General features: G+C 48.4%; 1 protein-coding gene across 2 annotated transcripts; it reads left to right on the top strand.

Annotated features, from left to right (window-relative positions):
* The first annotated feature begins 25094 nt into the window (after window positions 1-25094).
* On the top strand, window positions 25095-28485 carry LOC142925617 (U3 small nucleolar ribonucleoprotein IMP4-like). 2 transcript variants are annotated; one of them, XM_076068665.1, is made up of 3 exons: window positions 25095-25171; window positions 26085-26194; window positions 27455-28485. In XM_076068665.1, exons 2-3 carry the CDS (start codon window positions 26144-26146, stop codon window positions 27626-27628), a joined length of 225 nt encoding a protein of 74 aa, XP_075924780.1. In that variant the 5' UTR covers window positions 25095-25171; window positions 26085-26143; the 3' UTR covers window positions 27629-28485. The 2 variants fall into 2 exon arrangements, with proteins under 2 accessions (XP_075924780.1, XP_075924779.1); XM_076068664.1 differs by lacking the exon at window positions 25095-25171 and adding an exon at window positions 25185-25356.
* The last annotated feature ends 33820 nt before the right edge of the window (window positions 28486-62305 follow it).

Here is a 62305-nt window from a genome sequence, read left to right as displayed (position 1 = left end):
ATCGCAGTTTTCAGGTCACTTGATGTTTACAGCCTCCGGTAAGGAGGCAGTGAGGTTCAGCCGCTCCATTTTTCTTCCTTTAGTGCACAGTACCGTACACGGATACGGGCACAGTACAACACCGTAGCTTTATTGATTGTTCAACAAAAAAGACCATCCCTCGCCCAATCTAGTTACCTATACGGTGTAATATATGGCGAGACATTTGTTAACGTAAAAAAAATGGAACTGTAATGCTGAAAATTATACTCCATGAAACTCGGGGTTTTATGGAGTATCTGAGGGCTTCTCAACGCTTCATGCCTCGCCCCCACTGATGCCCTCTTCTCCCCACTACTACTGACGATTGTATGTAGGGTGTGTAGGCATTTACTTCCGACTGTTGTATGTAGGGTGGTGGTGGTGGTGATGGTGGGAGTAAATGAGATTTAAAACTGGGTGCTTAACTTGAACTCACCACCACTCACATCATGTATGCACTCATCCGCCATCTTGCTCACTGACCCTGTTTCCGTGTTGATGGTGTGAGTCCGTATTGATGCTGTGAGTCTGTTGATCGTGTGAGTCTGTTGATGCTGTGAGTCTGTGTTGATCATGTGAGTCTGTGTTGATGCTGTGAGTCCGTGTTGATGGCTCGGGGGCACGGTACAGAGGGGCAGTACAACTGTAGAGTAATAGTTGTTGTCCAGCAGCGGCAACTGCGGTGGACGGGGAGTACACACGCCAGTGAGCCTCATGCGGGTTTGTCAGCAGGGCGGAGGCACTGGGGCAAGGATCACAGAGACCCTCCCTGGAAGACACTGGAACCCGCTCGTGGGTTGGAGAAGGGAGGCGCGGCCGAGTAGGATAAAAGCAGCGGAGAGCGAGAGCTCGTGGTTGCACGTTCTGGGAAGTGGAGTCGTCTCGTCGGCACTGTCGTCTTTGCCGACTTGGTCGCTGCCGTCTTCACTAGATAATTGGGCGGCCGGATAGTTGTTGGCTGTCTCGGTCGATGCCGTCAGTGTAACATGGTGGGGGTTGTGTCTAAGCTAGGCTATTTGACTGGGAGAAGCGAGGGCGAGTCTGTGAACCTGATGGTGTTAAATAAGGAAGGTGCGGAAGGTACGGGAGAGGATGAGGAAGATCGTGGGATGGATGGGGGAGGATGAGAAGATAGTGGGAGGGACGGGGGAGGAAGGAGGTGGGAGGGATGTGAGAGAAAGAAGGAGATAGCGGGGGGGACGGGAGAGGAAGAGGGAGATGGTGGGAGGGAAGGGGGCGGAAGAGGGAGATAGTGGCAGGAAAGGGGAATGAAGAGGGAGATAGTTGGAGCGACTGGGGAAGTAGAGGGAGATAGTGGGAGTTATTTGGGAGGATTAGGCAGATCGGTTAGAGTAAGAAGGTGATAGTGGGAAGGAAGAGGAAGGAAGAGGGAGAGAGTGCGAGGGATTGGAGATGCAGAGGGAGATAGTGGGAAGGATGGGGGAAGAAAAGGGAGATAGTGCGAGGGACGGGAGAAGAGGGAGATTACTAGTAGAGCCAAGTGGGAGGAAGAGGGAGATAGTGGAAGGTACTGGGGAGGAAGTGGGAGATGGTGGGAGGGACGAGGGAGGAAGAGGGAGATGGTGGGACGGATTGGAGAGGTAGATAGTGGGAGGGACGCGGGAAGAAGAGGGAGATAATAGCAGGGACGAGAGAGGAAGAGGGAGATAGCCACTGATGTTCGCCGTGGCCAGAAATTTAAACTCGGTTCACAAAGTTCATGGTGTAGTGGGTGTTGAGGTGGCATATCCTGGCTGGCCAGGAGAAGGCAGTACAGCAAGTGGGATAAGCACCATCTCTGTCTGCATGGGATAGAGGGTTGCCCCCTTGCACGAGTGGGTTTTCTCTGGGTACTCCTGTATCCCCTCACGTTTATGAACGCTCAGTAATTGCCCAATTGAATTATTGCTATGCACCGCGACGTTCGTTTTGCTATGTCATGTGATCAGAATTGGGCGCCACGGTGGCGAGATGTTAACTATTTTGTAGGGTATACAGGAGGTCGTGTATTAAATCCTTACCCTGACACCTTTGTATTTGGAGTTTGTATGCTATCTCCCCGTGGTCGCGTGTATTTTTCTCCGGATCCTCCGGGTTTTCCCTCCACATTTATTAGCACATGTTTAGAGTATTTGGCTACTAATGTCCACGTAATAAGCCAATTTGTTGAGCTGTAATTGTGTGGCCGCTTCTGAAAGAGAGCTGTATAGCTCAGTGGGCCTTGCCTGGTTAAAGTAAAAAAAAATAGTCAAATAGTTTGCAATTGTTTATATCTGGGATAAATGCACCCGTGGCTTTAATGATGTGGGGATCTGCGCCTGCCATTTTCAGGTGGGATCCGGAGCAATGAATGAGCCCTGACAAGGCAATGGCCCACCCGTTGATTTGCTCCATGAGGAACTTTTAGGGGGCTCGGGACCGTGTCGCCAAGAAGACCAGCTATTGGACCATGGAGGCACCGAAGGGGGCGGTTTCCCCCCCACACGTAACGCTCCCTATCTGGTCGATAAAAACGTATCAATAGGGTCACAGAGCTTGGGCAATCGTTGGTGCCAGCTTACCAAGTGGCTTCCTTCCTGATTGTCTGTGGTTCCTCGCACCTCTGAGGCCTGCTTGATCACGTTATAAGTATAAATATTGTTGTTATCAAGTTCTAAGTGTAAATAATAATTGTTGTTGTTATTACTCGCCTGTTCTAAACATACGCCTGTTGTTATCATTCGCCTGTTATCATTCGCCTGTTTTCATTTGCCTGTTATCATTCGCCTGTTTTAATTGGCCTGTTATAATTTGCCTGTTGTTTTCTTTCGCCTGTTGCTACCAAGTAATAAGTATAGTTATTGTTGTTGTTGTTATCATTCGCCTGATGTTAGTGGTGCACGTCTCAAATCCAGCACTGGGGAAGGCAGCGAGGGTTCGTAAATCACCGCACAATGATGTTGTGAAATCCTCTTCCCGTGGGCGTCGAGGTGCATAACCTGCCTCGCCAGGAGAAGGCAGTACAGCAAGTGGACTCATCGCCATCGTCACCTGTACGGTTTAAAATGCTGCCCCTTCACACACGTGGCTTTTCTCTGGGTGCTCCGATTTCCCCCACTTGTACAAACACTCGTTATTAATTAGCCAATAATGCCTCCATACATAGAGTACCGTAGAGCCTGGACAATCGTTGGTGCTGGCTCACCACGTGGCTTCCTTCCTGCATGTCTGTGGCTCCTCGCGCCTCTTGAGTCGTTCTTGTGAGTGCTATATAGCTTTAAATAATAACTACAAATACTCGCCAGAAGGTGGTGACGCAAGCCTGCGATCCAGCACTGTAGAATGCAGCAAGGGTTGGTGGATCACACAGTAAATATTGTGAAACCCCCTTCCCGTGGACGTTGAGGTGCCTTCTCCTGGCTGGCCAGGAGAAAGCATCTGACTGGCCAGGAGAAGGCATTATAGCAAGTGGGATCATCGCCATCGTCACCTGTACGGTTTAAAATGCTGCCTGCTGCCCCTTCACATACGTTTGTTTTCTCCGGGTGCTCCGGTTTCCCCCCACTTGTGTAAGCATTCGTTATTCATTGATTGAAAAGATCTTACAATAAAAACCAAATTCAGGACCTTACTATGACTCAGCGTGGCTTTCCTGGAGTAAGTCTAATTATTATTATAAAGAATTACAGGGGCTGTATGATGACACGACTAGAGAGCTGGCTTGCACTGCGGGGAGCTTAATAGTCAACTTGGATTCCGCACCCCTCAATGCCCTTTTTAAGTTCAGTTTGTGCACTTAAGACTCGCACAAACAACCATACTCAGAGAACCATAGATTCCCACTCAGACCCAGAACCAGAAACCCATAGACTCCAACAGAGACCCATACATTCCTTCAGACACTCAGACTCATACGGCGACCCTATATACTGACACAGGGATCCATAGACTCAGACAGAGACCCATACACTCACAGAGGCCCACAAACTCAGAAATCCATAGACTCGCACAGAGGTCAATAAAATTTAAATCTGAATATTTATTTACACTGGATGAAATCGATGAGCTACAAAGATCTGTTTTCACAGCTGTCCAATCGGGCAGGTCAGAACATAACTAAAAAAATACAAAACATGACAGGAAAGACAAACTGTTCAAAAATAAACAAATTAAACTAAACTATTTTAATCTTTATTTGAAGCTTTCGTGACTGCAGGAATCCATACTCTTTGGTTCTTTCGGTAAAGTCACGTAGGTATAAATTAAATAAAATTAAACAAATCACGACGTTTCGATCGCAACATAAGTGATATTTTCAGGTGGGACAACCACAGCAAGAAAATGCTGAAGTCGGCGGGAGAGCTGCCATGGCAAGAGGTTATACAGGTATGAGATGGGGGCGGAGGCAAGGGGGGAGAGAGAGAAGGGAGGGTGTGGGGTAGGGAGAGGAAGGGGAGCCGCGTGAGCGCTAGGAGAAGAGGACGTGAGGCTGGGGTGGGGGGACGTGGGCGGGGCTAGCAGTAATCGGCAGGTAATGATGGAAACAACAACACAAGTTAAGGCATTACCTGGTTGATAACATCCTTCCAGTGATTGTTTAATTTGTATCCATCTTCTCGATTGAAGTTTTGTCCTTGGCCTCCGAAAATAACAATATCATTCGAGCCCACAGCGTTCTAACAATGGCCACTACGGCAGAGGTATTGGTTCTGCCATGTTTCAGATCAGCCTTGTGTTCGCGAACACGGTCCGAGACGTGTCGTTTTATTTCTCCAACGTAACTGCGGCCGAAGTTACAACTCAGTTTGTAGACTGCAGGGTATAGACAAAACTTCAACCCAGAAGATGGATACAAATTAAACAATCACTGGAAGGATGTTATCAACCAGGTAATGCCTTAAATGGTGTTGTTGTTGTTTCCATCATTACCTGCCGCTTTTACTGCTGCCCCGCCCATGTCCCCCCACCAGCCTAACGTCCTCTTCCCCTAGCGCTTACGTGCCCCCCCCCCACTCTTCCTACCCCACACCCCCCCCCCTTTTCTCTCTGTCCCCTTGCCTCTTCCCCCCTCTCTTAACTATATAACCTCTTGCCATGGCAGCTCTCCCGCCGACTTCATCATTTCTTGCTGTGGTTGTCCCACCTGATGAAGATCGCTTGTGTTTTGTCCCACCTGATGAAGATCGCTTGTGTTGCGATCAAAACGTCGCGATTTGTTTTATTTTATTTCTACCTATGTGACTTTACCGAAAGAACCAAAGAGTATGGATCCCTGCAGTCACGAAAACTTCAAATCTACATTTAACACCCATACCCTCTAAAGAACTAACCCTCAAGACACCTAACCCTTAAAACACCTATACCCCTAAAACGCTAACCCTCTAAACACATAACACTCTAAGCCCCTAACCCTCTAAACCCATAATAAATATATTTTCGGGTTAGATCGTGTAAATATAAATGTGTCGTTAAACCAGACACCACCCGACACAGCCAATTAGTAAAGTTTGTCATGACAATAAAAAAGTGCCATTAAGTGTTGGAGAGAAATCCAAAACACCTTTAGTATGGATAATATTAGTTGTCAAAGTCTTGGTGTTAAACCCTCTAAACTCCCAAATCCCAAAACCCATAACCCTCTAAACCGCTAAACCCCATTACCCTATAAACCCCTAACCCTCAAAACCCCCATACCTCTAAACCCCTAAACACATACAATTATAACCTCCTAAACTCCTAACCATCTAAACCATTCAACCTCTAACAATCGAAACCCATACATCTCTAAACACCTAACACTCTAAACCCCCAACCCTCTTTACCCCAAAATCTTCTAAACTCTAACATTCTAAACACCTAATCCTCTAAACGACCTTACCCTTAAAACCCTAACTGTCTAAAAACCTCTCCCTCGAAAACCCCACCCATAAACCCCCAAAACTCTAACTGTCTAAACACCAAACCCTCTAAACTCCGCAACCCCTAAAACCGTAACCCTCTCGGCACCTAACCTGCTAAACCCCTCACCCTCTAAACTCCTACACCACTAATAGCCCAATCCTCTAAACACCTAACACTATAAAGCCCTTTAACCTTAAAACCCTAACCCTCTAAACCCCTAACCCTTGAATCCCCTCAAGCGCTAACACTCTCAACCCCTAAACCCTCGAAGTCTATAAACCACGAAACCCCTTATCCCCGAAACACCCTGAAACTTCTAAGCTCCTAACCCTCTAAACCACTTAACCTATAACAATCGAAACCCATAAACCCATTAAACAGCTACTTCTCGAAACCCATAACACTCTAAACCCCTTTATCCTTAAAACCTTCACCCTCTAACCCCCTAAACCTCTAAACCCCTAAACCCATAACCCTGTAAACCTCTAAACGGCTCAACTTATAATCCTCTAAATCCCAAACCCTCTAAACGCCTTTACCCATTAAATCAAATCCTTTCTAAACTCCTCACCCTTTGAAACCAGAACCCAAATACCCTGAAACCCCAAACCCCCTAACGCTCTAAACCCCTTTACCGTTAAAATCCGAATTCTCAAATGCCCTAGATCTCTGCACCCCTAACCCTCTAAACACCAACCCTCTCAACCCCTAACCCTTAAAATCCTCAACCCTTAAAACGCTCAACCCCTAAACACCATAACCCTAGAAACCCCCAAAACATCGAAGACGCTTATCCCCTAAAAAAACCCAAAACCTCTAAACCCTTAACACGTAACCTTATAAACTCCAAGCCCTCTAAACCACTAACCCTTTAACAATCGAAACCCATAAACCGTCTAAACCTCAGGACACCAAACTCCTTACAATTATAACCCTATAAACCCATAACCTTCTAAACTGTACCCCTCTAAAACCCTAACCCTCTAAGCTAATCACCTTCTAAACCGCTAAACCTTTAAAACATTTTACCCTTAAAACCCTCAGCCTCTAAACCCCTAAACCTCTAAACCACACACCCTCTAAATACCTAACCCTCTAAACCCATAAACCCATCACCCTGTAAACCTCTAAACCCTTAACTTATAATCCTCTAAATCCCTAACCCTTTAAACCGATTTACCCATAAAACCCTATCCATCTAAACTCCTCACCTTTTGAAACCATAACCCAAATACAACAAAAAATCCCAAACCCCCTAACACTCTATACCCCTTTACTGTTAAAACCATAATTCTATAAACCCCTAGATCTCTCCACCCCTAATACTTTAAACACGTAACCCTCAAAACCCTTAACCCTTTGTGTGGAGTGTGGTGTGTGGTGGTTGTCACGGGGTAGGTGGGTGCAGGGTGTGTGTGGAGTGTGGTGGGTGGTGGGTGTCACGGAGTGGGTGGGTGCAGGGGGTGTGTGGAGTGTGGTGGCTGGTGGGTGTCACGGGGAGGGTGCAGGGTGTGTGTGGAGTGTGGTTGGTGTCACAGGGTGAGTGGGTGCAGGGTGTGTGGAGTGTGGTGGGTGGTGCGTGTCACGGGGTGGGTGGGTGCAGGGTATGTGGTGGGTGATGGGTGTCACGGGGTGGGTGGGTGCAGGGTGTGTGTGGAGTGTGGTGGGTGGTGGGTGTCATGGGGTGGGTGGGTACAGGGTGTGTGGTGGGTGATGGGTGCCACGGGGTGGGTGAGTGCAGGGTGTGTGGAGTGTGGTGGGTGTCACAGGGTGGGTGGGTGCAGGGTGTGAGTGGATTGTGGTGGGTGGTGGGTGTCAAGGGGGTGGGTGGGTGCAGGGTGTGTGGTGTGTGGTGGGTGTCACGGGGTAGGTGGTTGCAGGGTGTGTGGTGGGTGGTGGGTGTCACGGGGTGGGTGGGTGCAGGGTGTGTGGAGTGTGGTGGGTGTCACGGGGTGGGTGGTTGCAGGGTGTGTGGAGTGTGGTGGGTATCACGGGGTGGGTGGGTGCAGGGTGTTTGGAGTGTGGTGTGTGGTGGGTGTCACGGCGTGGGTGGGTACAGGGTGTGTGGAGTGTGGTGGGTGTCACGGGGTGGGTGGGTGCAGGGTGTGTGGTGGGTGATGGGTGTCACGGGGTGGGTGGGTGCAGGGTGTGTGTGGAATGTGGTGGATGGTGGGTGTCACGGGGTGGGTGGGTGCAGGGTGTGTGTGTGGAGTGTGGTGGGTGGCGGGTGTCACGGGGTGGGTGGGTGCAGGGTGTGTGGTGGGTGATGGGTGTCACGGGGTGGGTGGGTGCAGGGTGTGTGTGGAATGTGGTGGATGATGGGTGTCACGGGGTGGATGGGTGCAGGGTGTGTGTGGTGTGTGATGGGTGGTTGGTGCCACGGGGTGGGTGGGTGCAGGGTGTGTGTGTGGAGTGTGGTGGGTGGCGGGTGTCACGGGGTGGGTGGGTGCAGGGTGTGTGTGTGGAGTGTGGTGGATGGTGGGTGTCACGGGGTGGGTGGGTGCAGGGTGTGTGCGGAGTGTGGTGGGTGGTGGGTGTCACAGTGTGGGTAGGTGCAGGGTGTGTGTGGAGTGTGGCGGGTGTCATGGGGTGGGTGGGTGCAGGGTGTGTGTGTGGAGTGTGGTGGATGGTGGGTGTCACGGGGTGGGTGGGTGCAGGGTGTGTGTGGAGTGTGGTGGGTGTCACGGGGTGGGTGGGTACAGGGTGTGTGTGGTAGGTGTGGTGATAGTGGTCATGGATCAGACCGATCAACGACCACCACCATCTCTACTGTGCGGTGGACCGGCCACCACACAGCAGCACGCGTCGGAGGAGTGAGCGGATGACTCTCCCCATGCGGGCCAGGCCCCCTGGCTTCCTCTTCTCCTGCATCACCATCACTTGATCCTCTTTCCTTGTTTTCTCCTTCTCCTCCACCACCATCTCTTCCACAACGATCTCCTCCACCAGGGTGTCCTCCTCCTGCACCACCAGCTCCTCCACCAGAGTCTCCTCCTCTGGCAAAACCAGCTCCTCCACTAAGGTCTCCTCCTGCAAAACCAGCTCCTCCACCAAGGTCTCCTCCTCCTGCAAAACCAGCTCCTCCACCAAGGTCTCCTCCTCCTGCACCACCAGCTCCTCCACCAGAGTCTCCTCCTCCTGCACCACCAGCTCCTCCACCAAGGCCTCCTCCTCCTGCAAAACCAGCTACTCAACCAAGGTCTCCTCCTCCTGCACCACCAGCTCTTCCACCAGAGTCTCCTCCTCTTGCACCACCAGCTCCTCCACCAGGGTCTCTTCCTCCTGCAACACCAGCTCCTCCACCTGGGTTTCCTCTTCCTCCACAACCTTCAGCCTCCAATCAGAGGCCCAGGCGAGCAAAGAGAATGGGGGCAGCGCCGGCTCCGCTCTGTGAAGATATGCGCACGACATTGTTCCAACTTACTGCTACAGCAGAGATCGCAGCCATCCCCTCCCCCCACCATCGGGGGGGAGGGGGGGAGCTGGCGATGTCGCAGTGGATGAAGGGTTACCTACATGGCAAAGATATGGCCACTTCATTATTTGTCCTCACCCAGAAAGCAATTATAAAAATACATCCGTATATAACCGAATGTACAGGTGAGATTTGAACTCTCCGTGTGTTAGTTTGTGGGCGGCAGGGCTGGAACTCACAGCCAAAGAGGGACCTGGGTTTGATGCCCATACTTGGGCCACTTTCTCCATGTGGGAGTTGTGACTTGCCCTGGGCCCCACACCTCTCTATGGACTGCCTTGAAAATTGGTCAGCAGAATGTGGGTTACCGTCGTTCAGCAGCTCCAAAGCACTGGACACGGCCAGGAGTAGCAGTGGTGGTGGCATTGCTGGTGGTGCTGGTGGCCGCGGTCCGGAGCCAGCTGTGATCCAGCGCCTGCGCTGGCGTCATACGAGAATCCGGAACCCATCTGTTGAGAGACGCGTGGGAGACACACGCGCCACACGTAGTGAGAGAAGCGTGGTGAGAGCATTGAAGTTGCTTCCCTTCTCCTACAAGGTCAGGAATGCACGGCAGCAGCGGAAGCAGCAGGAACAGTGGCAATCCTCTGATGCCCAGTAGACTAAAAATGCCCCGAGCATCGCATTGGCCAGCAGCATCTTGCACGGACCTCCCCATCCTCCACAGAGGGCGATCTTGACACCGGTGGTACTGCACATCGGCAGTCCTACTCAGCTCCACATTTTCCTGGCGATCGGTGGAGAGTGATCACCGATCAATTGGAGGGGGGGGGATCCTCATTGGGAGGGGGTGGTGGGTGTGTCTTACCGCAGACAGAAGCTGACGAATTCCACAAACGCCGGGTCGTGGCTTTTGAGCACACTTTCAAGTGGGAAGCTCCCCGGTACCCTTTTCTTGCCTGGGCACAACATCTTCCCTTGACGGTCTGCGGGAGCCATGCACAGCGGGACAGATGCAGTCACCAACCACCACGTCACCTACTTACCCACTTACCGACCCATCCATCAACCTACTCACCCACCCACCCACCAACTCTTCCACCTACACAATCACTCACTCACTTACCCACCTACCCAATCACCGAACCACCCCCCCCACTCACCTGCCCACCCGCTTACCCACTGACCAATTCGCCCACTTACCCTACAACCTACTTGCCCACACACCGACTTACCCACCCACTCACCAAAGGAATTTAAAATAAAAAGAGGCCATTCCCCCCCCCTCCCACCAAAAAAATAACAACAGCCGCAGGCCTCTTCTTAAAACTGAATCCGGTCCGTCACTCGCACCACCCTTTAACTCACCAAAAAACTGCCTTCTGTCGGGAGCTGAATTCACCATGTATCGTGGAGGCATTCCCAGAATCTGCACATGGTTGAGACAAAGACAAAGGTCACCCGTGTATCCTCGGCTGACTGTAGGGGCAAGTGATGTTAGTAAGAGCGTAACAACAGCAGCAGCGCTTGTTGAGGGCAAGCATTATGGCACACAGAGACAGGGGGTGGTGGGCCACATTGACCCAGGTATTTTACACACTGCACTAGGTACTCATTTAAGGCTGAGTCTAACTAAGGGAGGCCCAGGACCGGTTCAGATAATCATCACTAGTGTGGGCCATGAGCGCAGCATGCTAACCGCTACACTACTGCTCCCCTCACACGTACAAGATGGACACGTGTACACTCATACACAACATACGACGGCCGCTATTCGCCAGATCACTAAGTGGCCACCTCCCCTCCTGCCACCCCCAAAACCCACGACTCCAAGGAAAGAGAGGGGCATCACGAGCGGATGGACGCCCAGTGGGAAATACCTCAATGCAGCGCGGGAGGTAATCTTTGTCACTGTCGGACTGAAATAATTGCCTGCCCGTCGCCAACTCCGCCACCGTGCAACCCAGCGCCCACATGTCTACGCCACAGGTCAAGCTGTAGCCCAAGTGCAGCTCCGGAGCCGAGTATTCCAGAGTCCCACCAACATTCATAGCTGCACACCAATCACAAGAACAACACATATATGTGTTTGTGTACTCACTGTTTCTTAAACAGCATCTTCATCACACACATGAACAGTCACATGTACAGACACGCAGATACTCACACATATACACAATCAGACAAACACCCACACGCAGACGCTCACACCCAGGAGAGGTCACTCACGTTGACTTTCCACAAAAAAGCTCGTGCCAAAGTCAGTGACCCTCACAGTGCCGGTCACGGTGTCCTTGATGAGAACATTTTCCTGCAGGAGAAGGGGCAGAATGAATTCAAATGCAGAGGTTATGCCGATAACATTCAGACAGCAGTGGAACGATCACGTACCACCACCTACGCTAAACAGGGGAACTAGACGAGGCGTAGTGCCGTCAACGAGCGTCAGTCAAGTGCAACATTTGATGTTTGTTGACAGCTATTACTGGGGGTTGCCCCTTTCAATTGCATCTAGAAAAGAGATTTGATTTGAGGCTCATGTTCAAAGCACTCTAAGGGACCATCGAAGTAAAGGAGGGCAGCTCTATTGACAACTGATCATGGTTCCTCTGACAGGAGAGTGCATTGAGCTCACAGCTGCAAGAGTGCCCTTTAACGGGTTACGGACCAAAAGCTACACATGAGAGCTCGCGTATTCCATGACGCTATCCACCGCGCGTTTGTCTTCGGAAGTTTTCCATTCGCAGTGTGGAAGCCGACAACGGGCAGCTGTCAGGTCAAAATACACGTTTGGCACACTTAGGAAATAGTCTTTATTTGCTCCAGTTTCTGTCTCCGAAGGACTGGGGCAACGCTGTGATCAACGTTGCCGGTTTTGTCTATGGTGAGTCCCCAATACCGACACGACTCTACACTACAGTTTAATTCATACCGCATTATCTTCACCAGGGGTACAATGACCCTGCCTCCTTCCAGTTAGATGGAAACAGCGAACGCATAGACCTTGTGACTAATGTGGCCGGTTTTCTCCGTGGAACGATTCCCTACTAACAATACGCCTCTGCAACAAAATCATACTGAATGCTGTGTCCACTCACTGGCTTGATGTCCGCGTGAACTATGTTCCTGGAAGAGATGTGGGACAGGAACATGAGGATTCCCCTGGTATAACTTTTCACCATTTCCATGTCCAACCGGAACCCCGATTCTCTCATCACATCATAAAGGCTCTCCCTGTGAGAGAGACAAAAGCAGAAACAACACCAACACAGTGTCAGTGTCATCTCCTTAAATGCTGTGCTGATTCTGCTAACAACAATCTTAATATTGTTCGTGCATGTTCACGACCAATATTCAGAGTCATAGTTCAGTGTAGGTTCAGGTCGTTGGTTTGTCGATGAACCAAATTAGTTGGCTCATTTGCCCACTTGACAACTTGATTTCATTGGCATTTTTGCCAGGTGGTAGAGGGTTATCCATGGGGAGAAGATAACAACTCCGCCTGGTAAGGTCGTGGGGTTTGATTCCGAACCTGACGCATGTACATTTGGAGTTTGCATGTTCTCCCTGTGATCATGTGGATTATTCTGTAGGTCCTCTGGTTTTCCCCTCCACATTTCGAATCGACATGCATTCATAGTATTTGGCTGCTATACATTTCCACGTGATAAGTTACTTTGTTAAGCTATCATTTGTGGGCAGGTCGCTTACAAAAAAATAACTAATAGGTCAGTGGACTTTCCCACGAAAACAAAAAAGTTTGTTTAGTTAATCAGTTAACCACGCTATTAGCGGAGGGAGGGGGAGATGGAACACGCGGTACATACTTCAACAGCTCCAGGACAAGGCAGTGGTGTCCCCTGAAATCAAAGCTGTTTAGGACTTTGATGACGTTGTAATCTTCATTGCTGTCCTCACTCTGAAGTTCCAGAGCTATCTGGAGCTCCATCCTCTGCAATGTTTCTTCCTTGGAGCTGCGCAGAGGAAGTCCACAAATTAATAACTTACACTTGCTTAAGGGACACCCAGAGGCAAATGCTATTCAGAATTAATAATTAAATATACTTTCACCAGGTCTAACGGCATTGTGAGCTAGAGTAGCGTTCTCGACTCTCATTGGTACCATACGGGGCACAGGAGCTGGCGTAGGGTACCCAATAGGATTTGAAGGTGAAGAGCCATTCAAATTGGATTGGTCATTCGGGAAAACTAAATGCAAACGCCCGTTAAAACAACGCGTTTTCGTTATAACGTGGTTCTTCAACACTTTTTACACAATGCAGAATGTGTCCGTTGTAACAAGAAACGCGACCATTACAACATGGAACACGCACATTCTAACAAGATACGCACCCATTATAACACGGAATACGCCCATCATAACGTGGTTTGTGAGTAGTCGACAACAAAATACTTTTTTGAGCTGCACTGTTGAGCGGTATGATACAGTACTCGGAATGATAAAAGTAACGTGACAGCATAGCCTCATTATGAGACCTCCTTTGCCAGTAACAAGATATAGTAATAGGTTTTACCCTTTTAACTGGCACAAAAACTGACACCTTTATTCAAGGCATCATGTTTGCAATAACCACAACACAAGCAGTCAAAATGCAAACAAAAGAGACAACTCTGATAATAATATGCACTGTCCTTGAATTTGATTGGTCCACACCCGAGACGGCTTTTCTTAGAGCCTAGTCTCCACTCTTCTGGTCCAACACCAGTGGAGACTAAGCTCTAAGAAAAGCCGTCTCGGGTGTGTTGAGCTCTGTCGTCCCGACAGGTCTGTAACTTTCACCTGAAGACGGCCGCTTGCGTTGTGGCCGAAACGTCGTGATAATTTTATTGTATTATTTTATTATTTTATTCTCATTCTACGTGACATTACCGAAAGAACCAAAGAAGGTGTCAGTTTTTGTGCCAGTTAAAAGGGTAAAACCTATTACTATAGCATAGCCTCAGTTATTGGTCTCATCATCTCACAGTGTATGCATACATTGCATCTCGCCAAACTTTATTGTTACATTATTTATGGAGAGATTCTTTTCGCTCAATGCTTTTTCGCTTAACGCGGAACTTTTCATGAATGTATCTACAGCATTAAATGATGACTTACTGTAATGTGGAGGTAATCTTGTAGCAATGGGATGTTTTGGCCGATACCAGTTCACACTGTGTGTGTATGTATTTTAAGCTTTAGAGACGAAAAACCAGAGTACCTAGAAGGAACCGATGCAGAACAGGGGTAGAAGGTACACACTCCACACACGATGGTGCCCGAGTCAGGAGCCGAACCAAGTCCCCCCTTCTCGCTGTGAAGCATGAGTGTCACCACCGCATTGCACGGCAATGGACTTAACGTCGGCCTCGTGATGGCACGTCTCTGAAGTCTTACCTCGACGGTGACACCAGGATCTTTACAGCTACCAGGGTGTTCCTCTTGTGGTCAAGGCACTGGATCACCTGGCCTTGACCTCCTTCCCCAATCATCTTGAGCACCTCATAGCGGTAGTGGAGGTGATCATGTCGGAACTGAACAAAAGGTACAATCATTTAAACTGACTATTGTTAAAATCACAACGTTTAAGAAGTGCGAATGTAATTTTAACAAAAAAATTTGCTTGGAATTATGAAGTTATTTTTAACCATAATTTGTAATGCTCAGATGTCTGCTGGCTGAGTCACCCTTAAAAAGAGCTTCTGAGCTCAATGGGCTTTACTCGGGAAATAAACTTCTGATTCAGATGTGTGCGGGTGAGTGCATTGGTGAGTGGGCGAGTGGGTCGGTGAGTGATTGAGTGGGTGAATGAGTGAGTGAGTCAGCAAGTGAGTGCGTCTGGGGGTGGGTGAGTAAGTGTGTGAGTGGGTGTAATTGTCGAATGCTTTGATACTGTCTGCTGGCGAAGATTCCCTTGAAAAATTGCTTCTTATCTAAAAGGGCTTTACTCGGGATTAAACATTCTGATTTTGAAGCGCGTTGGTGTGTGCCCTGGTTGGTAATTCAGGTGCAATAATAAGAAGCCACAAACCCCGCTATCTCTGGGCCCTGTGACCGCCCCCAAGGCTGTAGTTTTGTGGTGAGCCTCACCAGAATGTAATTACGTTCGTCGTCATCATATCCATGCCTGTTGCATCCCTTGGGTTTGTTGTCGAGCGCAAAGTACCACACTTCTTGCATGGCTGTGAGCTCCAGCTTTTCGCGGTCGGTCAAGTGAGGGCCAAAGTGAGCCAGGATTTCTGTAGGCACGAGGAGAATAACAACAACAGGTGTGTGAACCAAACTTTTGTGCAATTTATAGGGTAAATATTTCAGGATTGGGATGTTTTTGCCAATCCCAGCTATGTATGTTGAAATTCTTTTGCACCGCATGTAGCCAATGGTGCTAATCAACAGTGTGGGGGAAGGTTAATAAACTAACCACGCAAATAGGTTCCACACATCTGTTAGAACCATTAACAGACTGCGAGACAAGAAGGCTCACATGTTCGAGTCACTCACCTTTCTGAAGAGATGCCGCGACAACAAGATAATACCGACCACATTTAAACTCACATCTGCTTCTGTCACTTAACCCAACTCTAAACGGATCTTATTCAGAGCTAGCCTTTCTCTAATCTCAGAGAGGATAAGACTACTCCGGCTTGAACTTGATAATTTAGACAAATGTCTCCTACAATCACACTTAACATTAACAGATAAAATGTCCGCATCTGATTGGAACCTTGTAGATAACATGACTGCTTCTTCTGCCACAACAATGTCTTCCAAATGCAAGGTTAACCTTATTGCTAAATTCAATAACTTGTCAAAAAAGAAACCAGATCCACACATAAAAAAAGACTGCTATTAATCAGAGTAACAGCACAATCTCCGATAGCCTAAAATCGGTACTAGCTAGAGGGCTGAATTTTGCTGTCACCCTCAAACACATCCCAGTGGATGATATAAAAACCCAGGTAGATGTAGCCCTCAAAGGCTTGGGACACATCCCGACAGACGTGGCAAGATTTAAAATTGCCACCATCTTTAAAAATGCTAAGAATCCTATTAATAACATCAGCAAGGACGAGCGCTCTGAACTCACCAAATTAAAAAATAGAGAGGACAAAGTCATCCTCTCAGCCGACAAGGGCAATGCTACTGTCATCATGGATAAAACCACATTCAGCAACATAATCCAGGACCTTCTTAATGATAGCAATTACACCAAAATCAACAAAGATCCGACCAACTGCCTGGCTTTAAAAACAAACAATATCATTACCAATTCGACTTCTCTAATCGAACCATTCAAGCAGTTCTCCCTAAAACCTTCTGCTAATAGACCACCCAGATTATATGGTCTTCCAAAAATCCATAAAGAAGATACTCCACTTCGACCCATCGTTTCCACTATCAACTCACCTCCCTACAAACTGGCCCAATTTCTGTCTGAGACCTTGCTTCCATTCACAGGCAAGACTACCTCAGCAGTATGAAACTCAGCTCACTTTATCTCTATAATCAAAGGCATTTCACTGTCCCCAGATGATTTGCTCGTCAGCTTTGATGTAGTCTTTCTGTTCACCAAGGTTCCTGTACCTGACACCTTAGCAATAATTGAAGACTTGGTCCAACATGGACTGAATGCTGATGTACCAACTTTGGTTAGGAACTGCCTTACTAACACTTCCTCTTTGTTTTTTTCGGTAAAGTCACATATGGATAAAATAAAATAAATGACGACGTTTCGATCGCAACACAAGCGGTCGTCCTCAGGCGGAAAAAAAAATGCATGCAGCAGTAGAAACGCTGAACCAGCACTTACTTCACCAGGAATGGTACTTTCTACAAACAAAATGAAGGTACCCACATGGGTCCCCCCTTATCACCAGTGATAGCGAATGTTTTCATGGAGAAATTTGAAACTGATGTCATCCAGACATGCATCCAACGTCCTTCCTTGTGGAAGAGATACGTAGATCACACTTTCGTCATTTGGCCACATGGCCTGCCAACATTGAATCAATTTCTCAACAACATAAATTCCATACACCCATCCATCAAATTCACCATGGAAGTGGAGAATGATGGTAAGCTACTAATTCCTGGATGTTTTGTTTGAGAAGAGACCTATCTAAAACCTAATTCCCACCACCATCCGGCGCAGAAGAATTCCCTCATCAAACCACTACACCATAGGGCCACTGCATTTGCAACCAACACCACCAAGCCAGTGAACTGGAACACGTACACCAGACTCTTAAGATGAATGGGTACTGGGACAGTATTATTCGCAAAGCTGTTTCTCCAACCATGTAGAAACAATCCACTGAGACGCCTATCAAGACCATCACTTTACCATACATAGCAGGTGTTACCAAAAATATTTCCAAAATCTTAAACAAACACAAGATCCAAGTCCGATTCAATACAGTACACAAAATCCGTGATCTAATCCCATCCTGACATGCAATATCCTGGAGTCGACAAACTGAGTTGTACCTGCGGTAGCAGTTACATTGGGAAAACGAATTGACATGTCGCGGACCGTGTTAGCGAACACAAGGCAGATCTGAAACATCGCAGAACCAATACCTCTGCCGTGTCTGACCATTGTTATAACGCTGTGGGCTCGCGTGATATTGTTTTTTTCCGAGACCAAGGTACTCTGCAAACCTTCAGGTAACTATCAAAGGTTTTTTCATGAAGCCATCCAGATATACAAACATAGACATAACTTCAACCGAGAAGATGGATACAAATTGAGCAATCATTCGATGGATGTTATTAACTAGGTAAAGCCTTAACTGGTTGTGGTTGTTTCCATCACACGCGCCAGGTACTAGTAGATTTTTCAGATTTACTTTCCCACCATGTCCCATACTCAGCTTACCACTTCTACCTCCGCCTACGTCCCCCCCCAGCCTCACTTCTTCTCCCCCTAGCGCTGACGCAGCTCCCCTCTCTCTCCCCCGCTTGCTCCTCCCCCCTTTCTTACCGATAACCTCTTGCCACAGCAGCTCTCTCACCTACTTCAGCATTTTATTATTGCTGTGGTTGTTCCACCTGATGAAGATTGATTGTGTTGCGATAGAAACGTCGTGATTTGTTTTATTTTATTTCTACCTAGGTGACATTACCGAAAGAGCGAATGAGTATAGATATTAGTTGTCAAACTTGATGATTTAAACGCGGATAGCTTCAGTGGTTTCCTAATATTGGAAGAGCATTCAAGATGGCCGCAGAAGCAATTCTGAAAGCGTTTGATGTTGTTTCAGTACTGAGGCCAGAGCACAGATAATTATCCCCATGCAACATGGCCACCATGAAGTCCCCCATGTAACATGGCAACCATGATGCAGTCTCTAATGCAACATGATTACCATATTCTTGGTTCTTTCGGTAAAGTCACGTAGAAGGGAAACAATAAAATAATAAAATAATACAATTCTTACGACGTTTCGACTGCAACACAAGCAATCATCATCAGGTGTGAAAACCACAGCAAGAAAATTTCAATTTTTCTTGCTGTGGTTTTCACACCTGATGATGATTACTTGTGTTGCAGTCGAAACGTCGTGAGATTTTTATTGTTTTATATTTTTATAATTTTATTATTGCCCTTCTACGTGATTTTACCGAAAGAACCAAGAATATGAATCCCTGCAGCCACGAAAGCTTTAAATCAAAACATGATTACCATTAAGTCCCCCATGTAGCATTGCTATCTTGACATCACCCATACAATCACCATAAAATCTCTCATACACCAAAGGCACTGTGACGTCCCCCATGCAACATGGCCATCATGATGTCCCACTATTTACCATGGCTACTGTGACGTCCCTCATTACTGTTCTTACCTTTCGGCGATTTGCTACAGATGGAGCCGGTGCCGTCTGAGGACAGCGCACTCCACGTGGTGCAAGACGTGTCGTTACTCCGAGCCTCTCCAGCTCGGCTCATCTACACACACACAAAGACAAAGGTCCACCACATAGGCTTGATTAAGATGTTGGAGCAAGTGCAGAAGGCGAGCACTGAGCCAGCATCTCTGAGATCCTGGGCTCCACATTCAGGAGGGTCCTGCCGAGATGTTGTCGTTTCTCAGCATTGGAATATTTGGCCAATATCAGATGCCATGCTTGGATTAACAATGAAAGATGCGTGGATTTTGAGGTCACACGCAGGGATTGTTCAAATTGTTAAAGAGTGATTGGGGATCGGGCATGACGAGCCATGGCAAGGAGGGACAACAATGGCTGATAGTGAAGAATAATAACGGAGCGGCAGCCAAGGAAGGAAACACATCGGAGAGGAGAGCCACCAGAGAGATGGTGCGACAAAATCGGCGCTTGGCGGATTATTCCATCACAGCATTTGAGGGGTAGCAAGGTCTCAGGGAGGAAGGCATTCTCATTCATCAGTGGATAGATAATAGTGCTGTAAATGCTCACGCGTAGACAGGCAGGCACACCAACAGGATCTCGGAGACACACTCTGATAGACATACACATACTCAGGCGGACAAGGAGAAGCACATCCAGGTATACAGGTAGGTGACAGGTAGGCACAAGTCGAGGGGAAAACACACGTCCACCCATATTTTACCACACGAGTTGAAGAGCCACACGTACCTCCATGGCAGCAACTTGCAGAGTAGGGTGCTCAGAGCTCACTGCGTTTCTCGCACGGTCCGGGTCTCTGCGTGGAGAGCGGGAGACGCAGGTGAGGGTCACACAAAACCGATGGTGTGCGACAATACTCATGTCTAAACACGCGTCATGTCACAATGCGGACTCTCATCATCAACACGGACTCACATCATCATCACAGACTCACAACCTCACCACTCACCCACAACACGAAACACAACAAAAACAACAAAGACCGCCATTTGCCACTAAGTAGCAGCAAATGCCAGGCCAGGTGCACTTTGAGACCACGTGAAATGCTGAAGGCTCACTGACAGGTCACAGGTCAGACCCAGGTGCCAAGAGTTGACTGACTGAGATGACTGTGCCAACGTGCTACATTTCAGCCGCCCAGGTCAAAGGTCGTTGTTGTGAGCGTCGCTCCTTTGTTCGGACACCAGCAACACCGCGACAAACACCACCACTAGCACCACCACTAACACCACTACTAACACCACCACCACTAACAAAGACAGATCCCCCGTATAGCCTGAATATACTGTAGGGGCAATTTCTGCTAGCGAGCACCTATAAAGGTCGGCATGGCACACGAGGGGGTGGGTGGCTAACACCACGCCTGGCCGCCTTTGTCTCCCTAGCGGCGATGTTTACACATCGTACCAGGTATTCATTTGAGGCTGAGTCTACCTAGGGGAGGCCCAGGACCGGTTCAGATAATCGTTGCTGGTGTTGGCCGTGAGCGAAAATCGAACCCGGGTCGCCAGGTTTGTAGCGCAGCACGTTAATCGCTACACTACCGCTCCCCTCAACTAACACCACAACTAACACCAGCACTAACACCACTCCTAACACCACCACTAACACTACGAACCCTAAAAACACCACCACCAACATCAACTCCACCACCACCAACACCACTACCACTAACACCACCACCACTAACACTACCACCAATAATACCACCAACAATACCACCATCACTAACACGACCACCATTAATACCACCAACACCACCATCACTAACACCAGCAACAATACCTCGAACCACCACCACTAACACCACCATCACTAACACCAACACCACCATTATTAAGACCACAAACACCACCACTAACACCACCATCACTAACACCACCACCACCACTAATACCACCAACATTAACACCACCACTCCTCCTCCTGCTAATACAGGACACCAAAGACAACGATCCTCATAGAGCCTTAACAGGCTGTAGGGGCAAGTGCTGTTAGCCAGCAGTACGTATGAAGGCCGGCACGGTAAACGAAGGGGTGGGTGGTTAGCACCACGCCCGACCGCCTTTGTCTCCCCAGTGGCGATGTTTACGCATCGCACCAGGTACTCATTTGAGACCGGGTCACTGCTACACACAGACTCACACAGACCCACACACACGTACACAGACTCACACAGAGAGACTCACTTAGAGAGACTCACTTAGAGAGACTCACACACAGACTCACGTAGAAAGACTCACACCACCACCGCCACCACTCACCCACAGCTCGGTTCCACGCATAACGGCCAAACTGCCAGGGGAAGCACGTGGCGCGAGACGCGGCGTGGTGTAATAGCCATTAGCTCCTCCCCCTCACCTAAGCTCCTCCCCCATGCTCCCTCTTTCCCCCCCTGCCCCTCCCCCTTCACAACCCCCCCCCCCCCAAGCATCTCCCCCCCTCGCGACCCCCCTTGCCCCCCCTGGCAACCCCCGCCCATGCTCCCCCTCAACCCCCCCCCTCACGCCCCCATTGCCCACCCCCCTCCCCCCGCTGCTACTTCCGGTCAGGCAGGGGGCGAGTGGAGGCGGCGCGCGCTGTGGATTGTGGGTGGCGAGCGGCCGATTTGGTTTCCCGCTCACGGCCACCGTCAGTGGCTCGCGAAAGCTTCTGAAGCGGCGGCTCGCTGGGCCTCCTCTACGTCGACTCAGCCTGAAGGTGAGAACCTCGCGCGGTGTGCACACATCAGCAGTGGCGGCGGTGGTGGGGGGAGACAGAGGAGGAGGCGCCTGGCCCACAGCCGTCACGTCCTAGACGCCTGCTGAGTTCACGGCGCTGCTTCAAGCAGAGCCCGGCCATGCTGCTGCTGCTGATGAGGCGCTGACGGTGGAAACCGGCTCCAGAGTGGCCCTCGTGTTGAGCCATAGCTGATGAGAGGCACTCCCAGACTGCCGTGTGTTTTTATCCCTGGAGGGACGGGTTTGTTGTGGAGGCGAATCGCCTGCTGCTGGAAAAGGCATCCACTAGAGGCCGCTATATAGAGGTATTTGGTCTACTCTTCCACGCTGGTCCGGACGTGTTGGAGCAAAGTGGCCATGCCCACACTTTACCCCACCACACGCAGGGCGTTAGCTCGCTGGATTTGCAATGCAGAGGTGCAGGTTAGATTTCATTCCCACTCACACCCACCGACACTCACTCAGCCACCCACTCAGCCACTCTCTGGGCATCTATGAAAAAGAGCTTCATAGCTCATCGGATTCCTCCAGCAAAAACATACTGATTCTCACCCACCCACTCAGCCATTCACCCACCCACTCTGGCACTCATCCACTCACCAATTCACTCAGCCACCCACTCGGCCACCCACTCAGCCACCCACTCTCTCACCCACTTCGTCACCGGTCACCCACTGCCACCCACCCACTTGGTCACCGGTCACCCACTGCCACCCACCCACTTAGTCACCGGTCACCCACTGCCACCGGTCACTCACTCTGCCACCGGTCACTCACTCTGCCACCCACCCACTCTCTCACCAACCCACCGACTCTCTTGCCAACCCACCGACTCTCTCGCCAACCCATCCACTCACCCACAGGGAGACACAAGGAGACAAGGGGACCCACATGGTGTGAGAGTGTATCAGCATCATTGTGGTTGTTGTGGTGGTTATGTTGGTTGTTATGGTTGTGGTGGTTATGGTTATATTTGTGGCAGTAGTGTTTATACTTGTGGTTATGTAGCTGGTGGTTATGATTATATTTGTGGTTACGGCGATTATGGTCGCAGTGATTGTGATTATATTTGTTGTGGTTATAACCCGCGATGTATTTCGTCGAGGATGGATGCCGCCGCGTGCAGGAGTTGGGCGAGGCGGGAGTGAGCCACCTGAAGCGCCCTCTCTGACGGTGGTGAGCCGCTGGGCGGCCGGGCAGTGAGCAGCTCGGCCGTCGTCGCTTCTCCTCCCCCTTCCGGGGCTGCCAACCCCAGTGGTGTTGAGTCGTCCTCCTCTTCCACTGGAGCCCTGGTACGAGTTTTTCTTCGCGTCTCCATTATAGCGATTCATATTACTATTTGGCTACTTCTGACGCCAGTTGTAGTGGGTGGAATGGAGAGCGAGACTTCTTACCGAAAGAACCAAAGAGTATGAACTTATATGGTTTATTTCATCTATTTTTAGTGGTTTGCTACCATTCCCTTTGCACTCCTATCGTTTTTGTATTGTTTGTTGTGACGTTATGACCCCGTGCCCCCTACTGGCACATCTGTGATCAAAGAGCTTTATAGCTCATTGGATTCCTCCAGCACAGAATCAATACCGATTCTGATGAGACCGGAACGAACACGTTTGAATCGAATCGCGTACTTCGCTTTACTAAAATAGTTGTGGAATCGATTCTTGTGGAATCTGTTCTCGTGGAATCGAATCATCAATATTAATTACAGAGATTCACCATCGATATTAATTACAGACATTAATCAACGACGTCGCTAGGAGTATCGTGGTGCCGCTCTGCAAACCTTTGGGCTACTATCAAAGGTTTGTTCATGAAGCCATTCAGATATATAAACACAGACATAACTTCAACCGAGAAGATGGATACAAATTGAGTAATCATTGGAAGAATGTTATTAACCAGGTAAAACCTTAACTGCTTTATGGTGTTGCCTTAACTTTCCGCATCTCTAATTTCTTAAGCTTCCCACTCCCAGCCCCGCTCTCTTCAGCACTCCCCTCATACCCCCCCTCTCTATCTCTCCTCCCTGATCCTCCCCCCTTCTCTTACCTATATAGTCTCTTGTTTACAGCAGCTCTTTTGCCCACGTCGGCAATTGTTTCTTGCTGTGGTTTGTCCCACCTGATGATGGACGCTTGTGTTGTGCCCGAAACGTCGTGATTTAATTTATTTTATATTTTATGCCTATGTGACTTTACCGAAAGAACCAAAGAGTATAGCCCAAGAGAGTTTGTGTAGGTGGGAGCGGTAGTGTAGCACAGTAGGGGGCACAGGTGGTGCATCGGCCAGTCATCTCAGTCAAGCAACCAATGGCAACCTGGGTCTGTCTGTCTGTGACCTCCTGCTGCCAGCGGGCGTTCGACGCTTCATGTGGCCTTAACCTGCACGTAGCCTGGCACGAGCGCCGTGGTGACATCTCCACCACTTCGTGGCGAATGGCGGTTGTTGTTTATGGTCGTCTCGCGATTAGCACTACGCTGCACTACTAACCCAGCGACCCGAGTTCAATTCCCGCTCACGGCCAACACTGGTGACGATTCCGTTCCTGGGCCTCCCCTTGGTCAACTCAGCCTCAAATGAGTACCTGGTGCGTTGTGTAAACATCGCCACTGGGGAAATTAAGGCGGCCGGATGTGGTGCTGGCCACCTACCCCCCTTCGTGTATCAAAGGTGCTGCTCGTTAACAGCACTTGCACCCGACAGTCCTGTCGAAGGCTACATGGGGGATCTTTGTCTTTGTTTGGTGGTGCAGCTGAGGAGGCGCAACTGCACGGCGAGTACCTCTACCGCAAGGCGCAGGAGGCCAAGAAGGTCCTCGTAGAGGAGAAGGCGCGGCTCAAGAGGGCGCTCGATGGTAACGGGCGGCGAGACGGATCTAGAGATGGGCTCGCGACGACAAGACAGACGAGAGACAGCGAGCCAGACTAGAGACGTTGAGACACGCAAGACAGACTAGAGACGGATCTAGAGACAATGAGACACGCAAGACGGACTAAGATGGGACAAGACGGTCTGACAATACAGGCGAGAAGACAACCGCGCGTTGGAAAGCGTTTCCGAATGAATCCATGCGTGCGCATGATTTTTCTTCCTTGTTAATTCTCCCCTGCCCGCCCCCCACCCACTGCCCCCTGTCCCCCTGACGTCGTCACCGAAGAAAACCTGGTGCTGCCTACGGACCTGCGGTGGGAGGCGCTTGAACTCCAGAAGGCCGTGGAGTTCGACCAGGGAGGGGAGGGTGATCTCACATCCCTCACCATCACGTCTCCTCGCATCTCTCTCTCTCTTCCTTCCCGCGAGACTCCCGAGGCAGAGGGATAAGCGTCGCGCGTCTCCGCCCGCTAGACACGCCGAGTCGGCGCGCATCCCCGGCTCGCCGTCGGTCCTTCCTGCCAAGCGGTGGCACCGTGTTTTGCCGCGGAGGTTCGCGGTTCGAGAATGGCGGGCCCTCAACCCCCCCCCCCCCCCACCGGTTTAATGGGTTTAATGCCGCAGTTGCGTTAACCGTAAATACTGCACGGCGATTGCTTCCCAAGTGGACTTTGAAAAATCCCGTGGCGTGAACGTGGAAAAAGAGTCGGCCGTGTGTGTGTGTGATGGCTGGCGTAAATTTTTGTGGAATGTCAAATGAAGGCCGTGGTCACCACATAACGTGTGCTTCTGGAGCAGTCTTCCTTCTGGAGCGGTCTTCCTTACAATATTAGGAAGCCACTGGAGCTTTGCACTTTTAAATCATCGTCTAGATTGACAAACTCATTTCTTGAGAACTACTTTTTGTGGTTAGTTTGTCACACTTCCGATTACCACGGTTGGCTACGTGCTGTAACAAAGAGGTTTAACATGCACTGACGCACTCATTCACTCACTCATCATTTTACTCAATTTACCCACTCACCTGCCATATCACCCACCCACTCTTGCAATTGGGACTCATCCAGGTCTCATTATTGCTCAGCTCGCTACACAAAATCAACGCGATCACTGCAGAGTGATATTCTCAACCATTCCTGGTCGCTCCTTCCATCCACCCACACACACACCTTCACTCACCTGCACGGTGAAGTATGGCAAATGATAACCTACCCTCTCCGTCCCCCCTGCCCCATCTACCACCTCTTTCTATCCACCCCCCCCCCCCCCCGTGTCAGTAGGATTGAGCAGCCACATGGATGACGAGTACCGCTGAGCCGGCGTGAAGGACCCACACATCATGGCGACGACCTCACGCGACCCCAGCTCCCTCCTCAAGCAGTTCATCAAGGTGCGGGCACGGGGTCACAGGGGCTACAGGGTTTGGGGTCACACGAGGAATGTGGGTCCTCGTGTATTGCATGTGTACAAGCGCGCAAAGACAGAGGTCCCCCATATAGCCTTAACAGGTTTTTGGGACAGGTGCTGTTTGCGAGGGTGTAGGTGGCTAGCACCACAACTGGCCACCTTTATCTCTCTGGTAATGATGTTTAAACACCGCACTAGGTACTCGTTTGAGGCTGAGTTGATCTAGGGGAGGCCCAGGACCAGTTCAGATAATCGCCACTGGTGTTGGCCATGAACGGAAATAAACCTCGGGTCACTAGGTTTGTGGGGCAGCATGCTAACTGCTAAATTACCGCACACACACACGTGTTCTCTATCGGCTTTAGAATCAGTTCCTTGCACCTCACACGAGTCGTGTCGACCAATCATCGGGCTTGTGCAGTGTGAGACAACTCGCATCCGTTGAGTTAACCAGAAGAAATCTGGTTGTTGATGAAAGGTGGAGGCTGTGTGGGGGGGGGGGGGGGGGGTCGTAAGTGGTGGAGCGTTGGACACTTTGGTTTGGTGCATGCAGCTTTTGTCAACTTCATTCCTCGCGATTCAGTCCGCCTTTTCCCGATGACCGATCCCTTCCATTCATCGAAAATGTATCTACTGTAGCACTACGCACGGTCGGTGGTCACGGAAAGATGTACCATTGGGGGCGCCACTGTGGCGAGATGTTAACTCCCTCACCTGGTATCCAGGAGGTCGCAGGTTCAATCCTGACCCTGATGCCTGCTGTATATTTGGAGTTGCGTGCCTCTTTCCGAGGAGTCGCGTGGATTTCTCTCCAGGTCCTCCGGTTTTTCCCTCCGCATTTAGAATCGACGTCCGTTTAAGAGTATTTGGCTGCTATAAATTTCCACATGACGATAAGCCACTTAGTTGAGCTATGATTTGTGGCCAGGTTGCTTCTGGAAAAGAGCTGCATAGCTCAGTGGGCCTTACCTGGTAAAATAAAAATAGTAAAGTTTTTCCAATGGTGCATCCCAGTTGTGCCAACACGGGGTTTGGCGACCCCGTATACCGGTACGGCTCGGCTCGGCTTCCGCAATGGAAAAAACAAACAACACAACCCGAGTCGGATACAGTGGGAGGGCGGGGAGGTGGGGGGGCGAACGCAGCATGGCCGGGACGGACGCCGGTGGGAAGAGCGGACTTGGCGTGTGACCGGTTGCTGTCATGTTACCACACCACCACCACCATCCCACCACCACCGCAGGAGATGAAGCTGATCCTGCCGAACGCTCAGCCGATGAACCACGGAGGCCACAAGCTGCAGGCGCTGGTGTGGGCGTGCTGCGCCAACGCCGTCAACGACTTCATCGTCCTGCATGAGCACCGCGGTATGCCAGGCACGCGCATGCACCACAGTCGACAAAGCTCCCCCGTGTAGCCTTTAACAGGCTGTCAGGGCAAGTGCTGTTTGTCGAGCGACCTACGAAGGCCGGCAGGGCACACGGCGGGGTGGGTGGTGTGGTCATTACCGCATCTGGCCCCTTTTGTCTCCCCACTGTCGATGCTTGGACACACCGGAAGTCGAAGTCAGGTCACCGGATTTGTAGTGTAATGAGATAGCCACTCCGCTCCCCGGTGTGATGCATGGTGTGACGTGTGTGATGCGGTGCAACAGACGGGGGATGGAGGTGTATTTAGCTGTGCGTACGATGTGCGGTGTGTATTATGACGCTGCAGACGGGGAATTGTGGTGTCTTAACTGTGTATGTGGTGTGATATGGTATGATGCCGCTGATGGAAGGGCAGTGTGTTTAACTCTCCAGTACAGTCTGTGTGACACCTGTGGTGTGTCTAACTTTCCGGCATGCTGTTCATGTGACACGTGGTACGATGCCATGGTGTACTTGACACTCTCGAGCGTGGTGATGCGGCACGACATCCGGACGTGGACATGATGTCCGAGGCATTCCCACACCTCGTGATGCACAACTTCACGTCGCGACTCGGAAAGAGGGTGCGTGCGGGCACCGTGCCAGTCTCACCCACATCTTCCTCCCCCATCCCCAAAGCACAAAGATCCCTCGTATAGGCTATAACCCTTTCTCATTTTCATGATGTACATATACGTCGTCGAAACGGAACCGTAAGAAAAACTCAAGTACGTCTTCTGACCTGAAGACATACCGAGGCTCCCATAAGACCATGCGGGAGGGCGTGTGGCACAGTTTTGTTCCATAGAGTGCCGGTCGTGTCACTACGGTTCTCTGCGGTGAGGGCAACGCCTTTTAAAAACAGCAGCGCTACGCCTCTATAAATAAAATTAACGCCGAGCCGCTCGCGCGTACCGAGATTCAGCGGTGAACGTGACACCTACCACCCGGCAACTTGCAGATGTCTCGGAATGGGAAAGAGTGAGCAGACTTTTGGGCCAGGTGCTGTGTGTCCGCCTGTATATTCGGAGTTTGCATGTTCTCCTCCTGGTCACTTTGATTTTTCTCCGGGTCCTCCGGGTTTTTCCCTACACATTTAGAAACTTGAATTTCGAGTATTTTGCTGCTATACATTTTTATGTGAAAAAGAGCTACATAGCTCAGTGGTAAAATAAAAATAGTTTCGTTTTACTTTAGTTTTCGAGCAACAGTACAGAGTTTTTATTTAACGCCATCTCTGAAGCTGAAGGCGCGTAATGTTGTTCATTTGTTAATGCATCCGCAGTTTTAAACAGGGTGGCCGCTGGCCTCTAACTGGCAAACGTCTGCGAGGACGCGTAATGAGAGTCCAGCGCTGTCCGTGTGACTTGCCGCGACCCCTCCCGTGACTTCTGTGCCCCCCTTCCCCCCTCCCAACAGGCACAACGTCTACAAGCGCGACGGCAAGGACATCGAGTTGAAGGAGGTGGGACCGTGATTCGAGATGGAGCGTAAGTCTGCCTGACACATTGTTACTCGTCTCCACTTTACACCCCAGCAGAGGCGGTGAAAATTCCACATTCCTTGTGGACTTCCCTACGAAGTGGTTGTAAATTTTATCGACCCCTGAGAGGATGATGGGCTGAATGTAAGAGTCTAGCCTCGGGCTAGGTGGCCCGCGGGTGACTTGTAGAGCGGATCGGAACTTGAGTCGGTGGGGTCGCTGCTCTGGTCGCATTCGCTGTACCGTGACCCGACTCGCATTCCCCCACCCCAGATGCGATGTGTAAATTCAAAGATGATCGGACGTAATGCTGGCCACCCACACCCACCCCTTGGTGTGCCGTGCTGGCTTTCCTACATGCTAACACACGAACAGCGCTTTTCCCACGCCGTCTGTTAAAGGCTGCATGGGGGGGATCTTTGCTTTTGTGTGTCGCGCAGTCTATGAGATTAAACTGGGCACGCTGGACAACGCGGCCACCGCCGAGGTGGAGTGGCCTTGGCGACCGTACATGAACACGGCGAAGAAGAGGAAGTTCCTGAGCGTGGAGTGAGGGAGGGGAGCGACTTCCCCCCCCCCCATGGGCCTGGGGGGTGGGGCATTGGGGGGGGGGTTTGTCCCTGGAAAGCCGGAGTTGGAGTCGAACCTCGCGGCGCTCTCCGCCGAGGCTCGAGACGTTGAGGAGAGGTCGCCGCGTGGATAGGGCAGTGCGTGAATCGCTGTTCCAACCCTCGTCACACACGTGCATTATACGCGTCACACACACATTGCGGATGTACATTTATCAAACACAAACATTTACATCGTCGCATGCGTGGCACACAGAAGCACACAATTGCACAAAAAGACAATGGTACTCCGTATCGCCGTTAACAGATTGCTGGGGCAAGTGCTTTTAACGGGTAGCACCTATGATGGCCGGCATGGCACAGAAGTGGTTGTGTGGCCAGCCCCACGTCTGGCTGCCTTTGTCCTCCCCAGTTTTGCGATGTTATACACACCACACGATGTACTCAGATGTCTGAGTTCGTAGTGCGCTAACTGCTGCACCACCGCTCCCCAAACGGTGTACATACATGCATACACAAAACGAAACATTAACATTTATTTAAGTAACAAAAAAGAAAATACCAAGTCAGGCAGATGGAGAAAGTGGCGTGTCGCCGTGCACAGCACCGCTCTCGTAGCTACTCACCTAGGGTGGGAGCTCTTGGCTTCAATGCCACCCGGGATGTTTAGATGTGAAAACCTGCCATAAATAATATTTTTGGGAAGTCACAAGCGCCTTAAGTTGCATCTCATCTCGACCATTTTAATGGGCACCCCCCCCCCCCGTAGCTGTCCCCCTGTGGCACAAAATAAACTAACAAAACTAATCTATTTTTATTTTACCAGGTAAGGCCCACTCAGCTGTATAGCTCTCTTTCAGGAACGACCGGGCCACAAATGAAAGTGCTATAAAGTGGCTTGTCACGCAGAAATATATAGCAGCCAAATACTTTTAAACGCATGTTTCTAAATGTGGAGGGAAAAACCGAAGGACCCAGAGAAAAATCCACGCGGTCACGGGGAGAACATGCAAACTCCAGATATACAGGCGTCGGGATTTAACCCACGACCTCTATACCAGGCGAGGCCCCAAGGTGAATCAGCACTTGGCCTGCGAGCGGGTATTATTAGTCTGTCAGTAGGGGGTAATGATTCCGGATTTCAGTCTCAATTGAAACTGTAATCTGGAACACTTTTGTCATATTTTGCTTGTATAAGTGTGTTCATAAAATACAAGTTTGGTCATTGAGAGAGTTATAAATGTCCTATATGCATTTCATGTTTATTGTGTTTATTGTATTTAATGTATGAAGAAAATAAAATTTTGTATATGCTACAGTATGTTTCACACGTTATTCAGTGACACTGCATATGACGGGCAATGTTTGGGGCAATCGGCCTTCAACATGGAAAATACATCGAGGCCACATGACCCGTGGCCACCGCCACTTCAACCGTGGCCCCACCACTTCAACCGTGGCCCCATTGGCACGTTGATGTGTGGCTCTGCATTTACCTGTGGTGAGAATGAGACCAGAAAAATTACAGGAGGCCGACTCCATATGAATCCGTCACGCTCTGGATCTCGCTAATGGGACGTTGGATGAAAATAAAACATGGAAGCGACAAGTTTCTTCTCTGGCGAGGACATTCCCACAAGATTGCCACCTTTCCCAATTAATGGAATTTGCCCCAACATCACCCTGATCCAAACCAGCGGGAGCTGAAATCTTCCAGAAGGTTCAGGATTTATTGGTACAATCGTTCGGATGTTGGTGTTTGCATGGACTTGCATTTAAAACCACCGGTCCGCTTGACGTCTTTTAAACAATACCTGTGGTCGGGTCCGCTCCCCCACCTTTCTATCCCCTGCTTTTTTTTATGACCGGTGTAGTATATGTTGACGGTGTGTGCGTGTATCACAACGTGATGTAACCGGGCCCTCGAATTGCCTCAAGAAATGAATAATCAACATCTGTCGCTTTGCTGTTGTGATGTCACCACGAGGCGCCGAATGACGGTGGGACGGCGTCGTCGCACTCGTCGAGCGGACAAGGGCTCCGTGAAATGACGATGCGGATTGCGCCAAGCGTATAGAGGTCGCCGATTGCGCGCCCCTGTGGCTCGACCACTCGTGGGTCCACCTCAAAGTTCCTGTGCCCATTTGAACCTCATTGCCTGCGATGATGCTGCTGCTGGCATGGAAGAACACACGTGGCGCCCTCTTGTCTCTCCATGTTGTCTTTCACGTCCCATCGCAGTTTTCAGGTCACTTGATGTTTACAGCCTCCGGTAAGGAGGCAGTGAGGTTCAGCCGCTCGATTTTTCTTCCTTTAGTGCACAGTACCGTACACGGATACGGGCACAGTACGACACCGTAGCTTTATTGATTGTTCAACAAAAAAGACCATCCCTCGCCCAATCTAGTTACCTATACGGTGTAATATATCGCGAGACATTTGTTAACGTAAAAAAAATGGAACTGTAATGCTGAAAATTATACTCCATGAAACTCGGGGTTTTATGGAGTATCTGAGGGCTTCTCAACGCTTCATGCCTCGCCCCCACTGATGCCCTCTTCTCCCCACTCCTACTACTGACGATTGTATGTAGGGTGTGTAGGCATTTACTTCCGACTGTTGTATGTAGGGTGTGTAGGGTGGTGGGAGTAAATGAGATTTAAAACTGGGTGCTCAACTTGAACTCACCACCACTCACATCATGTATGCACTCATCCGCCATCTCGCTCACTGACCCTGTGTTTCCGTGTTGATGGTGTGAGTCCGTATTGATGCTGTGAGTGTTGATCGTGGGAGTCTGTGTTGATCATGTGAGTCTGTGTTGATGCTGTGAGTCCGTGTTGATGGCTCGGGGGCACGGTACAGAAGGGCAGTACAACTGTAGAGTAATAGTTGTTGTCCAGCAGCGGCAACTGCGGTGGACGGGGAGTACACACGCCAGTGAGCCTCACGCGTGTTTGTCAGCAGGGCGGAGGCACTGGGGCAAGGATCACAGAGACCCTGTCTGGAAGACCCTGGAACCCGCTCGTGGGTTGGAGAAGGGAGGCGCGGCCAGGGCGGAGCCAGGCCGCGCCGAGTCGGATAAAAGCAGCGGAGAGCGAGAGCTCGCGGTTGCAGGTTCTGGGAAGTGGAGTCGTCTCGTTGGCACTGTCTTTGCCGACTTGGTCGCTGCCGTCTTCACTAGATAATTGGGCGGCCGGATAGTTGTTGGCTGTCTCGGTCGATGCCGTCAGTGTAACATGGTGAGGGTTGTGTCTAAGCTAGGCTATTTGACTTGGGAGAAGCGAGGGCGAGTCTGTGAACCTGATGGTGTTAAATAAGGAAGGTGCGGAAGGTACGGGAGAGGATGAGGAAGATCGTGGGATGGATGGGGGAGGATGAGAAGATAGTGGGAGGGACGGGGGAGGAAGAAAGTGGGAGGGATGGGAGAGAAAGAAGGAGATAGCGGGGGGGACGGGAGAGGAAGAGGGAGATAGTGGGAGGGAAGGGAGTGGAAGAGGGAGATAGTGGCAGGAAAGGGGAATGAAGAGGGAGATAGTTGGAGCGACTGGGGAAGTAGAGGGAGATAGTGGGAGTGATTTGGGAGGATTAGGCAGATCGGTTAGAGTAAGAAGGTGATAGTGGGAAGGAAGGGGAAGGAAGAGGGAGAGAGTGCGAGGGATTGGAGATGCAGAGGGAGATAGTGGGAAGGATGGGGGAAGAAAAGGGAGATGGTGCGAGGGACGGGAGAAGAGGGAGATAGTAGAGCCAAGTGGGAGGAAGAGGGAGATAGTGGAAGGTACTGGGGAGGAAGTGGGAGATGGTGGGAGGGACGAGGGAGGAAGATGGTGGGACGGATTGGAGAGGTAGATAGTGGGAGGGACGCGGGAAGAAGAGGGAGATAATAGCAGGGACGAGAGAGGAAGAGGGAGATAGCCACTGATGTTCGCCGTGGCCAGAAATTTTAACTCGGTTCACAAAGTTCATGGTGTAGTGGGTGTTGAGGTGGCATATCCTGGCTGGCCAGGAGAAGGCAGTACAGCAAGTGGGATAAGCACCATCTCTGTCTGCATGGGATAGAGGGTTGCCCCCTTGCACGAGTGGGTTTTCTCTGGGTACTCCTGTATCCCCTCACGTTTATGAACGCTCAGTAATTGCCCAATTGAATTATTGCTATGCACTGCGACGTTCGTTTTGCTATGTCATGTGATCAGAATTGGGTGCCACGGTGGCGAGATGTTAACTATTTTGTAGGGTATACAGGAGGTCGTGTATTAAATCCTTACCCTGACACCTTTGTATTTGGAGTTTGTATGTTATCTCCCCGTGGTCGCGTGTATTTTTCTCCGGATCCTCCGGGTTTTCCCTCCACATTTATTAACACATGTTTAGAGTTTCGATTTAAAGCTTTCGTGACTGCAATGATTCATCTTCTTTGGTTCTTTCGGTAAAGTCACGTAGAATGATAATAAAATAATAAATTGATAAAATAAAATAACACAATAATATTCTCACGACGTTTCGGCCACAACACAAGCGGCCTTCATCAGGTGAAGGGAGCGAGACTGTCTGGTAGGACAGCGCTGGAGTGAAAGAGCCACGTTCAGATACGGCCTTTAAGCTGTGTGAGAGGAACAAAGCGCCTTGACAAAGGAATTAGCATAGATTTTAGCATTGAAATGGCTGAATGATTAGCTTGTGACTAGTCACAGAAATAGCTATGTTAAAAGTTAAAGCATACACACCCGCAGAGGCACCCATTGTTAAAGGGATTAGCATAGAATTTAGCATTGAAATAGCTAAGTTAAGGCATACACATCTTGACAATGGAATTAGCATAGAATGTAGCATTGAGATAGCTGAGTGGTTAGCTTGTACCTGCTGCAGAAATAGCTACGTTAAAGTCAGAGCATACACATTCACCGAGGCCCTTAGTACAAATCAAACAGGAGAATTTAGCATTGAAATAACTAGGCGAATCCAGCATTGAAACAACTGAGTGATTAGCTAGTGACTGGTCACAGAAATGACTACACATCTGAGCTATTCACAGTACTATATAGTGAACCAATAAAAACTAAAATATAAATTACCTTCATGTTATCAATAAACTCTATATTCTCCAATCAGCTAAGCTACCAACAATAAGTCGTTATATATCACAATGCTATATGGCGAAAAAATGGGTGGATTCTTACCCTCAAATTTCAGCCCCACGGATAGCTACGGGTCCCGTTCAGACGGACGAGTTCGTCCATGGTCGGAACAGAGGAGGGGGAGAGAGACAGCTGCGAGGCCCTAGTATGCTCCATATTGTAAAACTATACCATTAACCGTGGTGTGAGAGGTATTAAGAGGCAATGCTGGCGAAAGAGCTGCGGTCTGAAGGTCATCGTAAAAATACAATTAATTAAGAACAGAAATGATTTAAAACATCTTTCCAGTGGTTACTAAGCCTGAATCCATCTTCTCGGTTGAAATTGTCTCTGTGCTTGTATATGTGAATGGCCTCATGAACGAATCTCTCATGGTAGCCGGTTGGTTTGCAAATAACCTCCGTCTTGGAGAAGTCAATGTCATGTGAGCCCACTGAATTATAACAGTGATCTGCCACAGCAGAGGAGTTCGTCCTACCGTGTTTCAAGTCTGCTTTGTGTTCGCGGATGCGGTCCGAGATATGTCTTTTGGTTTCTCCAATGTAGCTACTACCACAGAGGCACTTTAGTTTGTAAACGCCCGGGTACTGTATGTCTGGAACAGCATCTTTTACAGATGGAACTAAATCACGGATTTTATGTACTGTGTTGAATCGGACCTGGATCTTGTCTTTGTTCAGGATTTTGGAGATCTTTTTAGTGACCCCTGCAATGTAGGGTAAGGTGATGGTTTTGAGTGGCTCCACAAGAGGATCCTTCTTCATGACTGGAGTGATGGCTTTGCGGATTGTGTAGTCGGAGTAGCCATTAGCCCTGAGAGCCTGGTGTACGTGCTTGAGTTCACTGGTAATGTGTCACTGGTCGGAAATGCATTGGGCTCTATGGTATAGAGTCTTGATGAGGGAGTTTTTTTGGGATGGATGGTGGTGGGAATCCGGTTTCAAGTAAGCATCTGTATGGGTAGCTTTCCTGTAGACAGAGTGGCTCATTGAACCATCATGTCTTCTTTTAATTAAGACATCCAAAAAGGGTAGTTTGCCATCTTTTTCGACCTCCATGGTAAATCTGATGGCTGGGTGTATGGAATTGATGTGGTCGCGGAATTGGTCTAGAGCAAGCTGGCCATGTGGCCAGATGACAAAGGTGTCATCAACGTACCTCTTCCATAAGGTCGGGCGTAGAGTGGCAGTCTGGATGGCGTCAGTTTCAAATTTTTCCATGAATACGTTGGCTACAACCGGAGATAGGGGGGAGACCATTGGGGTGCCCTCAGTTTGTTTGTAGAAAGTTCTATTCCAGGTGAAGTAAGTGTTGGTTAAGCAATGTCTCACCAGGGGGGGTACATCAGTATGCAGTCCTTGATGAACCAGGTCTTCAATGATAGCGATGGTGACACCATAGCTATCATTGAACTCGGTTCACAAAGTTCATGGTGTAGTGGGTGTTGAGGTGGCATATCCTGGCTGGCCAGGAGAAGGCAGTACAGCAAGTGGGATAAGCACCATCTCTGTCTGCATGGGATAGAGGGTTGCCCCCTTGCACGAGTGGGTTTTCTCTGGGTACTCCTGTATCCCCTCACGTTTATGAACGCTCAGTAATTGCCCAATTGAATTATTGCTATGCACCGCGACGTTCGTTTTGCTATGTCATGTGATCAGAATTGGGCGCCACGGTGGCGAGATGTTAACTATTTTGTAGGGTATACAGGAGGTCGTGTATTAAATCCTTACCCTGACACCTTTGTATTTGGAGTTTGTATGTTATCTCCCCGTGGTCGCGTGTATTTTTCTCCGGATCCTCCGGGTTTTCCCTCCACATTTATTAACACATGTTTAGAGTATTTGGTTACTAATGTCCACGTAATAAGCCAATTTGTTGAGCTGTAATTGTGTGGCCGCTTCTGAAAGAGAGCTGTATAGCTCAGTGGGCCTTGCCTGGTTAAAGTAAAAAAAAATAGTCAAATAGTTTGCAATTGTTTATATCTGGGATAAATGCACCCGTGGCTTTAATGATGTGGGGATCTGCGCCTGCCATTTTCAGGTGGGATCCGGAGCAATGAATGAGCCCTGACAAGGCAATGGCCCACCCGTTGATTTGCTCCATGAGGAACTTTTAGGGGGCTCGGGACCGTGGCGCCAAGAAGACCAGCTATTGGACCATGGAGGCACCGAAGGGGGCGGTTTCCCCCCCACACGTAACGCTCCCTATCTGGTCGATAAAAAGCGTATCAATAGGGTCACAGAGCTTGGGCAATCGTTGGTGCCAGCTTACCAAGTGGCTTCCTTCCTGATTGTGGTTCCTCGCACCTCTGAGGCCTGCTTGATCACGTTATAAGTATAAATATTGTTGTTATCAAGTTCTAAGTGTAAATAATAATTGTTGTTGTTATTACTCGCCTATTCTAAACATACGCCTGTTGTTATCATTCGCCTGTTATCATTCGCCTGTTTTCATTTGCCTGTTATCATTCGCCTGTTTTAATTGGACTGTTATAATTTGCCTGTTGTTTTCTTTCGCCTGTTGCTACCAAGTAATAAGTATAGTTATTGTTGTTGTTATCATTCGCCTGGTGTTAGTGGTGCACGTCTCAAATCCAGCACTGGGGAAGGCAGCGAGGGTTCGTAAATCACCGCACAATGATGTTGTGAAATCCTCTTCCCGTGGGCGTCGAGGTGCATAACCTGCCTCGCCAGGAGAAGGCAGTACAGCAAGTGGACTCATCGCCATCGTCACCTGTACGGTTTAAAATGCTGCCCTTCACACACGTGGCTTTTCTCTGGGTGCTCCGATTTCCCCCACTTGTACAAACACTCGTTATTAATTAGCCAATAATGCCTCCATACATAGAGTACCGTAGAGCCTGGACAATCGTTGGTGCTGGCTCACCACGTGGCTTCCTTCCTGCATGTCTGTGGCTCCTCGTGCCTCTTGAGTCGTTCTTGTGAGTGCTATATAGCTTTAAATAATAACTACAAATACTCGCCAGAAGGTGGTGACGCAAGCCTGCGATCCAGCACTGTAGAAGGCAGCAAGGGTTGGTGGATCACACAGTAAATATTGTGAAACCCCCTTCCCGTGGACATTGAGGTGCCTTCTCCTGGCTGGCCAGGAGAAAGCATCTGACTGGCCAGGAGAAGGCATTATAGCAAGTGGGATCATCGCCATCGTCACCTGTACGGTTTAAAATGCTGCCTGCTGCCCCTTCACATACGTTTGTTTTCTCCGGGTGCTCCGGTTTCCCCCCACTTGTGTAAGCATTCGTTATTCATTGATTGAAAAGATCTTACAATAAAAAAACAAATTCAGGACCTTACTATGACTCAGCGTGGCTTTCCTGGAGTAAGTCTAATTATTATTATAAAGAATTACAGGGGCTGTATGATGACACGACTAGAGAGCTGGCTTGCACTGCGGGGAGTTTAATAGTCAACTTGGATTCCGCACCCCTCAATGCCCTTTTTAAGTTCAGTTTGTGCACTTAAGACTCGCACAAACAACCATACTCAGAGAACCATAGATTCCCACTCAGACCCAGAACCAGAAACCCATAGACTCCAACAGAGACCCATACATTCCTTCAGACACTCAGACTCATACGGCGACCCTATATACTGACACAGGGATCCATAGACTCAGACAGAGACCCATACACTCACAGAGGCCCACAAACTCAGAAATCCATAGACTCGCACAGAGGTCAATAAAATTTAAATCTGAATATTTATTTACACTGGATGAAATCGATGAGCTACAAAGATCTGTTTTCACAGCTGTCCAATCGGGCAGGTCAGAACATAACTAAAAAAATACAAAAAATGACAGGAAAGACAAACTGTTCAAAAATAAACAAATTAAACTAAACTATTTTAATCTTTATTTGAAGCTTTCGTGACTGCAGGAATCCATACTCTTTGGTTCTTTCGGTAAAGTCACGTAGGTATAAATTAAATAAAATTAAACAAATCACGACGTTTCGATCGCAACATAAGTGATATTTTCAGGTGGGACAACCACAGCAAGAAAATGCTGAAGTCGGCGGGAGAGCTGCCATGGCAAGAGGTTATACAGGTATGAGATGGGGGCGGAGGCAAGGGGGGAGAGAGAGAGGGGAGGGTGTGGGGTAGGGAGAGGAAGGGGGGCCGCGTGAGCGCAAGGAGAAGATGACGTGAGGCTGGGGTGGGGGGACGTGGGCGGGGCTAGCAGTAATCGGCAGGTAATGATGGAAACAACAACACAAGTTAAGGCATTACCTGGTTGATAACATCCTTCCAGTGATTGTTTAATTTGTATCCATCTTCTCGATTGAAGTTTTGTCCTTGGCCTCCGAAAATAACAATATCATGCGAGCCTACAGCGTTATAACAATGGCCACTACGGCAGAGGTATTGGTTCTGCCATGTTTCAGATCAGCCTTGTGTTCGCGAACACGGTCCGAGACGTGTCGTTTTATTTCTCCAACGTAACTGCGGCCGAAGTTACAACTCAGTTTGTAGACTCCAGGGTATAGACAAAACTTCAACCGAGAAGATGGATACAAATTAAACAATCACTGGAAGGATGTTATCAACCAGGTAATGCCTTAACTTGTGTTGTTGTTTCCATCATTACCTGCCGGTTTTACTGCTGCCCCGCCCATGTCCCCCCACCAGCCTAACGTCCTCTTCCCCTAGCGCTTACGTGCCCCCCCCTCTTCCTACCCCACACCCCCCCCTTTTCTCTCTGTCCCCTTGCCTCTTCCCCCCTCTCTAAACTATATAACCTCTTGCCATGGCAGCTCTCCCGCCGACTTCAGCATTTCTTGCTGTGGTTGTCCCACCTGATGAAGATCGCTTGTGTTTTGTCCCACCTGATGAAGATCGCTTGTGTTGCGATCAAAACGTCGTGATTTGTTTTATTTTATTTCTACCTATGTGACTTTACCGAAAGAACCAAAGAGTATGGATCCCTGCAGTCACGAAAACTTCAAATCTACATTTAACACCCATACCCTCTAAAGAACTAACCCTCAAGACACCTAACCCTTAAAACACCTATACCCCTAAAACGCTAACCCTCTAAACACATAACACTCTAAGCCCCTAACCCTCTAAACCCATAATAAATATATTTTCGGGTTAGATCGTGTAAATATAAATGTGTCGTTAAACCAGACACCACCCGACACAGCCAATTAGTAAAGTTTGTCATGACAATAAAAAAGTGCCATTAAGTGTCGGAGAGAAATCCAAAACACCTTTAGTATGGATAATATTAGTTGTCAAAGTCTTGGTGTTAAACCCTCTAAACTCCCAAATCCCAAAACCCATAACCCTCTAAACCGCTAAACCCCATTACCCTTTAAACCCCTAACCCTCGAAACCCCCATACCTCTAAACCCCTAAACACATACAATTATAACCTCCTAAACTCCTAACCATCTAAACCATTCAACCTCTAACAATCGAAACCCATACATCTCTAAACACCTAACTCTCTAAACCCCCAACCCTCTAACCCCAAAATCTTCTAAACTCTAACATTCTAAACACCTAATCCTCTAAACGACCTTACCCTTAAAACCCTAACTGTCTAAAAACCTCTCCCTCGAAAACCCCACCCATAAACCCCCAAAACTCTAACTGTCTAAACACCAAACCCTCTAAACTCCACAACCCCTAAAACCGTAACCCTCTCGGCACCTAACCTGCTAAACCCCTCACCCTCTAAACTCCTACACCACTAATAGCCCAATCCTCTAAACACCTAACACTATAAAGCCCTTTAACCTTAAAACCCTAACCCTCTAAACCCCTAACCCTTGAATCCCCTCAAGCGCTAACACTCTCAACCCCTAAACCCTCGAAGTCTATAAACCACGAAACCCCTTATCCCCGAAACACCCCGAAACTTCTACGCTCCTAACCCTCTAAACCACTTAACCTATAACAATCGAAACCCATAAACCCATTAAACAGCTACTTCTCGAAACCCATAACACTCTAAACCCCTTTATCCTTAAAACCTTCACCCTCTAACCCCCTAAACTTCTAAACCCCTAAACCCATAACCCTGTAAACCTCTAAACGGCTCAACTTATAATCCTCTAAATCCCAAACCCTCTAAACGCCTTTACCCATTAAATCAAATCCTTTCTAAACTCCTCACCCTTTGAAACCAGAACCCAAATACCCTGAAACCCCAAACCCCCTAACACTCTAAACCCCTTTACCGTTAAAATCCGAATTCTCAAAAGCCCTAGATCTCTGCACCCCTAACCCTCTAAACACCAACCCTCTAAACCCCTAACCCTTAAAATCCTCAACCCCTAAAACGCTCAACCCCTAAACACCATAACCCTAGAAACCACCCAAAACATCGAAGACGCTTATCCCCTAAAAACCCCAAAACCTCTAAACCCTTAACATGTAACCTTATAAACTCCAAGCCCTCTAAACCACTAACCCTTTAACAATCGAAACCCATAAACCGTCTAAACCTCAGGACACCAAACTCCTTACAATTATAACCCTATAAACCCATAACCTTCTAAACTGTACCCCTCTAAAACCCTAACCCTCTAAGCTAATCACCTTCTAAACCGCTAAACCTCTAAACCATTTTACCCTTAAAACCCTCAGCCTCTAAACCCCTAAACCTCTAAACCACACACCCTCTAAATACCTAACCCTCTAAACCCCTAAACCCATCACCCTGTAAACCTCTAAACCCTTAACTTATAATCCTCTAAATCCCTAACCCTTTAAACCGATTTACCCATAAAACCCTATCCATCTAAACTCCTCACCTTTTGAAACCATAACCCAAATACAACAAAAAATCCCAAACCCCCTAACACTCTATACCCCTTTACTGTTAAAACCATAATTCTATAAACCCCTAGATCTCTCCACCCCTAATCCTTTAAACACGTAACCCTCAAAACCCTTAACCCTTTGTGTGGAGTGTGGTGTGTGGTGGTTGTCACGGGGTAGGTGGGTGCAGGGTGTGTGTGGAGTGTGGTGGGTGGTGGGTGTCACGGAGTGGGTGGGTGCAGGGGGTGTGTGGAGTGTGGTGGCTGGTGGGTGTCACGGGGTGGGTGCAGGGTGTGTGTGGAGTGTGGTTGGTGTCACAGGGTGAGTGGGTGCAGGGTGTGTGGAGTGTGGTGGGTGGTGCGTGTCACGGGGTGGGTGGGTGCAGGGTATGTGGTGGGTGATGGGTGTCACGGGGTGGGTGGGTGCAGGGTGTGTGTGGAGTGTGGTGGGTGGTGGGTGTCATGGGGTGGGTGGGTACAGGGTGTGTGGTGGGTGATGGGTGCCACGGGGTGGGTGGTTGCAGGGTGTGTGGTGAGTGGTGGGTGTCATGGGGTGGGTGAGTGCAGGGTGTGTGGAGTGTGTTGGGTGTCACAGGGTGGGTGGGTGCAGGGTGTGAGTGGATTGTGGTGGGTGGTGGGTGTCAAGGGGGTGGGTGGGTGCAGGGTGTGTGGTGTGTGGTGTGTGGTGGGTGTCACGGGGTGGGTGGTTGCAGGGTGTGTGGTGTGTGGAGTGTGGTGGGTGTCACGGGGTGGGTGGGTGCAGGGTGTTTGGAGTGTGGTGTGTGGTGGGTGTCACGGCGTGGGTGGGTACAGGGTGTGTGGAGTGTGGTGGGTGTCACGGGTTGGGTGGGTGCAGGGTGTGTGGTGGGTGTCACGGGGTGGGTGGGTGCAGGGTGTGTGTGGAATGTGGTGGATGGTGGGTGTCACGGGGTGGATGGGTGCAGGGTGTGAGTGGTGTGTGATGGGTGGTTGGTGCCACGGGGTGGGTGGGTGCAGGGTGTGTGTGTGGAGTGTGGTGGGTGGCGGGTGTCACGGGGTGGGTGGGTGCAGGGTGTGTGGTGTGTGGAGTGTGGTGGGTGTCACGGGGTGGGTGGGTGCAGGGTGTGTGGAGTGTGGTGTGTGGTGGGTGTCACGGCGTGGGTGGGTGCAGGGTGTGTGGAGTGTGGTGGGTGTCACGGGGTGGGTGGGTGCAGGGTGTGTGGTGGGTGATGGGTGTCACGGGGTGGGTGGGTGCAGGGTGTGTGTGGAATGTGGTGGATGGTGGGTGTCACGGGGTGGATGGGTGCAGGGTGTGTGTGGTGTGTGATGGGTGGTTGGTGCCACGGGGTGGGTGGGTGCAGGGTGTGTGTGTGGAGTGTGGTGGGTGGCGGGTGTCACGGGGTGGGTGGGTGCAGGGTGTGTGTGTGGAGTGTGGAGTGTGGCGGGTGTCATGGGGTGGGTGGGTGCAGGGTGTGTGTGTGGAGTGTGGTGGATGGTGGGTGTCACGGGGTGGGTGGGTGCAGGGTGTGTGTGGAGTGTGGTGGGTGTCACGGGGTGGGTGGGTACAGGGTGTTTGTGGTAGGTGTGGTGATAGTGGTCATGGATCAGACCGATCAACGACCACCACCATCTCTACTGTGCGGTGGACCGGCCACCACACAGCAGCACGCGTCGGAGGAGTGAGCGGATGACTCTCCCCATGCGGGCCAGGCCCCCTGGCTTCCTCTTCTCCTGCATCACCATCACTTGATCCTCTTTCCTTGTTTTCTCCTTCTCCTCCACCACCATCTCTTCCACAACGATCTCCTCCACCAGGGTGTCCTCCTCCTGCACCACCAGCTCCTCCACCAGAGTCTCCTCCTCTGGCAAAACCAGCTCCTCCACTAAGGTCCCCTCCTCCTGCAAAACCAGCTCCTCCACCAAGGTCTCCTCCTCCTGCAAAACCAGCTCCTCCACCAAGGTCTCCTCCTCCTGCACCACCAGCTCCTCCACCAGAGTCTCCTCCTCCTGCACCACCAGCTCCTCCACCAAGGCCTCTTCCTCCTGCAAAACCAGCTCCTCAACCAAGGTCTCCTCCTCCTGCACCACCAGCTCTTCCACCAGAGTCTCCTCCTCTTGCACCACCAGCTCCTCCACCAGGGTCTCTTCCTCCTGCAACACCAGCTCCTCCACCTGGGTTTCCTCTTCCTCCACAACCTTCAGCCTCCAATCAGAGGCCCAGGCGAGCAAAGAGAATGGGGGCAGCGCCGGCTCCGCTCTGTGAAGATATGCGCACGACATTGTTCCAACTTACTGCTACAGCAGAGATCGCAGCCATCCCCTCCCCCACCATCGGGGGGGAGGGGGGGAGCTGGCGATGTCACAGTGGATGAAGGGTTACCTACATGGCAAAGATATGGCCACTTCATTATTTGTCCTCACCCAGAAAGCAATTATAAAAATACATCCGTATATAACCGAATATACAGGTGAGATTTGAACTCTCCGTGTGTTAGTTTGTGGGCGGCAGGGCTGGAACTCACAGCCAAAGAGGGACCTGGGTTTGATGCCCATACTTGGGCCACTTTCTCCATGTGGGAGTTGTGACTTGCCCTGGGCCCCACACCTCTCTATGGACTGCCTTGAAAATTGGTCAGCAGAATGTGGGTTACCGTCGTTCAGCAGCTCCAAAGCACTGGACACGGCCAGGAGTAGCAGTGGTGGTGGCATTGCTGGTGGTGCTGGTGGCCGCGGTCCGGAGCCAGCTGTGATCCAGCGCCTGCGCTGGCGTCATACGAGAATCCGGAACCCATCTGTTGAGAGACGCGTGGGAGACACACGCGCCACACGTAGTGAGAGAAGCGTGGTGAGAGCATTGAAGTTGCTTCCCTTCTCCTACAAGGTCAGGAATGCACGGCAGCAGCGGAAGCAGCAGGAACAGTGGCAATCCCCTGATGCCCAGTAGACTAAAAATGCCCCGAGCATCGCATTGGCCAGCAGCATCTTGCACGGACCTCCCCATCCTCCACAGAGGGCGATCTTGACACCGGTGGTACTGCACATCGGCAGTCCCACTCAGCTCCACATTTTCCTGGCGATCGGTGGAGAGTGATCGCCGATCAATTGGAGGGGGGGGGGATCCTCATTGGGAGGGGGTGGTGGGTGTGTCTTACCGCAGACAGAAGCTGACGAATTCCACAAACGCCGGGTCGTGGCTTTTGAGCACACTTTCAAGTGGGAAGCTCCCCGGTACCCTTTTCTTGCCTGGGCACAACATCTTCCCTTGACGGTCTGCGGGAGCCATGCACAGCGGGACAGATGCAGTCACCAACCACCACGTCACCTACTTACCCACTTACCGACCCATCCATCAACCTACTCACCCACCCACCCACTCTTCCACCTACACAATCACTCACTCACCTACCCACCTACCCAATCACCAAACCACCCCCCCCACTCACCCGCCCACCCGCTTACCCACTGACCAATTCGCCCACTTACCCTACAACCTACTTGCCCACACACCGACTTACCCACCCACTCACCAAAGGAATTTAAAATAAAAAGAGGCCATTCCCCCCCCTCCCACCAAAAAAATAACAACAGCCGCAGGCCTCTTCTTAAAACTGAATCCGGTCCGTCACTCGCACCACCCTTTAACTCACCAAAAAACTGCCTTCTGTCGGGAGCTGAATTCACCATGTATCGTGGAGGCATTCCCAGAATCTGCACATGGTTGAGACAAAGACAAAGGTCACCCGTGTATCCTCGGCTGACTGTAGGGGCAAGTGATGTTAGTATAGCGTAACAACAGCAGCAGCGCTTGTTGAGGGCAAGCATTATGGCACACAGAGACAGGGGGTGGTGGGCCACATTGACCCAGGTATTTTACACACTGCACTAGGTACTCATTTAAGGCTGAGTCTAACTAAGGGAGGCCCAGGACCGGTTCAGATAATCATCACTAGTGTGGGCCATGAGCGCCGCATGCTAACCGCTACACTACTGCTCCCCTCACACGTACAAGATGGACACGTGTACACTCATACACAACATACGACGGCCGCTATTCGCCAGATCACTAAGTGGCCACCTCCCCTCCTGCCACCCCCAAAACCCACGACTCCAAGGAAAGAGAGGGGCATCACGAGCGGATGGACGCCCAGTGGGAAATACCTCAATGCAGCGCGGGAGGTAATCTTTGTCACTGTCGGACTGAAATAATTGCCTGCCCGTCGCCAACTCCGCCACCGTGCAACCCAGCGCCCACATGTCTACGCCACAGGTCAAGCTGTAGCCCAAGTGCAGCTCCGGAGCCGAGTATTCCAGAGTCCCACCAACATTCATAGCTGCACACCAATCACAAGAACAACACATATATGTGTTTGTGTACTCACTGTTTCTTAAACAGCATCCTCATCACACACATGAACAGTCACATGTACAGACACGCAGATACTCACACATATACACAATCAGACAAACACCCACACGCAGACGCTCACACACCCAGGAGAGGTCACTCACGTTGACTTTCCACAAAAAAGCTCGTGCCAAAGTCCGTGACCCTCACAGTGCCGGTCACGGTGTCCTTGATGAGAACATTTTCCTGCAGGAGAAGGGGCAGAATGAATTCAAATGCAGAGGTTATGCCGATAACATTCAGCCAGCAGTGGAACGATCACGTACCACCACCTACGCTAAACAGGGGAACTAGACGAGGCGTAGTGCCGTCAACGAGCGTCAGTCAAGTGCAACATTTGATGTTTGTTGACAGCTATTACTGGGGGTTGCCCCTTTCAATTGCATCTAGAAAAGAGATTTGATTTGAGGCTCATGTTCAAAGCACTCTAAGGGACCATCGAAGTAAAGGAGGGCAGCTCTATTGACAACTGATCATGGTTCCTCTGACAGGAGAGTGCATTGAGCTCACAGCTGCAATAGTGCCCTTTAACGGGTTACGGACCAAAAGCTACACATGAGAGCTCGCGTATTCCATGACGCTATCCACCGCGCGTTTGTCTTCGGAAGTTTTCCATTCGCAGTGTGGAAGCCGACAGCGGGCAGCTGTCAGGTCAAAATACACGTTTGGCACACTTAGGAAATAGTCTTTATTTGCTCCAGTTTCTGTCTCCGAAGGACTGGGGCAACGCTGTGATCAACGTTGCCGGTTTTGTCTATGGTGAGTCCCCAATACCGACACGACTCTACACTACAGTTTAATTCATACCGCATTATCTTCACCAGGGGTACAATGACCCTGCCTCCTTCCAGTTAGATGGAAACAGCGAACGCATAGACCTTGTGACTAATGTGGCCGGTTTTCTCCGTGGAACGATTCCCTACTAACAATACGCCTCTGCAACAAAATCATACTGAATGCTGTGTCCACTCACTGGCTTGATGTCCGCGTGAACTATGTTCCTGGAAGAGATGTGGGACAGGAACATGAGGATTCCCCTGGTATAACTTTTCACCATTTCCATGTCCAACCGGAACCCCGATTCTCTCATCACATCATAAAGGCTCTCCCTGTGAGAGAGACAAAAGCAGAAACAACACCAACACAGTGTCAGTGGCATCTCCTTAAATGCTGTGCTGATTCTGCTAACAACAATCTTAATATTGTTCGTGCATGTTCACGACCAATATTCAGAGTCATAGTTCAGTGTAGGTTCAGGTCGTTGGTTTGTCGATGAACCAAATTAGTTGGCTCATTTGCCCACTTGACAACTTGATTTCATTGGCATTTTTGGCAGGTGGTAGAGGGTTATCCATGGGGAGAAGATAACAACTCCGCCTTGTAAGGTCGTGGGGTTTGATCCCGAACCTGACGCATGTACATTTGGAGTTTGCATGTTCTCCCTGTGATCATGTGGATTATTCTGTAGGTCCTCTGGTTTTCCCCTCCACATTTCGAATCGACATGCATTCATAGTATTTGGCTGCCGTACATTTCCACGTGATAAGTTACTTTGTTAAGCTATCATTTGTGGGCAGGTCGCTTACAAAAAAATAACTAATAGGTCAGTGGACTTTCCCACGAAAACAAAAAAGTTTGTTTAGTTAATCAGTTAACCACGCTATTAGCGGAGGGAGGGGGAGATGGAACACGCGGTACATACTTCAACAGCTCCAGGACAAGGCAGTGGTGTCCCCTGAAATCAAAGCTGTTTAGGACTTTGATGACGTTGTAATCTTCATTGCTGTCCTCACTCTGAAGTTCCAGAGCTATCTGGAGCTCCATCCTCTGCAATGTTTCTTCCTTGGAGCTGCGCAGAGGAAGTCCACAAATTAATAACTTACACTTGCTTAAGGGTCACCCAGAGGCAAATGCTATTCAGAATTAATAATTAAATATACTTTCACCAGGTCTAACGGCATTGTGAGCTAGAGTAGCGTTCTCGACTCTCATTGGTACCATACGGGGCGCAGGAGCTGGCGTAGGGTACCCAATAGGATTTGAAGGTGAAGAGCCATTCAAATTGGATTGGTCATTCGGGAAAACTAAATGCAAACGCCCGTTAAAACAACGCGTTTTCGTTATAACGTGGTTCTTCAACACTTTTTACACAATGCAGAATGTGTCCGTTGTAACAAGAAACGCGACCATTACAACATGGAACACGCACATTCTAACAAGATACGCACCCATTATAACACGGAATAAGCCCATCATGACGTGGTTTGTGAGTAGTCGACAACAAAATACTTTTTTGAGCTGCACTGTTGAGCGGTATGATACAGTACTCGGAATGATAAAAGTAACGTGACAGCATAGCCTCATTATGAGACCTCCTTTGCCAGTAACAAGATATAGTAATAGGTTTTACCCTTTTAACTGGCACAAAAACTGACACCTTTATTCAAGGCATCATGTTTGCAATAACCACAACACAAGCAGTCAAAATGCAAACAAAAGAGACAACTCTGATAATAATATGCACTGTCCTTGAATTTGATTGGTCCACACCCGAGACGGCTTTTCTTAGAGCCTAGTCTCCACTCTTCTGGTCCAACACCAGTGGAGACTAAGCTCTAAGAAAAGCCGTCTCGGGTGTGTTGAGCTCTGTCGTCCCGACAGGTCTGTAACTTTCACCTGAAGACGGCCGCTTGCATTGTGGCCGAAACGTCATGAGAATTTTAGTGTATTATTTTATTATTTTATTCTCATTCTACGTGACATTACCGAAAGAACCAAAGAAGGTGTCAGTTTTTGTGCCAGTTAAAAGGGTAAAACCTATTACTATAGCATAGCCTCAGTTATTGGTCTCATCATCTCACAGTGTATGCATACATTGCATCTCGCCAAACTTTATTGTTACATTATTTATGGAGAGATTCTTTTCGCTCAATGCTTTTTCGCTTAACGTGGAACTTTTCATGAATGTATCTACAGCATTAAATGATGACTTACTGTAATGTGGAGGTAATCTTGTAGCAATGGGATGTTTTGGCCGATACCAGTTCACACTGTGTGTGTATGTATTTTAAGCTTTAGAGACGAAAAACCAGAGTACCTAGAAGGAACCGATGCAGAACAGGGGTAGAAGGTACACACTCCACACACGATGGTGCCCGAGTCAGGAGCCGAACCAAGGCCCCCCTTCTCGCTGTGAAGCATGAGTGTCACCACCGCATTGCACGGCAATGGACTTAACAACGTCGGCCTCGTGATGGCACGTCTCTGAAGTCTTACCTCGACGGTGACACCAGGATCTTTACAGCTACCAGGGTGTTCCTCTTGTGGTCAAGGCACTGGATCACCTGGCCTTGACCTCCTTCCCCAATCATCTTGAGCACCTCATAGCGGTAGTGGAGGTGATCATGTCGGAACTGAACAAAAGGTATAATCATTTAAACTGACTATTGTTAAAATCACAACGTTTAAGAAGTGCGAATGTAATTTTAACAAAAACATTTGCTTGGAATTATGAAGTTATTTTTAACCATAATTTGGAATGCTCAGATGTCTGCTGGCTGAGTCACCCTTAAAAAGAGCTTCTGAGCTCAATGGGCTTTACTCGGGAAATAAACTTCTGATTCAGATGTGTGCGGGTGAGTGCATTGGTGAGTGGGCGAGTGGGTCGGTGAGTGATTGAGTGGGTGAATGAGTGAGTGAGTCAGCAAGTGAGTGCGTCTGGGGGTGGGTGAGTAAGTGTGTGAGTGGGTGTAATTGTCGAATGCTTTGATACTGTCTGCTGGCGAAGATTCCCTTGAAAAATTGCTTCTTATCTAAAAGGGCTTTACTCGGGATTAAACATTCTGATTTTGAAGCGCGTTGGTGTGTGCCCTGGTTGGTAATTCAGGTGCAATAATAAGAAGCCACAAACCCCGCTATCTCTGGGCCCTGTGACCGCCCCCAAGGCTGTAGTTTTGTGGTGAGCCTCACCAGAATGTAATTACGTTCGTCGTCATCATATCCATGCCTGTTGCATCCCTTGGGTTTGTTGTCGAGCGCAAAGTACCACACTTCTTGCATGGCTGCGAGCTCCAGCTTTTCGCGGTCGGTCAAGTGAGGGCCAAAGTGAGCCAGGATTTCTGTAGGCACGAGGAGAATAACAACAACAGGTGTGTGAACCTAAATTTTGAGCAATTTATAGGGTAAATATTTCAGGATTGGGATGTTTTTGCCAATCCCAGCTATGTATGTTGAAATTCTTTTGCACCGCATGTAGCCAATGGTGCTAATCAACAGTGTGGGGGAAGGTTAATAAACTAACCACGCAAATAGGTTCCACACATCTGTTAGAACCTCTAACAGACTGCGAGACAAGAAGGCTCACATGATCGAGTCACTCACCTTTCTGAAGAGATGCCGCGACAACAAGATAATACCGACCACATTTAAACTCACATCTGCTTCTGTCACTTAACCCAACTCTAAACGGATCTTATTCAGAGCTAGCCTTTCTCTAATCTCAGAGAGGATAAGAATACTCCGGCTTGAACTTGATAATTTAGACAAATGTCTCCTACAATCACACTTAACATTAACAGATAAAAAGTCATAATCTTTGTTTTTTCGGTAAAGTCACGTTGAAGGGAAACAACAAAATAATAAAATATATAAAACAATAAAACATTCTCACGACGTTTCGACCATAACTCAAACGGTCGTCTTCAGGTGTGTTGGTTTGCATAAATGTATTTTTAAACGGCGCATTTATTTATTTATTAAAAAAACGTTAGCGCCATGCGCAACGATTTGGCAGTTTATTTAGGACTAGTCCATCTATATTCTGAAAAGAGGAGGGGGGAGACGAAATTTTTTTATTTTTTTATTTTTTATAATGTATGCTGTCTGAAAGCCACTGTAAGCGTGAACAATCAATTAAGACCTGAAATGGTTTATCAAATCTTTCCAATGATTGCTAAGATAGAATCCATCTTCTCGGTTGAAATTGTCTCTGTGCTTGTATATGTGGATAGCCTCATGAACGAATCTCTCATGGAAGCCAGATGGCTTACAAAGAACCTCTGTCTTGGAAAAGTCAATGTCATGTGAGCCTACTGAATTATAACAATGATCTGTCACGGCCGAGGTGTTGGTCCAACACACCTGAAGACGACCGTTTGAGTTATGGTCGAAACGTCGTGAGAATTTTTTATTGGTTTATATATATTTTATTATTTTGTTGTTTCCCTTCAACGTGACTTTACCGAAAAAACTAAGAATATGAATTACTGCAGTCACGAAAGCTTTAAATCAAAAGAAAAATGTCCGCATCTGATAGGAACCTTGTAGATAACATGACTGCTTCTTCTGCCACAACAATGTCTTCCAAATGCAAGGTTAACCTTATTGCTAAATTCAATAACTTGTCAAAAAAGAAACCAGATCCACACATAAAAAGACTGCTATTAATCAGAGTAACAGCACAATCTCCGATAGCCTAAAATCGGTACTAGCTAGAGGGCTGAATTTTGCTGTCACCCTCAAACACATCCCAGTGGATGATATAAAAACCCAGGTAGATGTAGCCCTCAAAGGCTTGGGACACATCCCGACAGACGTGGCAAGATTTAAAATTGACACCATCTTTAAAAATGCTAAGAATCCTATTAATAACATCAGCAAGGACGAGCGCTCTGAATTCACCAAATTAAAAAATAGAGAGGACAAAGTCATCCTCTCAGCCGACAAGGGCAATGCTACTGTCATCATGGATAAAACCACATTCAGCAACATAATCCAGGACCTTCTTAATGATAGCAATTACACCAAAATCAACAAAGATCCGACCAACTGCCTGGCTATAAAAACAAACAATATCATTACCAATTCGACTTCTCTAATCGAACAATTCAAGCAGTTCTCCCTAAAACCTTCTGCTAATAAACCACCCAGATTATATGGTCTTCCAAAAATCCATAAAGAAGATACTCCACTTCGACCCATCGTTTCCACTATCAACTCACCTCCCTACAAACTGGCCCAATTTCTGTCTGAGACCTTGCTTCCATTCACGGGCAAGACTACCTCAGCAGTATGAAACTCAGCTCACTTTGTCTCTCTAATCAAAGGCATTTCACTGTCCCCAGATGATTTGCTCATCAGCTTTGATGTAGTCTCTCTGTTCACCAAGGTTCCTGTACCTGACACCTTAGCAATAATTGAAGACTTGGTCCAACATGGACCAACTTTGGTCAGGAACTGCCTTACTAACATTTACTCTTTGTTTTTTTCGGTAAAGTCACATATGGATAAAATAAAATAAATGACGACGTTTCGATCGCAACACAAGCGGTCGTCCTCAGGCGGAAAAAAAATCATGCAGCAGTAGAAACGCTGAACCGGCACTTACTTCACCAGGAATGGTACTTTCTACAAACAAAATCAAGGTACCCACATGGGTCCCCCCTTATCACCAGTGATAGCGAATGTTTTCATGGAGAAATTTGAAACTGATGTCATCCAGACATGCACCCAACGTCCTTCCTTGTGGAAGAGATACATAGATCACACTTTCGTCATTTGGCCACATGGCCTGCCAACATTGAATCAATTTCTCAACAACATAAATTCCATACACCCATCCATCAAATTCACCATGGAAGTAGAGAAGGATGGTAAGCTACTAATTCCTGGATGTTTTGTTTGAGAAGAGACCTATCTAAAACCTAATTCCCACCACCATCCGGCGCAGAAGAATTCCCTCATCAAACCACTACACCATAGGGCCACTGCATTTGCAACCAACACCACCAAGCCAGTGAACTGGAACACGTACACCAGACTCTTAAGATGAATGGGTACTGGGACAGCATTATTCGCAAAGCTGTTTCTCCAACCATGTAGAAACAATCCACTGAGACGCCTATCAAAACCATCACTTTACCATACATAGCAGGTGTTACCAAAAATATTTCCAAAATCTTAAACAAACACAAGATCCAAGTCCGATTCAATACAGTACACAAAATCCGTGATCTAATCCCATCCTGACATGCAATATCCTGGAGTCGACAAACTGAGTTTTACCTGCGGTAGCAGTTACATTGGGAAAACGAATTGACATGTCGCGGACCGTGTTAGCGAACACAAGGCAGATCTGAAACATCGCAGAACCAATACCTCTGCCGTGTCTGACCATTGTTATAACGCTGTGGGCTCGCGTGATATTGTTTTTTTCCAAGACCAAGGTACTCTGCAAACCTTCAGGTAACTATCAAAGGTTTTTTCATGAAGCCATACAGATATACAAACATAGACATAACTTCAACCGAGAAGATGGATACAAATTGAGCAATCATTCGATGGATGTTATTAACTAGGTAAAGCCTTAACTGGTTGTGGTTGTTTCCATCACACGCGCCAGGTACTGGTAGATTTTTCAGATTTACTTTCCCACCATGTCCCATACTCAGCTTACCACTTCTACCTCCGCCTACGTCCCCCCCAGCCTCACTTCTTCTCCCCCTAGCGCTCACGCAGCTCCCCTCTCTCTCCCCCCCTTGCTCCTCCCCCCTTTCTTACCGATAACCTCTTGCCACAGCAGCTCTCTCACCTACTTCAGCATTTTATTATTGCTGTGGTTGTTCCACCTGATGAAGATTGATTGTGTTGCGATAGAAACGTCGTGATTTGTTTTATTTTATTTCTACCTACGTGACATTACCGAAAGAGCGAATGAGTATAGATATTAGTTGTCAAACTAGATGATTTAAACGCGCATAGCTTCAGTGGTTTCCTAATATTGGAAGAGCATTCAAGATGGCCGCAGAAGCAATTCTGAAAGCGTTTGATGTTGTTTCAGTACTGAGGCCAGAGCACAGATAATTATCCCCATGCAACATGGCCACCATGAAGTCCCCCATGTAACATGGCAACCATGATGCAGTCTCTAATGCAACATGATTACCATATTCTTGGTTCTTTCGGTAAAGTCACGTAGAAGGGAAACAATAAAATAATACAATTCTCACGACGTTTCGACTGCAACACAAGCAATCATCATCAGGTGTGAAAACCACAGCAAGAAAATTTCAATTTTTCTTGCTGTGGTTCTTGCGGTGGTTTTCACACCTGATGATGATTACTTGTGTTGCAGTCGAAACGTCGTGAGAATTTTATTGTTTTATATTTTTATAATTGTATTGTTGCCCTTCTACGTGAGTTTACCGAAAGAACCAAGAATATGAATCCCTGCAGCCACGAAAGCTTTAAATCAAAACATGATTACCATTAAGTCCCCCATGTAGCATTGCTATCTTGACATCACCCATACAATCACCATAAAATCTCTCATACACAAAAGGCACTGTGACGTCCCCCATGCAACATGGCCATCGTGATGTCCCACTATTTACCGTGGCCACTGTGACGTCCCTCATTACTGTTCTTACCTTTCGGCGATTTGCTACAGATGGAGCCGGTGCCGTCTGAGGACAGCGCACTCCACGTGGTGCAAGACGTGTCGTTACTCCGAGCCTCTCCAGCTCGGCTCATCTACACACACACAAAGACAAAGGTCCACCACATAGGCTTGATTAAGATGTTGGAGCAAGTGCAGAAGGCGAGCACTGAGCCAGCATCTCTGAGATCCTGGGCTCCACATTCAGGAGGGTCCTGCCGAGATGTTGTCGTTTCTCAGCATTGGGATATTTGGCCAATATCAGATGCCATGCTTGGATTCACAATGAAAGATGCGTGGATTTTGAGGTCACACGCAGGGATTGTTCAAATTGTTAAAGAGTGATTGGGGATCGGGCATGACGAGCCATGGCAAGGAGGGACAACAATGGCTGATAGTGAAGAATAATAACGGAGCAGCAGCCAAGGAAGGAAACACATCGGAGAGGAGAGCCACCAGAGAGATGGTGCGACAAAATCGGCGCTTGGCGGATTATTCCATCACAGCATTTGAGGGGTAGCAAGGTCTCAGGGAGGAAGGCATTCTCATTCATCAGTGGATAGATAATAGTGCTGTAAATGCTCACGCGTAGACAGGCAGGCACACCAACAGGATCTCGGAGACACGCTCTGATAGACATACACATACTCAGGCGGACAAGGAGAAGCACATCCAGGTATACAAGTAGGTGACAGGTAGGCACAAGTCGAGGGGAAAACACACGTCCACCCATATTTTACCACACGAGTTGAAGAGCCACACGTACCTCCATGGCAGCAACTTGCAGAGTAGGGTGCTCAGAGCTCACTGCGTTTCTCGCACGGTCCGGGTCTCTGCGTGGAGAGCGGGAGACGCAGGCGAGGGTCACACAAAACCGATGGTGTGCGACAATACTCATGTCTAAACACGCGTCATGTCACAATGCGGACTCTCATCATCAACACGGACTCACATCATCATCACAGACTCACAACCTCACCACTCACCCACAACACGAAACACAACAAAAACAACAAAGACCGCCATTTGCCACTAAGTAGCGGCAAATGCCAGGCCAGGTGCACTTTGAGACCACGTGAAATGCTGAAGGCTCACTGACAGGTCACAGGTCAGACCCAGGTGCCAAGAGTTGACTGACTGAGATGACTGTGCCAACGTGCTACATTTCAGCCGCCCAGGTCAAAGGTCGTTGTTGTGACCATCGCTCCTTTGTTCGGACACCAGCAACACCGCGACAAACACCACCACTAGCACCACCACTAACACCACTGCTAACACCACCACCACTAACAAAGACAGATCCCCCGTATAGCCTGAATATACTGTAGGGGCAATTTCTGCTAGCGAGCACCTATAAAGGTCGGCATGGCACACGAGGGGGTGGGTGGCTAACACCACGCCTGGCCACCTTTGTCTCCCTAGCAGCGATGTTTACACATCGTACCAGGTATTCATTTGAGGCTGAGTCTACCTAGGGGAGGCCCAGGACCGGTTCAGATAATCGTTACTGGTGTTGGCCGTGAGCGGAAATCGAACCCGGGTCGCCAGGTTTGTAGTGCAGCACGTTAACCGCTACACTACCGCTCCACTCAACTAACACCACAACTAACACCAGCAATAACACCACTCATAACACCACCACTAACACTACGAACCCTAAAAACACCACAACAAACATCAACTCCACCACCACCAACACCACCACCAAAAACACCACCACCACTAACACTACCACCAATAATACCACCAATAATACCACCATCACTAACACGACCACCACTAGTACCACCAACACCACCATCACTAACACCAGCAACAATACCTCGAACAACCACCACCACCACTAACACCACCATCACTAACACCAACACCACCATTATTAACACCACAAACACCACCACTAACACCACCATCACTAACACCACCACCACTAATACCACCAACATTAACACCACCACTCCTCCTGCTAATACAGGACACCAAAGACAACGATCCTCATAGAGCCTTAACAGGCTGTAGGGGCAAGTGCTGTTAGCCAGCAGTACGTATGAAGGCCGGCACGGTACACGAAGGGGTGGGTGGTTAGCACCATGCCCGACCGCCTTTGTCTCCCCAGTGGCGATGTTTACGCATCGCACCAGGTACTCATTTGAGACCGGGTCACTGCTACACACAGACTCACACTGACCCAGACACACGTACACAGACTCACACAGAGAGACTCACACACAGACTCACTTAGAGAGACTCACACACAGACTCACATAGAAAGACTCACACCACCACCGCCACCACTCACCCACAGCTCGGTTCCACGCCTAACGGCCAAACTGCCAGGGGAAGCACGTGGCGCGAGACGCGGCGTGGTGTAATAGCCATTAGCTCCTCCCCCTCACCTAAGCTCCTCCCCCATGCTCCCCCTTTCCCCCCCTGCCCCTACCCCTTCACAACCCCCCATTCCCCCCACACGACCCCTCCACGACCACCCCCCTTGCCCCCCCTGGCAACCCCCACCTATGCCCCCCTCGTGAACCCCCCTATCCGCTCGTCCAGACGGGGAGAATTCAATCACATTCATTCGATGCGACGTTACTTATGGGATTTAATGAGCGACAACATTTTGACCCCAAACCGAGAGGATTCTGGGATGTTTGTGTTTTTTTGGTAATAACTCTGAAAGGAAACGTCGCAGACCCATCAAGGTGGTACTCGTACTGCTCGCCTCGTCGAAAGGAATCCAATATATATGAATGGTTAAGCTATGGGATATGAAATGGACGAGCGACCAATAAAACAGCATGTATTATGGGGTTGAATGCTTTTTGCTATTCACAAAATAAAACAAAAGCAGTCATGCAAATATCTGAATTTTCACAGCACAGCAAAATCAGTTGCACCATTCAATTCCGCTCGTCCAGACGGGGAGAATTCAATCACATTCATTCGATACGACGTTTCTTATGGGATTTAATGAGCGACAACATTTTGACCCCAAACCGAGAGGATTCTGGGATGTTTGTGGTTTTTTGGTAATAACTCTGGAAGGAAACGTCGCAAACCCATCAAGGTAGTACTCGTACTGCTCGCCTCGTCGAGGCGAATCCAAATACATGAATGGTTAAGCTATGTGATATGAAATGGACGAGCGACCAATAAAACAGCATGTATTAGGGGTTGAATGCTTTTTGCTATTCACAAAATAAAACAAAAGCAGTCATGCAAATATCTGAATTTTCACAGCACAGCAAAATCAGTTGCACCATTCAATTCCGCTCGTCCAGACGGGGAGAATTCAATCACATTCATTCGATGCGACGTTTCTTATGGGATTTAATGAGCGACAACATTTTGACCCCAAACCGAGAGGATTCTGGGATGTTTGTGTTTTTTTGGTAATAACTCTGGAAGGAAACGTCGCATACCCATCAAGGTGGTACTCGTACTGCTCGCCTCGTCGAAAGGAATCCAAATATATGAATGGTTAAGCTATGGGATATGAAATGGACGAGCGACCAATAAAACAGCATGTATTATGGGGTTGAATGCTTTTTGCTATTCACAAAATAAAACAAAAGCAGTCATGCAAATATCTGAATTTTCACAGCACAGCAAAATCAGTTGCACCATTCAATTCCGCTCGTCCAGACGGGGAGAATTCAATCACATTCATTCGATGCGACGTTTCTTATGGGATTTAATGAGCGACAACATTTTGACCACAAACCGAGAGGATTCTGGGATTTTTGTGGTTTTTTGGTAATAACTCTGGAAGGAAACGTCGCAGTCCCATCAAGGTGGTACTCGTACTGCTCGCCTCGTCGAGCGGAATCCAAATATATGAATGGTTAAGCTATGTGATATGAAATGGACGAGCGACCAATAAAACAGCATGTATTATGGGGTTGAATGCTTTTTGCTATTCACAAAATAAAACAAAAGCAGTCATGCAAATATCTGAATTTTCACAGCACAGCAAAATCAGTTGCACCATTCAATTCCGCTCGTCCAGACGGGGAGAATTCAATCACATTCATTCGATGCGACGTTTCTTATGGGATTTAATGAGCGACAACATTTTGACCCCAAACCGAGAGGATTCTGGGATGTTTGTGTTTTTTTGGTAATAACTCTGGAAGGAAACGTCGCATACCCATCAAGGTGGTACTCGTACTGCTCGCCTCGTCGAAAGGAATCCAAATATATGAATGGTTAAGCTATGGGATATGAAATGGACGAGCGACCAATAAAACAGCATGTATTATGGGGTTGAATGCTTTTTGCTATTCACAAAATAAAACAAAAGCAGTCATGCAAATATCTGAATTTTCACAGCACAGCAAAATCAGTTGCACCATTCAATTCCGCTCGTCCAGACGGGGAGAATTCAATCACATTCATTCGATGCGACGTTTCTTATGGGATTTAATGAGCGACAACATTTTGACCCCAAACCGAGAGGATTCTGGGATGTTTGTGGTTTTTTGGTAATAACTCTGGAAGGAAACGTCGCATACCCATCAAGGTGGTACTCGTACTGCTCGCCTCGTCGAAAGGAATCCAAATATATGAATGGTTAAGCTATGGGATATGAAATGGACGAGCGACCAATAAAACAGCATGTATTATGGGGTTGAATGCTTTTTGCTATTCACAAAATAAAACAAAAGCAGTCATGCAAATATCTGAATTTTCACAGCACAGCAAAATCAGTTGCACCATTCAATTCCGCTCGTCCAGACGGGGAGAATTCAATCACATTCATTCGATGCGACGTTTCTTATGGGATTTAATGAGCGACAACATTTTGACCCCAAACCGAGAGGATTCTGGGATGTTTGTGGTTTTTTGGTAATAACTCTGGAAGAAAACGTCGCAGACCCATCAAGGTGGTACTCGTACTGCTCGCCGCGTCGAGAGGAATCCAAATATATGAATGCTTAAGCTATGGGATATGAAATGGACGAGCGACCAATAAAACAACATGTATTATGGGGTTGAATGCTTTTTGCTATTCACAAAATAAAACAAAAGCAGTCATGCAAATATCTGAATTTTCACGGTACAGCAAAATCAGTTGCACCATTCAATTCCGCTCGTCCAGACGGGGAGAATTCAATCACATTCATTCGATGCGACGTTTCTTATGGGATTTAATGAGCGACAACATTTTAACCCCAAACCGAGAGGATTCTGGGATTTTTGTGGTTTTTTGGTAATAACTCTGGAAGGAAACGTCGCAGTCCCATCAAGGTGGTACTCGTACTGCTCGCCTCGTCGAGCGGAATCCAAATATATGAATGGTTAAGCTATGTGATATGAAATGGACGAGCGACCAATAAAACAGCATGTATTATGGGGTTGAATGCTTTTTGCTATTCACAAAATAAAACAAAAGCAGTCATGCAAATATCTGAATTTTCACAGCACAGCAAAATCAGTTGCACCATTCAATTCCGCTCGTCCAGACGGGGAGAATTCAATCACATTCATTCGATGCGACGTTTCTTATGGGATTTAATGAGCGACAACATTTTGAGCCCAAACCGAGAGGATTCTGGGATGTTTGTGTTTTTTTGGTAATAACTCTGGAAGGAAACGTCGCATACCCATCAAGGTGGTACTCGTACTGCTCGCCTCGTCGAAAGGAATCCAAATATATGAATGGTTAAGCTAAGGGATATGAAATGGACGAGCGACCAATAAAACAGCATGTATTATGGGGTTGAATGCTTTTTGCTATTCACAAAATAAAACAAAAGCAGTCATGCAAATATCTGAATTTTCACAGCACAGCAAAATCAGTTGCACCATTCAATTCCGCTCGTCCAGACGGGGAGAATTCAATCACATTCATTCGATGCGACGTTTCTTATGGGATTTAATGAGCGACAACATTTTGACCCCAAACCGAGAGGATTCTGGGATGTTTGTGGTTTTTTGGTAATAACTCTGGAAGAAAACGTCGCAAACCCATCAAGGTGGTACTCGTACTGCTCGCCTCGTCGAGACGAATCCAAATATATGAATGGTTAAGCTATGTGATATGAAATGGACGAGCGACCAATAAAACAGCATGTATTATGGGGTTGAATGCTTTTTTTCTATTCACAAAATAAAACAAAAGCAGTCATGCAAATATCTGAATTTTCACAGCACAGCAAAATCAGTTGCACCATTCAATTCCGCTCGTCCAGACGGGGAGAATTCAATCACATTCATTCGATGCGACGTTTCTTATGGGATTTAATGAGCGACAACATTTTGAGCCCAAACCGAGAGGATTCTGGGATGTTTGTGTTTTTTTGGTAATAACTCTGGAAGGAAACGTCGCATACCCATCAAGGTGGTACTCGTACTGCTCGCCTCGTCGAAAGGAATCCAAATATATGAATAGTTAAGTTATGGGATATGAAATGGACGAGCGACCAATAAAACAGCATGTATTATGGGGTTGAATGCTTTTTGCTATTCACAAAATAAAACAAAAGCAGTCATGCAAATATCTGAATTTTCACAGCACAGCAAAATCAGTTGCACCATTCAATTCCGCTCGTCCAGACGGGGAGAATTCAATCACATTCATTCGATGCGACGTTTCTTATGGGATTTAATGAGCGACAACATTTTGAGCCCAAACCGAGAGGATTCTGGGATGTTTGTGTTTTTTTGGTAATAACTCTGGAAGGAAACGTCGCATACCCATCAAGGTGGTACTCGTACTGCTCGCCTCGTCGAAAGGAATCCAAATATATGAATAGTTAAGCTATGGGATATGAAATGGACGAGCGACCAATAAAACAGCATGTATTATGGGGTTGAATGCTTTTTGCTATTCACAAAATAAAACAAAAGCAGTCATGCAAATATCTGAATTTTCACAGCACAGCAAAATCAGTTGCGCCATTCAATTCCGCTCGTCCAGACGGGGAGAATTCAATCACATTTATTCGATGCGACGTTTCTTATGGGATTTAATGACCGACAACATTTTGACCCCAAACCGAGAGGATTCTGGGATTTTTGTGGTTTTTTGGTAATAACTCTGGAAGGAAACGTCGCAGTCCCATCAAGGTGGTACTCGTACTGCTCGCCTCGTCGAGCGGAATCCAAATATATGAATGGTTAAGCTATGTGATATGAAATGGACGAGCGACCAATAAAACAGCATGTATTATGGGGTTGAATGCTTTTTGCTATTCACAAAATAAAACAAAAGCAGTCATGCAAATATCTGAATTTTCACAGCACAGCAAAATCAGTTGCACCATTCAATTCCGCTCGTCCAGACGGGGAGAATTCAATCACATTCATTCGATGCGACGTTTCTTATGGGATTTAATGAGCGACAACATTTTGAGCCCAAACCGAGAGGATTCTGGGATGTTTGTGTTTTTTTGGTAATAACTCTGGAAGGAAACGTCGCATACCCATCAAGGTGGTACTCGTACTGCTCGCCTCGTCGAAAGGAATCCAAATATATGAATAGTTAAGCTATGGGATATGAAATGGATGAGCGACCAATAAAACAGCATGTATTATGGGGTTGAATGCTTTTTGCTATTCACAAAATAAAACAAAAGCAGTCATGCAAATATCTGAATTTTCACAGCACAGCAAAATCAGTTGCACCATTCAATTCCGCTCGTCCAGACGGGGAGAATTCAATCACATTCATTCGATGCGACGTTTCTTATGGGATTTAATGAGCGACAACATTTTGACCCCAAACCGAGAGGATTCTGGGATGTTTGTGGTTTTTTGGTAATAACTCTGGAAGAAAACGTCGCAGACCCATCAAGGTGGTACTCGTACTGCTCGCCTTATCGAGAGGAATCCAAATATATGAGTTGTTAAGCTATGGGATATGAAATGGACGAGCGACCAATAAAA

Source organism: Petromyzon marinus, chromosome 22, assembly GCF_048934315.1.
Source record: "Petromyzon marinus isolate PM22_M1 ecotype Great Lakes invasive population chromosome 22, UKy_Petmar_22M1.pri1.0, whole genome shotgun sequence".
In the NCBI taxonomy this organism is placed as follows: Eukaryota; Metazoa; Chordata; class Hyperoartia; order Petromyzontiformes; family Petromyzontidae; genus Petromyzon; species Petromyzon marinus.
Note: the sequence above shows the minus strand (reverse complement) of the source record. Positions and strands in the feature narration are given on the sequence as shown.

Coding starts and splice junctions, on each gene's coding strand:
- LOC142925617 (XM_076068665.1), top strand. CDS start 26,144: ATGGCGACGACCTCACGCGACCCCAGCTCCCTCCTCAAGCAGTTCATC. Junction 26,195..27,454: donor TCCTCAAGCAGTTCATCAAG/GTGCGGGCACGG, acceptor CCACCACCGCAG/GAGATGAAGCTGATCCTGCC.